Raw genomic sequence first — 69220 nt, 5'->3', positions numbered from 1 at the left:
CGAGCTGAAGAAAGTCAAATTGGCTGCAATTGAATTCTCGGATTATGCAATTGTCTGGTGGGATCAATTGATGATAAATAGGCGAAGAAATAGAGAGCCACCTATAGATACGTGGGAGGAAAGGAAAAGGGTGATGAGGAAGCGATTTGTTCCTAGTTATTACTACCGGGAGCTGTATAATAAGTTACAAAGTCTTAGGTAAGGTAACCGGAGTGTAGAGGAATATTTTAAGGAGATGGAAGTGGCCATGATTAGAGCAAATGTAGAGGAGGATCGGGAGGCTACTATGGCAAGATTTTTGGCTGGATTGAACCGATAAATTCAAAATGCCGTGGAATTACAACATTATGTGGAGTTGGAGGATATGGTGCACATGGCCATCAAGATTGAAAACCAGTTCAAGAGGAGAGACAATACACGTGCAAGCCAAAATCCAAGCACATCCACTTAGAAACTGAATCAGTGGAAGAAAGATGAGAAGCAATCCACGTCGAAGTTGAAAACCGAGCAAAAGCAAGAAGCAACCAACCATGTTCCTCAAGGTAAAACCGATATTTCTACCCCTAGGAATCGTGACATTAAGTGTTTTAAATGCTAAGGCAGGGGACACATAGCAAGTCAATGCCCGAACAAGCGGGTCATGGTGATGCGAGACAATTGTGACATTGTGACCAACACTGAAGATTCTGACACTGATGACATGCCCCTATTGGAGGACGTTCCCGAGGAGGAATATTTAGTTCCAGATACATTGACATTGGTGGCAAGGAGAGCATTGAGCTTGCAAACAAAAAGAGTTGAAGAAGTGCAGCGGGAGAACATCTTTCACACTAGGTACTACATCAAAGACAAGGTATGTAGTGTGATTATTGATGGTGGTAGTTGTACTAATGTCGCAAGCGCAACAATGGTGGAAAAATTGAGACTGCCCATGGTGAAGCACCCTAGGCCATACAAGCTGCAATGGTTGAATGATAGTGGTGAGATAAGGGTGAACAAGCAGGTGTTAGTTGCATTTCGAATCGGTAAATACGAAGATGAAGTGTTGTGTGATGTAGTACCGATGCAAGCAGGACACTTGTTGCTAGGGCGTCCATGGCAATTTGATAGACGAGTGAAGCATGGTGGCTTTACGAACAAATACTCCTTTGTACTTAATCAACGATCAATCACTCTTATACCATTGACTCCGCAGCAAGTATATGAGGATCAAGTGAGATTGCAAAAAGAGAGTGATCAAAAGAAAGAGAGTGAACATAAGAAAAAGAGTGAAAATCAGAGAGAGGCCGAGAAAAATGAGAGAGAAAAAGAAAATCAAAATTCGGTCATTGAGAGAAAATCAGAGAGAAAACAAAAGAATTTTTATGCAAAAATGGGAGAAATTAGGCAAGCAATGTTTTTAAATCAGCCGATGATTGTACTTTTGTACAAAGAGGCATTTTTCAATACTAACGAACTTGATATCGCTCTGCCTAGTTCTGTTGTTTCTCTTTTGCAGGAGTATGAGGATGTCTTTCCTGAGAAAACACCACATGGGTTATCTCCAATCCGAGGGATTGAACATCAAATTGATTTTGTTTCCGGTGCGACAATTCCAAACCGACCAACGTATAGGAGCAATCCTGAGGAGACAAAGGAGCTTCAACGGTAAGTAAGTGAGTTGTTGGAGAAAGGGTACGTGAAGGAGAGCATGAGCCCATGCGCCGTTCCGGTTATACTTGTACCTAAGAAGGATGGGACGTAGAGAATGTGCGTTGATTGCCGAGCAATCAACAACATAACGGTAAAGTATCGTCATCCTATTTCTCGTTTAGATGATATGTTAGATGAGCTACATGATTCTTGTGTATTTTCTAAAATTGATTTAAAGAGTGGTTATCATCAGATTAGAATGAAAGAAGGAGATGAATAGAAAACTGCCTTTAAAACAAAATACGGTTTGTGTGAATGGTTAGTTATGCCTTTTGATTTGACTAATGCTCCAAGCACTTTTATGAGACTTACAAATCATGTTTTACGTGCATTTATAGGTACATTTGTTGTTGTCTACTTTGATGATATACTCATTTACAGCAAAAACTTAAATGATCATAAGGTACATTTGAAATCCGTTTTAGATGTTCTTAGGAATGAAAAGTTATTTGCTAATATGAAGAAGTGTACGTTTTGCACCGATAAACTTGTATTTTTGGGACTTGTTGTTAGTGCACAAGGTATACAGGTTGATGACGAGAAGATACGTGCAATCCAAGAGTGGCTCAGTCCCACAAGTGCAAGTAATATTCGTAGTTTTCATGGACTTGCTAGTTTCTACCGGCGATTCGTGAAGGACTTTAGTAGCATAGCAGCACTACTTACTGAAGTGATCAAGAAAAAACGTTGGATTTATATGGGGAGAAGAACAAGAGAAGGCGTTTCAGCTAATCAAAGAGAAGCTGACCAACGCTCCTTTATTATCTTTACCTAACTTTTCTAAAACTTTTGAGATTGAATATGATGCTTCTGGTGTTGGTATAGGTGCAGTTCTCATGCAAGAAGGATGACCAATTGCTTACTTCGGCGAAAAACGAAGCGGGGCAGCCTTAAACTATCCAACTTATGATAAAGAGTTGTATGCATTGGTTCGAGCTTTAGAGACGTGGTAGCACTACCTATGGCCTAAGGAGTTCGTGATACACACCGATCATGAGTCCTTGAAACACTTGAAGGGCCAACACAAACTAAACAAAAGACATGCCCGATGGGTGGAGTTCATTGAGACGTTTCCATACGTCATTCGGTATAAGCAAGGTAAGGAGAATGTGGTTGCCGATGCACTTTCTCGCAGGTATGCATTACTCTCTACAGTTGATGCAAAATTGCTTGGTTTTGAACACATTAAAAATTTATATACTGATGACCATGAATTTTGTGAGGAATATCGGGTTTGTGAGAAAATCCCTTGTGGTAAGTTCTTTAGGCATGATGGGTTTCTGTTTCGAGAGAATAAGTTATGCGTGCCTAATTGTTCCCTGAGAGAGTTATTAGTGCATGAATCTCATGGTGAAGGATTAATGGGACATTTTGGTGTTGCAAATGCTAGTTCCACGGGGTGCAGCGGAAGCGAAAAAGGAACAGAAATTCAAAATTTCCTACCCGTGAAACTAATTCCAAGACCTACTAGAAGAATAAGAGTAAATAAAAACGTACCTGGAATATTTAAAGTTGTCGACCGAGCGTCCCACGCGTGACGCCTCTACTGGAATCCACACCGACTTTGTCGACGAGTCTTCGAGATCGGCGGTGCTAGCGACCAACACTCGAAAGAAAACACTAATGCGACACCCGAAATTTTTCAGACTAATGGACCTAATTTGGATTGAACAATTCAACCCAAATTATTATATACATACACATATGCACGCACTATATATATCTGAGCACTTATATGAGTGCGTTTTATATATATCTATATATATACTTATGCATACATATATATCACATATATATGCATACCCCTGTTACCCATACTTACTGCCATATATATACACATATATATAGGCTTGAGAATGGGGCAATTTGCTTGTCCCACCGATGTGGGATAAGAGAAATTAAGAATTTCAAGAGCCAAGTGCATGGCTAAGTGTCATTATACAATTGGCCCATGTGTTACCATATAATAGACTCCAAGTGGTTCAATAAAAAATAGCCACTTAGCACACCATTAAATCAAATAAATCGGGTCTAATTAATCGGTAAATTTAATCTCATTAAATATCCGATTAATTGGTCGCACCTAAATCATCTAATCTCTATTAGACGATTTTATTTGTTTCAAAATATCTCGTCAATTTAGTCGTAGTGTGTGACCCTGTAGGTTCCCAATTACGTTGATAGTAATATCGAAATCTCTATTTTTAATATTACAAACAGCGAGCGGCATCTAGCAATGCATCACTATTACTCAAGTAATCGGAAAGTTAATTTCTCAACGAACCTTGTGACCTATATTACCATGTAATATAATCCATTTGTCCTCTATATCTCTATTGAGCCCAAGGCATGGTCGATGACATCCTTGTATGGCTCAATATCTCTCTTTCTTGGTTTACCGGGTAAGTCTATCAGAACAAATGAATTCGATATCGCTATATCGACTCATTTGGGTATGCATACACTTTTAGACTTAACCACCAAGTGGCCGTGAGATATCACTCCCATTATGTAGGAGGGACAAATTCTATCTTGATCACTCACATTCCTCTCCATGCTCTGTGGTATACCCAATAACTGTCTTTATAACCATCCTGTTACGGTAGCGTTTGACAGTATCAAAGTATATGACATTACATGTAGGAATTCATGGTGACCTCAAGTCAAAGGATCATTACACTATAGTCACTTTGAGATACGCTAATGACAGTCACGTAACAACCCATGTAGCAATCTCATGGCGGGTCAGTCCAATATACATTACTCTTAATGTATACATGTGGTGTGATTTGATATCTCCATATCCATGACCTATGAGATTTAGTCATCAATCAACACCCACACTAGTCTAACCGTATTATCGTTGTCCTAATTAACGATAATACTTTGACTAGGGACATTTAAGAATAATGTTCAGTAATTATAGGATCTCACAATCAAGTCACACTTGATGCCTATTGAACCTACTATTCCAAGGACATTATTGTGTAAAATCATATTTAGCGCAATCTACACAATAACAGAAATGCCTCGTTTTATAATGAAATAAATATCATATTACAAAACTGATTATAGATTGCCTCTAGGGCATACATCAATTCCCAACAGCAAAGACTTTATCTATTTTGCAAGAACACTTCTATTGGCCACATATGAAAAGAGATGTTGAGAGAATTTGTGGTAGATGTGTTACATGTAGGAAAGCTAAATCCAGATTGCAGCCCAACGGTTTGTATACTCCTTTACCTATTCCTAATGAGCTTTGGATTGATATTTCAATGGACTTGTGTTAGGATTACCTAGGACTAAACGTGGGAGAGATTCAATTTTTGTGGTAGTGGATAGATTTTCTAAGATGACACACTTTATTCCATGTCACAAAACGGATGATACTTCGCATGTTGCTGATTTGTTCTTTAGGGAGATTTTGAGGTTACATGGCATGCCTAGAACAATTGTTTCGGATAGAAATGCTAAGTTCTTGAGTTATTTTTGGAAGACTTTGTGGTGTAAGTTAGGTACTAAGTTGTTTTTTCTACTACTTGTCACCTACAAACTGATGGTCAAATGGAAGTAGTAAATAGAACTTTGTCTACTTTATTGAAGGCAATCATAAAAAAAAAAATTAAAACATGGGAAGAGTGTTTACCACATGTTGAGTTTGCTTATAACAGATCTGTTCATTCCGCTATTAAATTTTCACCATTTGAAATTGTGTATAGATTTAATCCTTTAACTCCTTGGATTTATCTCCTTTGTCTTTGAATGAGCATGTTAATTTAGATGACAAAAAGAAAGCTGAATTTGTCAAGCATATTCATGAGAAAACAAGACTCAACATTGAGCGAAGAACGGAGCAGTATACAAAACACGCCAACAATGGCCGTCATAAGCTGATTTTTGAACTCGGAGATTGGGTTTGGTTGCATATGAGGAAAGAGAAATTTCCAGCGCAAAGACATTCCAAACTGTTTCCAAGAGGAGATGGTCCTTTTCAAGTCCTGGAGCGCATCAATGACAATGCTTATAAACTAGACTTACCTGGTGAGTACAATGTGAGTGTTACTTTTAATGTTGCTGATTTGCTTCCTTTTGATGTAGGTGATGATTTAAGGACAAATCCTTTTTCAAGAGGAGGGAAATGATGCAAATCGTAGCACGACTTCAAGGGATCCAATTCAAGTTCCAATTGGACCGATTATGCGAGCACGAGCAAAGAAGTTTAAAGATGAACTCAACGGCCCGATTCAAGAGGTTTGGGCTCAAGCAAATTCGTGGAGGCTCATAGGACATGAACTACATGATCTACAAAAATCCATCAACATGATTCAAGTTATAGAAGATTTCGGACAAGGCTAAATTCAGCAAGTGTTTGAGGAAGCTTCTAGAATATTTGATGATCAAGAGAAGATATCATCAGATTTGTTTAAAGTTTAAATCTCATAGAGATATTCTAGGGATATTTAGATTTCATATCTTTATAGATTATGTCATATCTCTATCGATATTCTAGGTTTTATTTTCCTTATCTTTAGGAGGAGATATGGCCAAATTAGGATTAGTTTATGTCTATATATATTCATCTTAGTCAATTTTTAATAAAAAAGGAACATTCAGAAAATTGTGAGAGTATTCTCTTTGGTTCTTGAAGAACTAATTCGAACTTATCGAAAGTTTCCGTGGTGTTCATCATCGACTTATCAAACGGCTTTCCACCACCGTCTGTGGCGTCTTCATCGACTTATCAAACGGCTTTCCACCATTATTTGTGATGTCTTCCTATATACCGAGGTTCTTGTTTCGCATTAAACAACGAGTTGAGGTCAGTTATACCAAGGTTCTCGTTTTTGTCCTAAACAACGGGTTGAAGGTTTGTCACTCAAATCTGATCGTGGAACGATCTTGGGTTCCTTTAGTTGTCGGGCCTCGTCATTCTTGGCGGGAATCGCATCAGAGACCGTGCAAAAGTCCTGAGCAAATGAACAAATGTACTATCTGATGAAGTTCTTCTTCAGGGAACTATGTCCGCATATCTGAAATCTGGAGACCATATGTCTAGTATGTGGTTTAGATTAGTTATTATTGGAGTGATTTCTTTGATTGTAATGATGCTACTTTCATTGGTTAACCGTTTAGGAGAGGATGGATCTATTTTTACCATGTGTTCAGATATGTCCGCCTTAACGGATTATGGGGAGAGTAGGTGTTTTCTTGGCTATGGTCTAAAAGATTGTGAATTGTATCGTATACAATTATAGCCACTATGTAGTTTGGTTAGACAACTTTTTTCAGGATCTGGTGAAGCAAGAAACGAGGAAGATTCCTGTTGGGCATGCGTTTGCTCTAGAAGCGGGGAAAGCTGCATTCTTGTATGGTGATATGAATGGAGTGACTGGTATGACACGGTCGGGAGGCATTATTTACTTGGAGAATTTGATTTATAAGCTGAACAATCGTACGAAGACTTGATATAGGTACCTCAAAGTCGGTTGATGCGATTTGACTTCTTTGATGTTGTCGAGAAAGTTGGAACGAAGAACACGGGTATCGAAAATTAGATTATCAGGATGAAGGTACAGAGAAGGAGGAAGAATAGGAAGTTCTTTTTCGAGAAGGTTCCGTGGTGCTTCAATTTTTGGAAAGTCGAAAGAGTGAGTATCATTTTTCCTTTTCAATCATCTTCAGGTAAATTTCTCGACATTGAAGCAATGAAGATGGACAAGTCTTAGGTATTCTATTCATTGACAGTAGGAAGCCTTATTTTCGTTGCAGAGTATCCGAGGATCGACATTGCAGGAGCAGTGGGAGCAATTACTTGGTGTGTGGCAAATCGTCAGCTAGATCATCGAACGATGAACGTAATCTTGGAGAAGATCTCTTCCAAATTTGAAGCCCTGTGACGTGTGGCTTGTTGGCAAGATTTTCTTTTGGCGCAATCATGAATATTTCTTCAAGTGGGAGATTGTTGAGGTTGAAGATATATTCCCGATTTGATACGATATTTTGAAGGAAGTTAATCGATGAAGAGACTCCAAGAATCAGTTTGGGTAATATATCTTGAGATGTAATCCAAATTCTTAATAGCGGGTTTGATTTATACCACTCTTTTTCAAAATCAAAATCACATAACTCATATAAAGTCAAAGAGTAAGACTAATATATAACCATTTATACCACTCTTTTTCAAAATCAAAATCTGATTTTAAAATATTACTTATAAACTATTAGATATTCAGTATATCTCGGATTGGGTAATATATCTTGAGATGTAATCCAAATTCTTAATAGCCAGTTTGATTTTACAATTCTTTTTTAACTCAACTCCACTCAACTCCACTTATCTTCAATTCCACAACACAATTATTACTTTTTCCTTTTTCTTCAATTTTTTTAACCATTTAATTCAATTTTTAATACTATATTCTTTCAACTATTCATTATTTTTTCAACAATTCAACAACACAATCATTACTTTCTCTCAGTTATTCATTACTTTTTCACACTTTTATTCATAATTCAACAACACAATTATTACAAACTAATTAAAACCAAAACTCAACTCTGCACAATTATTCTTGTGTATATGTATTAGGAATTGTGATCTTCTAATTTGACCGGGATTTAGTTTCCTAATGTAAAGAGATTTTTGGGAGCTCCTTTATAAGGATTGTATCGGGGTTTAGGGAGGGATGACACCTTGTAATCTCTTGTGTATCGCGCTGTCGGGAATAAGAAGAAAGTTATGCGGAGTTTTGCCAGTTGATATACGGACCTCGCCGTCCCTAACCACATATATTGGTTGTGTGATTTCTCTCTTCCTAATCTCCTCAATTGCACAAGTTTATTTTTCTACGAGCAATCCCGAAATTCCCTAATATAAAGGGGTTGGACACTCAGAAGTTCCAAGAGCAGAATCAACTATAGTCGGTGTCATGCTGATTTAGGACGCAGACACCAGAGTTCTCGCCATGCTTTGAAAACATTTTTTTTTCGGTGTAAATCTTGATATTTAGAAGCTCAATTGAGCCCCGATTAATCTAGTCGAGCCGAGTCGGAACATTAAAGGATAAAACTCTCACTGCATGAATTTTCTACATTCATAAGGACTCGAATTCGAGACCTTGCTTATTTGAAACAAACGTTGAACGACTTAAGGAGCATTTAGCATCCTCATGTTCCAACTATTTTCTTAACCGAGCATTCCAACTTCATCGAATATACATAAAGGTACATTCTCGAGCGAACATGATACCTGAAGAATATGCTGAAGCAGTAATAATCAACTGAAATCCTGATTTTATTCGACTCCAACAACCAACACGAGATAGATAGGTTGTGGTAATGAACTATTCGTTCCTATAGACTCAACTTACATACATATCTGAGGCAAAAAACATAGATGCTTCTTGAAAGTGCTTTCCCAGCATATATATGATGCAAAATATTCTCTGCTCGTATCACTCATTCTTCTTTAGATTATACTTTGATTCGACCTCTCCGCTGTATGGAGAAACATGGTAGGCATACTGTTGGAGAACAGAGAAAACGACCATCTCGAGGCATACCAATACGTTCTGTATGGCCTCCTCGATGTGTTCGACATCTAACCAGAAATGATGGGACTTGATGACTCCCATTGCAACTAGAATCTCAAGCACCACCCCCTGCAAATTGAAAAAAAAAGTCACATATAAGAAAATAGGGCGAGAAAGAGAGACCATGAATTCAAGGCTTTCATAAAGTAATAGTTAGCAATCTAATAGGCCTTACTTAATGCTTATTTTGGTAACAACGAACAAAATGTCAGAGAATGGAGTTGCCAAGTAAAGTTGGACTATTTTGGCAGAGTGATACGATACATTCCTTCATGTTGAACGGCGTTTTGGAGATATCAAAAAAATCCAGTAGAAAACTATCAGAAAACATTTGGAGGGACGAAAGATAAAGAGGAAGTATTCTTAATCAAACTAAAAGAATTTCAATTTCTCTTCCCTAAGAATTAGGAAGATGGATAATAAAACATCTACATTGCACTATACAAGGCGTCAAGAATGAGAAGCCGTTTGAAAGTTACATTTGATTTTTTTTTTTTCGTTTTCTTTATTTTACATGAGAAAACCATCAAACTGTAAATTCAGGATAGTTTCCAAACCCAAAGAGACTCTTCGAAGTTTTAACTATAAATATTCTATCTTAAGTTCAACTGAGAAAAAACTAGAAGAAAGTTGACTAGTGCAAACCTGCCAGAAGCAGAAAAACACTATGCCTTTGATGCACATGAACTTTGCAAGAGGCTTGTGTGGGGCCAACTCCTTAGCGAAAACATGATAGAACAGAACTAGAGAATACAGGGCCAGAGAAACAGAAACATTGAGAATTATTGTGAATGTCCAGCTTAACCAACTCGGGTAGATCCCAAGGATCTGAAGAGATATCATCAGAATGGAGCACACTGGGCGGATGATGACAAACTGCCACGTCCAATATTTGAGAAGCCTAAGAGTACGATAGTCTAATCGAACAGTGCGAGGCTGCAAGTTAATAAATCAGAGTGAATCACTTTGGCAGTCATATCTCAATCATCCAACATGAACAAAAATTTCAATATTTACTCCGCCGATCAAAGATGGAGATTTCATGAAGCATGGAGGGCTAAAGAGATAACCCACATGGTTCCCAACCATTCAGTGAATTAGGTGCAACTGCTCAAATTGAAAGAGTAATTCAAAAACCAGTAACAATGTACTGAATCTTATAAAGTCAATTCCGACTGCATCCAGATTAGAAAGAAGTCCAGGAAATGAAGCTCAATATTGAAACAAACAGATTTTGCATCCAAGTCCTGAACCCTTATCTGTTTATGAGTTCTATCCGCACCGAAATCATCACATAGACAATTACTTTTCAGACTGCAGGTATCTAAGGTTCCTACCCCTCTAATCTTTGAAATGAAAAAATGAAAGCCAGAGAACAACTAAACAAACCTGGAAAAGCGTCATTGGGAATGAATGGTGAATTTCCCTGCCCTTGATCTCATCAGGCACAATATTTCCGCTGATAGAGATGTTTAAGTAACTATACATAAGAGCCATAAACTTGGCAATCACCTGAAAGAAAGAAACTTATCAGATGTTACTCATACAAGGCAGACCATATCACCAAGCCAAACTATCCCCAATTAGGGGAACTTACCAGAGCTTCATAGCATTCCTTGACAGAGTCCAAGAACATAAAGAACGCCTTGCTTCCACGTATATCCAACAAGCCGATGAACGAGTCAACAGCATACAAGGGTGCCATGAGGATGATGATTATAATGGCCTTTTGCTCTTTGGGGTTCTTCCAGTAAAAGAGATGCTGTGACAGGAGCTGCACTGTGAAATGCATGCTCAGCATCACGCAGAGCGCCGAACTGAGAAGCGTGATCTGACCAGCATCCAAATTACTGAAGTCCATATTCCACCAGCTGAATTACGACAGTCCAGATCTGCAAAAGAACAGCAACAACCTTCAGATTCCAAAACCTTCGAATTCAAGGGGAATGCCCCGAGTGGGCGAGAGGGAGGGGGGTGGGAGGGATGCCCCGATTTCCGCGATAACCAAGTGCGGATCTTTCCGATGCGTTCCATTCAATCACAGTATGCAAATCACCATTTTCAGCAGATTACAATCCTCAATCCAAAAATTCATCAGCCGACAACTATAATTCCCATAAGAGACTGGAAATTCAACAGCCGATTTTATGCAAATCGCCATTTTGAGCAGATTACAATCCTCAATGCAAAAATTCATCAGCCGGCAACTATAATTCCAACAATAGACTGGAAATTCAACAGCCGATTTGCTCTACAATGAGGATTCGACTGAGACTAGACAGTGAAGTAGCAAACGCGGTGAACGTGACGGCGAGTAATTAATTAATCACTTGAAATGAAGCAAATCAGCGGAGAAGCAAGGCTTACTGGAGCGGAGAAGAAGAGAGGAGCTGGGAAGCGCTTCGAGTGGGCGGCGGAGCAGCTAATGCTCCGGCGAGATAATGCGGAGTCGACCAGCTGGAGGAGGAGGCCGTCCGATCCGCCGTGACGTGGCCGATCTCTCAGCAAATGGCGTGATGTGATTCGATAGTACAACTCTGGTCTAGTCCCGGTTTGATCAATCAATCAATCAATTTGAAAACTGCTTGCTGCTGTCAATGATATTCATGGAGTAGAGAGTAGAATTTCTTGCTTAGAAATGGAGTAACGATGGGAAGGTAACGGTCCGTTTGGATTCAAAGATAAAGTAATTTTGATTTTAATTTTGATTTTGATTATGGAAAGGGCAAATGAGATGTGATTATAAATTTGAATTGAGAAACGTGTGTTTTTGTTGTGTAGTGTGTTGAGTTAAAGTTAAAGTTAAAATTTTTGATTTGGAAAATGTGTATTTTTGTTGTGTAGTGTGTTGAGTTAAAGTTAAAGTTAAAGTTAAAAATTTTTGTTTAGAAATCCAAACAGGAAATATCTCCTTTTTTTCGTAATAATTATGAAAAAATAAATTTTAAAATCTATTTGATTTGTGAATATCAAGGTACACCTTAAAAAAAAATATTCAAGGCAGGATACCATCATCTAGAGGCTATTTCAATCGGGTGATTATTCGTTTGCCTCCTGCTTATGATCTCATCCATGCATCAACTCTCCCATCAAGTCAACGCCGTTTGGAAACTTATCTAGTGCTAGGAAGGCCTGCAACGCATTCAACAATTTCTATGGCTTGTGGCCTATGAACCTCATTGTCAATGTCAATCTGCTAGCTAATCCGTTCTCCATGTCTTGTGTGATTGCCCACTCACTAAGGAGGTCTGGTTGAGACTTGCATCCCAATCTATCATTCCGAACTTCTTTTCATTACCACCTTGGGAATGGCTTGCTGCAAGTCTTCGAATCATCTTGAAGTTTGGCAGGACAAGAATCTGTTTCAAGCAGACTTTACTAGACGTTTTGATGAATCTGCTCATATACTTGAATTGTGCACTCCCTTTAATTCTGCTCATGCATGTGAAAACCGCGTTCTACCTACTGCCGCTTGGTAATTGGGGATTAATAAGATGGGATAGACCACCTGCATGCTAGTTCAAGCTCAACTCTGATGGTGTGGCTAGAGGGAATTCGAGTCTTGCTGGAGAAGGTAGAATCATACAAGATGAAAATGGGAACTGGTTCAGCGGGTTTATGCAAAATATTGGTACTGCTTCATCGACAACTGCCGAACTTTGGGAGTCTTTTCTGATTTGAAGCTTGCTTGGTCCAGTGGATGTCACCGCCTTATTCTTGAGATTGAAAGGACTCATTACAGGTTCTTCTAATTGCTCGACCCCCTCTCCAATCTCTTGTGAATGACATCAAGGAGCTAAGGAAAAGTATCGTTTTAGTCCAGCACTTATCATCGCCCTTTATATATATATATATATATATATATATATATTTTGGTTTTATTTCTTTTATTTTTTTTATTTCCATCCTGTATCTTTGCCACTTTTCCAGTGTCATCTTTTGATTACTCACACTATCATTATTGTTGACATGTGATACGATTGGACGCCCATGTCAAACGTCTTGATAGGCAGATGCCTCATTTTTATTTTTAATCTAAGGAATTTTAGCACCATATATCCCATGACTTGATATTTTTCTCAAATATATCCAATAGATTAAAAATTACTTAAAAATACCCATAATTTACGTGTTGTTCCATATCTATCCAAGAATCAATTTTTTCGTCAATATTTGACAGAGTTGCTGACATGGTTCATTTTATATTTAACAACGCTTACGTGGAAAAATGAGCCACGTCAGCAACTCCACAAACAAAAAAGTAATGTTAAAATAGATATGGAACAACATGCAAATTATGGTCATTTTTAGATAATTTTTAAATCATTGGATATATTTAAGAAAAGTATAAGACCATGAGATATATGGTGTTAAAACTACTTAATCTAAATGAAAATTATAAAAAAAAATTTAAATAGAAAGAAAGAATATTGAATAAGTAAATAAATCTATACTATATATAAAAATACGACATTTCCCAAAGTGTTTCTTCAACTTTCTTTTCCTTTTTGCCCTTCTTATATTATTAATATTATCATTTTATCATTCACTTAAATAATATGAGTACTATTACAAATCAAACCTTTTCAATATCATGGCACCTATTCATCTGTTTTCAATGGAAAAACTCATCATGTAACTATTCTTTTCCATACTCTTTAAGTTTCACACCTTTTTTTGTACTTTTTCACTTTAAAAATAATTTACTATGTTCTTTCTCATAATTATTTACTCTGTCAAATACATAATTGTGTTTAGTAATGAAGTTAAATTTGATTTAGTTTGATTTGAGGAGATAGAGATAAAAGTAGTTGAAAATGAGAGAATTTGAGAAGAAAATCAAAAAAATTGTGTTGTTAAATTGAGGAACAAATGTTGAAATTGAGAAAAAAATATTGAATATTTGAAAAAATTTAGTATTAAATTTTTTTTAATAATAGATAAGAAAATATATGAAAGAGAATTTAAAGAAACAGATAAAAAAATTAATAATTACATTGTTGAATTTAAAAAAAATAAACTTAAATTTAGTTAAATTAAATTATATTTTATTACGTAACAAAGTTACTTTTCCATTCGACCTCAATGCTTCTAGCATATTCGTGTTTGCATCTCTTCAACTCTTTCTTTCCAATTACTACTCCCTTTAAACATTATTATTTTTGTCTTCTTATAATCTCTATTAAAACTTTTTTACATTCTCTTTATTCTGCTATGTTCTTTTTATATTTTCAATCAATGATTTTCTTCATGTAAGGAATTTTTTTATGCCCTACTCTAATCTTATGCTTTGTTGTTCGTCATGTAGGGATTTTTTTTCAATGCCCTAATATTACCTTATGCTTTATTGTTCGTTTTCCTACTAGGATTTGAATCCAATGCTTAAGCCGACTTAATCGTTCTCCACACCCTCATCCCATCCAAAATCAAGTACCTAATGCCCCTTTCCTCTTTCTCGTGGCCAGTATTATGAGTTTCCTTTGATTTATATATTGTACAAGTACTGCAAATAACACTGCCATAAATATAAAAATTATCGAATAGAAAATTTGTGACGAAGTAATAACGGCCATTTGTCGGTTCATTTAGAAACTATTGACAGAATTTTCAATAAAATTCCATTGGTATTTAAGTATGTATTAAGAAAAAAATATCATTGGATTTTCTAAAGTTATATTAAAATTTTAAAAATTAATTTATAGATGTCAAAATTTTTTGATGAATTACTGACGGATATTACATGAGTAATTTCTGTTGAAATTACCCACGAACTTGTTCTAGGTTAATACCATTGTATCCGCGGCCATCACAACTTATCCCAAGTTCCCAACAAGAACAAATTAAAATTAGATTTAGTTGTGTTTGGACAGAGTCTAAAATGTATTGTTTGTCTCTTTCATGTAATTTATTAAGTGTAAATTGTAATAATATATATGAATATAATTCACTGAAACAAATTGTTAGGGACATCAAAATAATAAAGAGAAATCAATGAATTTATAAGATGATTGGATTTTACAATCTATCAACTTGAGTGTTAGGATGTATACAGGTCCAACCCCTTATAAGCGCATTAGATATTAATATGGTATTAGTGCTAGGCTTGACCCCATGCCAGCGTCCTGATTATGCTATACTTCGCATCGAAGTGCTCACACTATGCATTTCTATGCGCCACTACGCCTGCTAGCTTGCTGACTCCACGTCTCGTCCAGCAATGTCCCAGCTTTGAATTCACACTGCGTGTGATGGCGAGCGTCAAGGATCGTGGGATTCCATATCGAAATAATAAAGAGAAACCAACGAATTTATAACATGATTTGGTTCTACATCATATCATATTGAGCTTTTAGGAGGCATACGAGTCCAACTTCTTGGAGGCCTATTAGATATTTAATAATATATGAATACATATGTATTCAAGTTAGTCAACTTCCTTCAAGTTTTCTTATACTAAAACCCACACCAACCGAAGTCTCGAATATGAAAGAGAAACCCGACCAAATTTCTTAAAACTTTTGATTGTAGTATTTTTAAATTTACATGGGCTGGATTTTTCGAATTTTCACATTATGACTACTACTGCAAGAGTATTCGTGAAAATATATTTATGTTAAATATTTTTTAAACTTCTATTGAAAATTTGAATTATTTTTCTGAAATTTCTTTGGAATATTTTATTTAAAAACTGAAAATTATTTATTGAAGTAAATAATTTTTAATTGCATGTTTTGGTTATTAAATATTTTTTGGTAATTACTTTTAATGTATTATTAATTTTATTTTTAAAAAGATATTTATATTAGATTAATAGTACTTATCAATTTCGTATTACTCATACATATATCATTAGTTTACAAATTCTGTAGATACTTTTTATTTTGTTACGTATATGAAGATATTATTATCAATACATATGTTTTTAATTAGAATTAATTTATTTATTTATCTTATTACATTATATTATTAGTTATTTTCATTAATTTTTTCGTTTTTATTTTTAAATTTAATATAATTTGAATACTCATGGGGTCCACTTGGTAGAAAATACTTAAAATTGACTGAAAAATGATAACACGCTAGACAATTACAAACATCATAATTTGTGATTTTTCCTACAATTTAGAAAATCCATGATTGAAATGATAAAATGGACACATTTCATTCTTTTTGGGGTCATTGACCCTTATAAATATTTTAATTATTTGTTTTATTTTTTAAATTAAAGGAAGGACGATTTCTAATTAGAAACGGTCAATAATCCATCTAAAACGAAATAATACTAATTTATTTATAATTTAAAGATTTAATTTTTAAAATAAATTTTTTTATTGATTTTAAATTCATTAACATCTTGTAGGTGCAATATTTTTTTATATCTTTGTACGGACATATATTATGTCATTTCAGTGTTACGTATTTAAACTTATGAAAAGAACTTTTCGCGTGCGTGTCCACTAGTGAATAAATAAATAAGCTAACTGAAAACATTACCCCCATCTACCCATCTTCATCAACAGCCCGACGAAGATAAGATCTTCGATTTATTTATTTATTTATTTGGCTGAAAGGATAAGAGCTTTGATAACGACCTGGAGCACAAGTCAACTACAGAATTGCACTAACAACTAGGGGTTTAAGAGAGACCAGAAGGCTTGCAAAATGTTCGAGTTGGGCTCAATCTTATCTAACTCGAACCGAGCTCACGCCGAGCCACATAGTCTCTCGAGCCAAACTCGAAATTGGGTTTGCTCAACTCGAGTGACTTGCGAGTTTTATCGAGCCTAAGTCAATTTCTCATATAATATTACCCAAGACTCAGCCCACATGACAAAACCAACCCAAACTCATGTGATAAACCCAAGAACACAATATTATTATTATTATTATTATTATTATTATTATTATTATTATTAGTACTCCAGGTAAATACTTCTTATTGTGTATAATAACACTACACACTTTCAGTTTTCTATTATGTTCAGCTATTCTTCATCATTTGATTTATTTTTGCTTCCTGTCCAATTTGGATGTGTTCATTGTAATTGGTCAAATTAGAATTCTATCAAACCCGACCGAGTTGAGCCCGAGTCGAGCTCGAGCCTATCAAGATTATCGAGCCCGAGCTGCTCAAGCTAGAAAAAATTGACGAGTCTTGACGAGCCGAGTTTGAGCTGCTCAAAATGCTCATGAGCATAGCTCGAGCTCGCCTCACTAGGCTCGATCTAACTCGAGCCAAGCTCGAGCCTGGTTTTTACTCTCAAGACTAGCTTCGAGTCCCTTGAGTTCGGGCTCGGATCGATTACACCCCAATTAACTACCCAAATGAGGCGTCGAGTTGTCGTCTCAGCCACAGGCACGACACGGCTTTGGCCTTGGCCGAAAACTCTTGAAATTTATTTGATCAATTGGGTTTTCTTCACGTGCCTGATCAAATTACGGTTTGGGGTTGTTTGATTTACTGAAAATCCTCCGATTATAGTGAACTTCAATTTCACGAGTTTGATGAAATTGGAGTTGGTGTTGTTTACCCGTTTGATTTTGTGATTAAGATTTTAAAATTTTAACTCTACTCACTACACAACAAACATCAATAACACAATTATTATTTTTTCCTTTTTCTTCAATATTTTTAACCATTCAATTTAATTTTTAATACTAAATTTTCTCAATTATTCATTAATTTTTCAATAATTTAATAACACAATAATTACTTTCTTTCAACTATTCATTACTTTTTCACACTTTTTTCTCATAATTCAACAATACAATCATTACAGTCCAATTAAAATCAAAACTCAACTCTACTTAACTCTAAAATCAAATACATTAATTTCCTAAAAATTCGTTGATTGTGAACTTCAATTTTGAATTACTCGATGAGAGACAAAAAGAAAAGCCAATCCGAGACCAAACGAAGAAGTGTGAAGCCCAATTGTTCCAGCAACAAGGGTGTCCGCTGCACCCAGCCTCATGCATGTGGTGTCGAACTCGAAAAGGATGGTCATGCGCCTTTGCCAGAGTTATTTTCAACTTTTTTTTTTCTTTTGACCTTTTATTTTTTATATTTTCTTTCATCAACAAGAAAGATGCATTATTTTAAAAAATCTAATATATTTAAGAGTTAGAAGATGACTCGCGCGTCGTATAATTTGAAAATAAATTTTTAGCAAACCCTTTCGCTTGCTAGATTTCAGTGTTAATTTCGCCTATACAAATTATTATGCATGTTTATTTCGTATTCTCCTAATCTGAATTATATTCATAAGATCTTTCATCTAAAATAATAATAATAAAATGATTAAAATCTTTTATAAATTAAAAAAAAAAGCCGGGACTGATGATTCGGGGAAGAGAAAGAGAGAGAAGAGGGAGAGAGAAAAGAAAAAGAGGGAGAGAGAAAAAAAAAGTGGGAAACTCGGTGATTATTGTGGTGAATTACAATTATGTCCTCCATCAAATGGTAGTTAAAAATTATAACATAAATTTCAAAAGTAAAAATGAAAACTGAAAGTTAAACAAATGATTTATTCTGACACATTATCTGAATGTATTTGCCTAATTTGCTTAATTAATTATGTGATCCAACCTTACTAACATCTGTTTTCTTATTTAATTCTGAAATCATCCGATGTATTTCTCGTATTTTCAGAATGCTGAAGAGCCTAATTTCACAGCTGATGTTGGTGCAAAAAATAGTGAGAAGCTCGTGGCAATAGGGGATATTGCACTCCTTTTCAAGCCTTACATTGTTCCTGCAACTTCAACTTCAGAGGTATCTATATATATATATATATATATCTATATAATTCAGAAACGATTCAAAAATTCTCGCGGAGAGTATGTTCGTTTTTCATACTCTCGAATTTCTCTTTTATATATTAAAAATTACGAATAAATTAATGTAAAGATATATATTACTTAACCATAAAGTAGGTAATAATAATATAACTTAATACAATAATACATACGTTTACTTAACTATGAAGCAAACAATAATAATAACGATAATAATAAATAAAGAAATAATAATAATAATAATAATATAATAATAAATATTATAAATATATTTAATATATTTAATATAATAATAAATAAGTTTATTTGGCTGTGAAGTAAATAATGTCAATAGCGATAATAAGAAAGAAATAAATATAACAACAACAACAACAACAACAACAACAACAATAATAACAATAATAATAACAATAACAATAACAATAACAATAATAATAATAATAATAATAATAATAATAATAAAGTAATAGTAATAGTAATTTGACAAATACAAAAAACTTTAATTAATCTTCTACATTAACTTAATTACGAAATTCATTTTACTTAATTAAGAACAAAATACAAGTCTTATTTTAATTGTTAATTCAATCTTATAGGTCGATTTTTATATAGTATTTAAACATGAATTGTTATTTATGGAACTTGAATAAGTTAACAATATTATGGATAAAATGCATCAATATAATGATATAATAAGAGTTAGTCGAAGAATACATCATGCATTTTTAACGAGGATATTGAATTGTCTGAATTTTCAGATACTTTATGATAATTGTATTAAATTGAGGGTTAATTTCTCCAGTGGTATAAAATATTTGCTCAATGTAATACTTTGGTACAAAAAGAATTTTAAGTATTAATTTGATACAATATATTCCTATTTGTTTCAATTAAGTAAATTCTATCAAGTGCCTTTCTAACGCCATCAGGTTCTGGTGGCGTGGCATATGATATTTAAATTGTATGTGAAGTGGCATAAATTTTAAAATAAAAATTCATTCTTTTAAATTTTAATTAAGCTAAGATTAAAAAAAAAAAAAAACTCATTTGCCTAGTCTCCCCTCTCTTGCTGCGCACTCTCTCCATGAGTCCAGTGATCGTCGAAACTCCGAGTCCGGCGATCGCTCCGACAATCCATTGATTTTCAGAAGCTGGCCGGAACCCTCTTTCTTATCCTTTTCCCACCTCATTCGTCTCTCTCTCTCTCTCTCTTTTTCACAATCCAAGGTGAAGGCGCCCCCGCCGACGACCTTCCCTGAACATGCTCCTCGTCGAGCTCCTTGCTCCGAGTCAGAGCTGCTAGGAGAGTTGGAGACAGAGGGCAAGGCAAAGACACAATAGCGGCAACTATTCTAGAGAGAGAGAAAAAGCAAGCAAGAAAGAAACACGCCCAGAGAGAGAAAAAAAGCAGAGCTACGCAGTTTCTTATCTAGCCTGTAAAACCCATTATGTAAGAATATATTATGTATTTACATAATTAAGGAAATAATCTCTCAATTATGTGGCTCTTATGTCTTAATATATTTCGTGATTTGAGAGATATATTGCATATCTTGTGGATTACAATTTAATATTATTTTGATTGGAGGATGTATAAAGAAGTAATATTCTTAAGGGTCTTTAGCTCCGCCTATTTAGAAGGGCTTGTGTCTCCATCTAAACTTTCCACACAGAGAGATCAAGAGCTAGAAAATACTTTCGATCTAATTTGTTTTATAGGTCTAGCATGAGACGTGTGGAAATCATCGACGTTATCAAGGCAATGACTTGAGGTTAATTTATTCCGCTGCGAATATATTATTATTAATATATTTAAAATTAATCTTACAGTTGGTATCATAGTTAACCTTCATGCCATGTTTTGATGCTATAGTCGTACTCGATGATTTTATTGTATCATGCAATTATGGTTTATGATTTACCTGCCGATTAAGGTTGATTGGATTTTATTCTTGCAATTAGGGGTTTGATTATTGCAATATTATTTGATTTTATGTGGTCAATCTGCATTCAACCTTAATCAAGCAAGATTAGGGTTACTTAAAGAAAATTAGGGTCAAATTAGGGTTTTCCAAGGTGTAGGTAGGCCGCAGCTAGCCCCAGGAAGGAGGCGTCCAACCTCTACCTCAGTCGATAGTCCGATTCGATTGGAGGCGAATTGAACCCTGACCAGAACTCATCGTGGTCTGCAACCTCGCTTCGCGGCTCATGAGGCGTAATCGCGGCCAAGCAAGGATCGGCAATCGCGAATAAGGGGCCTCGGGTCGTCGATTGCGCCTGCCACCGTATCGGGATCAAGCCAGGATGGAGTCGGGGTCACGGCTGGGTCTCTCTGATCCCAGTTGGCGGTCGCCGTGCTCTCTGACCCAGTTCGTGGCCGTGAACCTTGATCCTCTACATCCGATCTTCCCCGACCTATGTCTCTCTCTCTCTCTCTCGCCCACTCGAGCCTCGATGATCACGGCCACACGTTGACGCTACACGTCGCCGGTACATCCGATCAACAGTGGGAGGGGCGGCGCTAGGGTTTGTGGGATTTGGGGAGGAGTCGGGTGAGGAAGATGAAACTCGGACCCAACCCAGATCGTTTTTGTTTCGCCTGACCTAATTCAACCTGATCCAATGAGGCCCGATCCGCTTCAGGAAGAACTGGGCTAAACGGGGCCTGAAGCCCATTAAGGCAAACCCAGCCCAGTTGACTCATTTGACCGGTTTAGAGACCAGTTTGACTGGTTTATCCTGGTTGATCGGTTCAGGTAACTTTGACTGGTTCTGACTGGTTCTATTATTTTCTGGTCTAGTATGATGATATGTAGTGTGGTCTTAAGGATATAGGAGTAGCCAAAGCACCTTATATAAGGCAAATCACATATAGTTAAAGTACAATATAGTTATTAGCATCAAACTGTAATCGAGTTGTGGGATTAATAGTTTTGCCCCAAAGGTTAGTTATTAGTCTTGGAATTAAGACTAGTCTGAGAAGGTAAATTTTGATAGTATGGTGGGATTATTCTATGCCCAAAAGATTAAGTAATAGTTTCATCATAATTATCCAATTTGCTTGTCTCACTAGTAAATTCATTCATTTTTGCGGCCTATCCCCGAAAGGAGGAGAAATTTACTATATATGGTTATTTCTTATTTTTTATAGCACTTAATTGATGTCCTTGATCTTTGCAGCTCAATCTATTCTTGAAAATATTGCTTATGTTCCCATGCTTGATGGACAAAATTTTTCTGACCGGGAAGAATCGGTTCTTTTCACTCTGGGGTACATAGACCTGGACTATGCGCTTCGTGAGAAGGAGTCACCCTCCCACGGATACAATGCGCCTGGGGTCAAGGAGAAGTATGAGTGTGGGAGAAATCTAACCGTTTAAGCCTCATGCTCATGAAGTCTCGTGTGAGTAAAAGTATACGGGGAGTTGTTGGTGAGGTGACTAAGGCTAAGAATTTTCTGAAGGCAATTAAGGAACAATTTGCCAAATCAGATAAGGCCTTGGTAAGTACCCTGATGAAGAGGCTGATTAGCAAGACCTTTGACAGTTCAAAGGGTGTCCCTACGCACATTACGAAAATGAGAGACTTGGCACCTCAACTCAAGACTTTAAAGATGATATCTCCAAGTCGTTTTTGGTTCACTTCATTCTCAACTCCTTGCTAGATGAGTATGAATCATTTAAAATCTCCTACAACACACATAAGGAGGAGTAGTCTATTACAGAACTCTTGACCATGTGTGCTTAAGAGGAGGAGATGATAAAGTAGGACAAGCCTGAAGTTGCCCATCTGGCTACCCGCCCAAAGGGTAAAGGCAAGAAGGATCATGGGAAGAGCCAGTTTAAGGAGCCACCCAAGATGGCAGTAAGGTGAAGTGCTTCTTATGTAGGAAGGATGGACATGTAAAAAAAGATAAACCCAAATATAAGAAGTGGCTTGAAAAGAGAGGTATGTCAATTTGTTTAGTATGTCATGAATCATTTTTCGTTGAAGCTCCTAAAAATACATGGTGGATTAACTTCGATTCTTCAATCCATATTGTGAATACCAATGTAGGGCTTTTTCAACCTAAGGAATCCGATGGAAAGTGAGATGTTCGTCTACCTAGGGAATAAGAGGCGCTCTCAAATCATTGGAGTTGGGACATTTAGGATAATTCTGTTTTCGAGATGTGCTTTAGATTTTGATAATGTTTTTTACATTCCAGACTTTTCTAGAAATTTGATTTCTATTTTCAAACTGGTTGTGTTTGACTACAAGTTTCTATTTGAGAATAAATTGACTATTTTTAGAAATAATTCTGTCATTGATAGTGGTACCATGATTGATAATATCTTTAAAATTGATTTACATCCCGACTTTGAGCAAAATTATTTATGTTTACATGCGACTGCTAGTATTAAGAGAAATCCTGTGGTTGAAAATTCCTCTATGTTTTGGCATAAGAGGTTGGGACATATCTCTTTAGAGAGGATTAAGAGATTGATAAAGGAAGGAGTCCTAAAGACTCTGGACGATACCGACTTTTAAGACTTGTGTGGATTGTATAAAGGGAAAGCATACCACAAAACATCCGAGGGTTCTTGAATGAGTTCTGAGCTTCTCGAAATTATATATACAGATATTTGTGGTCCATTTTCTACTCCCTGTTTTAATGGTCAGAGACATTTTATCTCCTTTATTGATGACCATTCCAGATATATGTATCTTTATCTTCTAAATGAAAAGGCAGAAACTCTTGATACTTTCAAATCATTTAAGGTAGAAGTAGAGAAATAGAAGGACAAGAAAATCGAGATTGTTAGATCTGATAGGGGTGGGGAGTATTATGGGCGATACATAAAGAATGGACAAATGAGTGGTCCATTTGCGAAATTCCTTGAAAGTAAAGGTATAGTTTCACAATACACAATGCCTGAGACACTACAGCAAAATGGTGTTACTAAAAGCAGGAATAGAATGCTTATGGATATGGTAAGAAGCATGACTGCCCATTCTGAATTGTCACTGTTATTTTGGAGTGAAACCTTGAAAATTGATGTTTATATATTGAATAGGGTTCCTACTAAGGCAGTGCTTAAAACACATTTTGAGATCTAGTGTAGTTGGAAAATAGGGTTGTCCTGCCGATGTAAGGGTTTATAATCCTTACATCAAGAAATTGGACACAATGACCATTAGCGGTTTTCTCATTGGTTACTATGTAAATTTGAAGGGTTTTAGATTCTATTGCCCTTCACATAGTCCCCTAATTGTTGAATCAAATAATGCAAGGTTTCTTGAGAATATTAAACCTAGTAGGAGTAATGATACTTGAACTGTTGAGTTTGTGAAACCTCGAGAAGGTGTTTTGGTACCTATAATACCTTTGGTAGCATTAAGGCGTAATCGATTGATCGATCATAGAAATTAACCAAATCAGGAACAAACTGCTCCTACTGAAGTTATGGTTCAACCAAAAGAGCCAACTAGTTCTATTCAGGATACTGAACAAGTTGATTTAAAGAGACCTTCAAGAACTAGGAGACCTGCTATTTCTGATGACTATTTTGTATATCTTGTGGATTCTGACTTTGATGTTGGACCTAAGGAAGACCCTACAACGTTTTCATAGGCTATGAGTGAGGGTAACACCTCACTTTTGTTAGACGCCATGAAGGATGAGTTAGATTCTACGGTTAAAAATGGAGTTTGGGATCTCATTGAATTAAAAAAAGGTGCCGTAGCGATTGGATACAAATGGGTGTATAAAACCGCAAGAGATGCTTCTAGTAATGTCAAATGATATAAGGCTAGACTTGTCGCCAAGGGTTTTACTCAAAAAGAAAGTATAGACTACCACGAGAAATTATTTTCGGTTTCTAAGAATGACTCGCTCAGGATAATTATGGCGTTGGTAGCTCATATGGACTTAAAGTTACACCAGATGGATATGAAAATGACTTTTTTTAATGGGGATCTTGATGAGGAGGTGTACATGAAGCAACCTGAAGGGTTGATGATAGTCATAAAGTGTGCAGGTTAAAGAAATCTATATATGGACTAAAACAAGCATCCTGCCAATGATATCTAAAGTTTCACAAGGTCATCACTTCATTCGGATTTTCTGAGAACCTTGTTGATCAATGTATATATATCTTAAGGTCAGTTGGAGTAAGTTTATTTTCTTAGTCCTATATGTAGATGGCATACTCCTTGCAAGTAGTGACTTGGGTTTTCTAGAAGAGACTAAACAGTTTTTCTCTGCTAATTTTGAAATGAATAATATGGGTGAAGTCTTTTATGTCATTGGCATAAAAATTCATAGAGATGGGAAACAAAGAACTTTAGGACTATCTCAGAAAGTCTACAGTGAAAAGATATTGCAGAGATTCGGTATGAAAGATTGTCGACCCTCTCCAGCCCCTGTAATCAAAGAGGATAAATTCAATAATGACCAGTCACCTAAGGATGAGTTAGAACTTGAGCAAATGAATAACATCTCATATGCATCCGCAGGTGAGAGTTTAATGTATGCTCAGGTCTGCATAAGACCTAACATATGTTTGGCAATTGGATTGCTGTGACGTTACTAGAGTAATCTTGGGATCCAACATTGGTTTGCTATGAAGAAAGTGATGAGGTATCTTCAAGGAACCAAGGATTACCGGATGACCTACAGGCATACCGACCATTTGAGGGTGGTTGGTTATTCAGATACTGACTTTGCCGAATGTGCAGATTCTAGAAAATCTACTTCAGGGTATGTGTTTCTTCTTTCTGGAGGAGCCATTTCGTAGAGGAGTATCGAGCAGTCTATGGTAGCTACGGCCCTGTTTGGATTGAAAGACACTTAATTTTAACTTTAACTTTAACTTTAACTCAACACACTACACAACAAAAACACACATTTCCCAAGTCAAAAATTTTAACTTTAACTTTAATTCAATACACTACACAACAAAAATACACGTTTCCCAAATCAAATTTATAATCACATCTCATTTGTCCTTTTCCACAATCAAAATCAAAATCAAAATTAAAGTTACTTTAACTCTAAATCCAAATGCACCCTACATCTACTATGGAGGCTGAGTTTATTGCGTGCTATAAAGCCACGACACAGGCAATATGATTAAAGAATTTCATAAGTGGTCTTCAAGTTGTCAATACCATACAGAGACCAATGCAGATTTATTGTGATAACACAGCTGCAGTGTTCTTCTCTAAGAATAACAAAAGTGGTAGTAGAAGTAACCATATCAATATCAAGTACATCAGTGTGAGTGAATATATTAAGAAAAATGTGGTGATTATTGAACACATCAGTACAGATGCTATGATTGTGGATCCAATGACCAAAAGTTTACCAGTAAAACAATTAATTGGTCATGTTGGAAGTATGGGCTTATACGCAGTGTAGTTTTTCTTGATATATTTTGGACAATTATGTATTACTTTTGTTATTTTAGAGAATAAATTTGAATTCTATTTCCTATTAGTTGCACAAATAAAGTATGAATTCATTGGGATATAAAGTAAAACCTATGTAACTTATGTTGGGTTACAAAATTTCCCTAAAGTGATTATTTGGGAATGTTATGCATCGTGACATATGGTTGGGAAGTACGCTCTTTCTAGGTATCACTGCCATGGTTTCTATGTAGCATTCTCAAGGTAAGTGGGAGGTTTCCACATTTTAGGGAATATCAAGTTTGGCCAAGTAAAGTTTATCACTCATAAATATTTGTGTCTTAGGGCCAAGTGGGAGAATGTAATAATATATTGTGTATTTACAAAATTAAGGAAATAATCTCTCAAGTAGGTGGCCCTCATGTCACAATATATTCTGTGATTTGTGTAAGATATTCCATATTTTATAGATTACAATTTAATATCCTTTTGATATAATGATATATAAGGAAATAATATTCTAAGGGGTCCCTAACTCCGCCTATTTAAAAGGGCCTATGTCTCCATCTAGACGTCCCATACAGAGAGGTTAACAGCTAGAAGACACTCTCAATCTAATTTGTTTTACAGATCTATTGTGAGACGTGTGGAAATCATCGATGTCATCAAGGCAATGGCGTAATATAATATTATTAATATATTTAAAATTATTCTTACACATTCATCTTCAGCTGTCAATCTAATCTCTTCTCCACCCCCCGTTCCATCATCATCTTTTTCGTCCATGTCTGTTTCTCATCAATCTCTTCCCCCTTGATACCCGAAGCTCATGTTAAATTTCTTGGTTATGTAATAACGAACAGATCTTGCTGTTGTTTCAATAGATTTTGGCCCTTATAGTTCGTATTGGGATTTGCAGTCCGAGTTTTCTTGCCCTAAGTTTGGTCAATTTCGCCTCCTTTACATTAATGTTTGAACGGTCTTATAGCTCCTTTCGGTTCAAGCTGTCAGTTCTTTGGTTTCATATGGATTGCATGTGGGAGGAGGAGAGACAAAGGGTTCAATGACCATGACTTTCGATGACCATTACGAGTTTTGTCGATCCACAATCAACGATGGGGGAGAGAAGGCACGAGGGAAGATAAGGTTTTGGGCATAAGAGAGAGATGGGGAAAGGAAGAGGGGGAGAAGAAGGAGAAAGGAGAGAAGTTTTTAATTTAATTTAAGTTTTACTTTAATTTAAATTTAAAAAATTGAATTTTTTTATTTTAAAAATCCCACGTCACGTCATATACAATTTGAACATCATCTATCATGACACCGGAAGGTAACGGCATTAGAGGTGGAGTTGACGGAATGTACTTAACTAAACCAAATTAGAACATTTTGTATCAAATTGTTACCAAAAATTCTTTTTGTACCAAAGTGTTACATCGAATAAATATTTTGTACTACTAAACTAACTAACCCTTAAATTAAAGTAAAATCTAACTATAAAGCAAGTAATATATATTTTCCATTATATATATACTGTGCATGATTTTATTTAATAGTTTTCTCGTACATGGCATGGCCAACCCTACTAGTATATATATATATATATATATATATATATATATAAGCAAATACTTATAGTTCTAATTGGTGAGATAAGGCATAAAGAAATAACTTATGAGATTGTTAAGTATTGGATCCCAAATCTTTTAGTTCTGGGTCAAAGCAAGTGTCACTTCACTATGACTTTGTTTTCAAAATTTTATAGTTTACATGTATCTTGCACATGCAACGCACGTGATTCTCCACTAGTAAATATAAAAGTATGGAGAGTTCACTCTTTTGTTTCTCCACAAATCTATTTCCAAATTACCCTTAATAATGTTTTTGTATTTCATCTTTGCCCTCCCTTCCTTATAAACGCATTCCTTCTCCCGAACAGGCAGCCACTTCCTTCTTATTCTTTTTTTGGATAAATAAAATTGTGGGAGAAATTGCTCTTGTAATTTCGGGGGATCGAGTATTAAAGGTTATTCCCCTCCCAATAAATACACTTCCTTGGGTTTGAATTTGTAGTCTCCTCCTTACGGGGATTGAAGCTGCACTCTTTTGAGAACTGCTAAACCAATCTGACCAGCAAATCTGCTTCCTTTCTCTTTATTCTCGCAATTTCGGGATATCGAATATTAAAGGTTATTTCCCTCCCAACAAATGCACTTTCTTGGATTTGAACTTGTGGTCTCATCCTTATGGGAGTTGGAGCTACTTACTGCTCTTTCGGTAACTGCTAAACCAATATGACTAGCAAATATGCTTCCTTTCACTTTATTCACAAGAAGATAAACCATTATAAGCCTAAAATCTATTTCCTTTCTCTCTCTCTCTTTTTTTTTTTTAATTTCTTATAAGGGAGATTCATCAGCTCAAGAAGAGAATAAAGCATATAAGCAAGAAAATAGGGTGCGAAATCTCATGAACTGAACCCTAACATTCTAACCATTGTTATCATAATCGGACCGGACCTGTCGGATCGAAAATCGGCACCATGTCCGGCCAAGTCTACCTCAAAACCCAAGTGGTAAATTTGAATTGTCAGACCCATTGAACTGGCTAGTTTTTGTGCAAAATTCCATTGAATCGGCTGGTTCTATGGGTTTTATGGGTTTCCTATTTGGTGTAAAAATTGCTAGGTTGTGTAAGAATTTGAACACATTACCTCTTGCTTCCCGTACTAATATGCTACCAACCAAGGCACCACTACTTTCTTGTTTTTTAACTCAACTTTTAAGTACTTATTAAAATTCAATATTTATTTTGGAGTAAGAAATATTAAATATAGATATTTTCTTATATTATCCTTATATTTCTTTGAAATCGTCATAGTTCTATTTTAATTACCATAATTTTTTTAATAATATGAATATTTCTTTTATTTTAATTAAACATGCGGTGTGACCCATCGCATTCCGGTTGAACCCATACCCCTTCTAGTTTACCATTCGGTCCGGTTCTGATAATATTGATTCTAACTCAAGGATGAGAGCCACTTCACCACTCTCTCATTCTAGCTAATTGTGCCATTTTGTTTTGGATTAGTATATTGTATTATATATTATATGTCTATCATATCTCTGTGGGTATATGCCAATCACGCGTTTTGAATTGCTTTATTTCTAATCAAAATTTTTATGAGTGATGAGGGATATGATTATTTTGTGTGTGTGTGTATATATATATATATATATATATATATTATTCACATGTGTCTGTGTCAATGACTTGTAGGTGTGAAAATTATATTTACAATAGAAGCTTCGGCATTTGAGTTTGATTCATTGGTGTGAAAATTTTATTTTATTTCATCGGTCAACGCTTTCAAGCACTTCACCTATTCGATAGTTTTGGTTCTTCCGGAGCAAAAAATCAACGGAAGAACTTGCTTTGGTGCTTGTGAAGTTCCTGAAACATAAGCCTATCTATCTCTTCTATACAGATATATAGTTCTTAGATCTTCTACCATGATCTTCGTGTATTATTCCCTTCTCTTATTCCTTTTGTCTCGGTCAGTTCCGTCGGTTGCGCTTTATAGTGTTTCCTCATCGGAGCCACTCTTCCCAAATCAAACTCTCGTCTCCTCAAGCCTGAACTTTGAGCTTGGCTTCTTCTCACCAAATGGTTCGAATAATCGCTACGTTGGGATGTGGTATAAGAACTTTATACCCTCCAAGGTTGTCTGGGTAGCCAATCGAGACCGTCCACTCCCTTTCAAGGACCAGCTTGTGAGTTTAACAATAGGAAGTGATGGCAATCTGAGACTTCTCGATGGGGCGCGAAATGTTGTGTGGTCAACAAACGTTTCCATGAAGTCAAAGGGCTCGACTGCGGCACTTCTGGACACGGGCAACCTCGTGTTGAGAGATGGGGATTCAGGAAATATCATATGGGAGAGCTTTGATTATCCTACCGACACACTTCTGCCTGGCATGAAGACAGGAATAAATGTCAAAACTGGAGAGAAACAGTACTTGGTTTCGTGGAAAACCGACATCGATCCGTCGCCAGGAAATTTTTCCTTGGGAATGACTCCGGAGGTTCCACCGCAGCCATTCATTTGGAATGGACCAGATCCTCATTGGAGAGGTGGTCAATGGGATAAATCGAAGTTTATCGGGATAGCTGACATGGATATGACATATTTGAACGGGTATAATGTCCAACAGGACATTCAACAGGGGACTACATATTTTAGTTTTTCAGTCAGTAACAATATTTCTTTCGACTACCTGTTCATTTCATCAGAAGGGTATTGTGAGTTGGTCGACTGGGATGATGAAGTAGGAGAGTGGCACCATGGCTGGAAAGCACCCCGAGATCGTTGCGAGATCTATGGAACCTGCGGACCTTTCGGAATATGCAATGCCTCTGCCTTGCCCATCTGCAGATGTTTAGATGGATTCACACCTAAATCACAAGAAGAGTGGGAATTAGGAAACTGGATGGGTGGTTGCCATAGGATAAAGGAATTGCAATGCGGAAGAGATCCAAATTCAGCAGCATCAATAGCATTGGGGGGCATTCAGAACGATTACTTTTTGAAATTAAGCCAGATGAAACTGCCGGATGTTTCAACCTATGTACCTTTCTTAGACGCTGGGGATTGCCAGGATTGGTGCTTGAATAACTGTTCCTGCCTAGCTTATTCATATATAGACACCATAGGATGTATGGTTTGGTTCGACGAACTTATGGACATTCAAAGCTTCAACATTTCCGGCGAAGATCTGTTCCTTCGGCTTGCATTTGACGAAAGAGGTGACAAAAATATATTTTGTAGTTTTCTTTTCTTGTTTACCTTCCTGAAATTCACACCTTTTTTTCCCCCTAAATCCTTCCTATACTTTCCTCTTATATATAGAGAATGGGACCGGAAATGACCAGAACAACATAGGCTCAAGTACGAAGATCATCATCAGCCTCACAACCATTTCCGCCATCATTGCCCTAGGAGCTGGTATATATTTTAGATACAGGTGGAGAGCTAATAAAAAAGGTATGGATCCTTATCTTGATTTAGCACTGTAATACACAAGGTGAATCTGGTGTCTCTTTTTGGGTATTTAATTAATATCACTAGATGAAGTCTCTCTGCTCGTCGAAACAGAAAAGACTTAAACCGAGGCCTTTACATGTTGAGCCACTGAGGTAGAGGAGCAGAGACCTTAGTTAAAGCTTTTATTCCTCGATGATTGATGAACATAAGGATTCTAAATCGAGGCCTCGCTACCGCCAGTCCTAGTGGTTCAGTCCGCTCCCCTCCATTTTGCTGTGAGGAGAAAAGAATTTCACTGAAAATCCTTTACCAACTCATTACCCCTCCTCTCCATTTCCATTGAGGTGTATTGCAGTGACATGTATCCTCGTCGGATAACCATGAGGTTTTAAGTTTAATACTCATTGTAGGACTATCCGTGCCCTTTTATCTAGTTTTCCTTTTCATTTTTTTGTACTAAACCCGTAAACCTCCTTTCTAAACCGAATAGTCATTATGCATCATATAAATCCTAAGTTTCAAAGTAATCCATCATAACCTATGGATAATCACAAAAATTATATCGTAGAACATTTATTTATGTTTATATTATTTCTATTTATCATGTCAAGTCCTCATTCTTAATTTAAGGTTTTAGTTTCATCTTCTGCCTTTTCAACTTTTCCAATTAATTTCTTTTAGTAAGTTCACAGATTGTCATATTTGGATATTTTATTATACTATGATATTGTGTATCTTGGCCTAGATGAAGATGAGGGAAGAAAAACAAACAGGAATTGACTTTTGCATTATAATATTATGCTTCGCTTTCTTCCTTCCCGTTCTTATCAATGGAAACCACTGACCAACTACTTAGTCTACTAAACGTCTGTTTGGTCCACAAAACCAGCAACAAATAGAACAGACTTATCTTAGAGAAACACAATAGCTAGTTATCCCAAAAAAATAGGACTTGACCAAACTGACTCAAAGGCATCAAAAGACACAAAGAACACCAGCTCTGAGACAACAACAAACATACTCCTCATTGGATCAGATGCTGCTGCAAACTTCAATATTTCCTCAAACAACTTGAACCTTCCAGCTTGAAAAGGCTTGGTGAAAATGCCTATCAGCTGATCTTCTGTTCTGCAATACACCAGCTTCACTTCTCTACTCTGCTGCACTTCTCGAAGAAAATAATATTTGACCTTGAAGTGTTTGGTCCATGTTAGAATAAACCCCTATAGCATGGAGTGTTGATTCACTCAAGCTTTTTCCATAGCCTATAGCAAGTGTTCATCCATTTTGCTGTAATAAGCTGTGGGAGTCTCCTTCAGTCCATAGACTTTCTCCTCCTGTCTTGGTACACGTGAAACTTCTGGCTACTCAACATAAATCTCATCTTCAATGACACCATTTAAGAAAACAGAAGTCACTACCAGTCTGGCTTTGTTTTTGTTCACTGAGCCATCGGGATTTAGTTTTGTCATGAAGTCCCATTTGACTCCAATCGCCTTCCTGTCTTGAGGCTTTTCCACCAACTCCCAAGTTTGGTTCTTCTCAATCATGGATAGCTCCTCCTTCATTGTATCTATCCATCTTTGATCTCCTTGAGCTTCTTTATATCCCGTAGAATCCAGACTAGCCACATTGCATCTCTGGTATATGTCTGCAAGTGGCCATGTCCCTCTAACTGGTTGATCATCAACTAGCCCATCAGGCTTCGTCTCTAGTGGATTCAAAGAGAAGCTTTTACCATGCATCTTAATTTTGAATAACTCCTGACCACTTGAATCAATGATCAGACGCTTTTTTCTCATCAAAGATCACCTTGAAACCTTTCTCAACAAGTTGGCCTACACTTAGTAAATTCTGATCAATCTTAGGAACATACAAAACTTCAAATATCAGTTTTGTACTTGTGTAGTTCTCAATGGTTGTTGTCCCTTTTCCTTCCACAGAGATATACCCTCCACTTTCAATTCTGACTCTTGCTGTTACTGACCTATCAAGGTCTTTAAACAGCTTCTCATAACTTGTCATGTGGCTTGTACAACACTATCAACTAGCCAACTATCACTTGAAGCACAAGAAGTGAAACAGGAAGCAACAAACAACTGATCTACCTCTTGTTGGACTGCAGTTTGTGCCTTACCTTTATGCTGAGTGTCCTTTTCCTTGTAAATGACTTAAGCATGTCCCAACTTCTGACACCTTCTACACTTCATATCAGGCTTCCTCCAACACTGGTAGTGTGTGGATGGTTACTTCTTTCACAGTGCTGACAAGGAGGAAATCTCCCCCCTTTGATACTGCTTGAAGCATTTGTACTTCATTCACTCGTAGCAATCTCAGATGCACTATTGTTCCCTTTCTTCGCTTTCCACTTCTTGCCTTTTCCACTAGAACTCTGCTGGACTTTGGCTTGCAAAGTTTCTTCTACACTTCCTTCTTGCCTCATTATTCTCCTTTCCTCTTGTGCTTGCAAAGCACTAAGCAGCTTTGCTAGCCTAATGGTTGACATATCTTTGGTGCTCTCCAAAGAGGCAATGGGTCGCCTCGCATCTTTTAGGCAAAGAGACGAGGATCTTCTGCACCAACTTGCTGTCTGAGAGGTCAGTGCCTAGAATCCTCACCTTGTCTGCAATGTCAATCCATCTATCAGAATAATCTTTGATGGTCTCTGACTCCTTCATCTGTTGTTTTTTGAACCCTTATCAAATTCAACACTTTCATGCTTCTGATCCTCTCATCGCCTTTATACTTGGCTTTAAGGAAGTCCCATATTGCTTTGGCTGACTCACATGCCAGGATTCTACTGGAAGTTGGTTGGTGAAACAGCAGCATACAAATAGGATTTGGCCTTTGCTTTCCTTGTTGTCATTGCCTTATGATACTTGATTTGGTTCATGGTTGGATTGTGAGGAAGAGGAGCAACATTGTAATCTTGTTCTACAGCTTCCCACAAGTCGCAACCCTGAATAAGATTTCATCCTCACAGCCCAGGCTTGATGGAGAAGCCAATCGATCCTGCCTCCATCTTTCCTCAACTTTTATGGATGCAGACAAACCACTCAAATCAATCTCATAAGTCACTTGATCAAACTCACAAACCTCCCACAGGTGTCCCTCAAGATCAAGGGAGCTCTGATACCGCTGTTGTTGTTTTTGCTCTGATACCGCTGTTGTAGATCAGTGGATAGAAAAGGAAAAACTGCAGAGAAAACTAGAATTTTTGGGGAAGGGAACTTTTTTTATTTAAACGTCAGAACTGCATCTATATGCAGACTCGATACCTTCTAACTGCTGAACAACCTCAACACATGTTTTGTCCACTAATCAACCACTTAGTTCACTAAACGACTTCTTGGTCCACTGAGTAACTAGTTAGTCCACGAAATGACTGTTTGGTCAGTAAAACAATCAACAAACAGGACAGACTTATTTTAGAGAAACACAACAGCTAGTTATCCTTAAAAAATAGGCTTGACCAAACTGATTCCAAGACATCAAACGACACATAGAACATTAGCTTTGAGACAACATCCAACAATATCATAAGACTAGTAAATAAAAACTTCAAGTGCCATATAATTATAATGGAAATTTTACTTCATTTTTATACCATTCAATTATGATTTTTAAAATTTGTTCATACAACTGAAATTTATTCTACTCATTGTAATCTATATATTACGGTATTACAGTTCTATTTTCAACAATAACGGGAAATAATCTGTGCATTGCTTATAAATTAATTAGATTTTAAATTTCTAATCAGATTATGATGAATTTCATAATCATTAGTTTTTCACACTTTATATCATTTTATTTTTTGTAGTAAAATCCATAATATACTTATCATTTATTTTCATTATGCATGTGACTATATCATATTGTTATGACAATAAAATGAAATACAGTAGATATTTTATTCAAATTTTATAAAATCGTAAATTGTGTTAAAAAAGAGCATTATAAAATAAAATTAAGAAAACTATATGGAATTAAACTTATGCAAATGTGGCTATCACATAAATATATTATCGTGAATTACCTATAAAATATTTTGCTGAGTTTTTTGACAAGTTGAACTTTCAGGAATTAATTGAATTAAGATCTCTTAAAGTTTTAGTTTAAATTAAGATTTTTGAAACTTCATTTAAATTTAGATTTGCCCGAATTTTTGAATTAAAATTTTATTAAATGCATTTAAATTTGAAAAAAAAAGCTAAAATATTGTGAAAGGAAAGCTAGAAAAAAATTAACAAAGGATAGGAGTATCCCTTTAATGGCAAACTTGTCAGAGTAAGAGGAGAGTTCCCAGGAGCTCTCCTTTAGTCTATAGTATAGAGGTATAGATAGATAGATCGATCGATCTACAGTACAGATTATTAGATAGATATAGATAGTATAAATATATATTTATAGACATAAATAAAATAATGAAATATAAATATTGTATTTCATAATTATGATAATTCTTAACATTTTAGATTATGGTGATTTTGAAATATATTAGAATATAAAAAGTACTTATTTCAGCATGAAATAAAATTATATGAAGTTATATGCTAATTAAAATGCTCTAAAAACTTAGCAAATTATAAACAACTGTAAATGACTATAATCTAAATTATTTACAAAATAAATAGGACTTTTCTGAAAAATATTTCTGGAGGACATAAATAAATGCGAAGAAAAAAGTAAATGGAGAATGTAATTGAGGATAAGAGTAAAGAAAAACATAAGGGCAAAATGTTAAAAAGTTGAAAGGGAATACTTTATTTCAAACCACCCAAAAAAAAAAAGAAAAAAAGAAATACTTAGAACAGTCTGTTGAAATTACAAAATGGAAAAAGAGAAATTTAGACATATTAAAGTATTTGGTGCCACCGGCCAGTTTTAATATCTAGGATAGGATAGGATTAGTAGATACCTTGTGCATGCACAACGTAAATTATCATATATATCATGAACGAAACTAAACACATGTTATGTGCGCATTGCACAATCATTGCGTTTCCCCTAATTGCAGGTCGTTTGGGATCATATTTCCATCATAATTTTGGAATTTCAAATTAGACTCATATAGTTAAGTAAAAACTTGCTTCATAGCTAAATAAATGTGACAAAGATTAAAAACAAAAAAGGTAAAGTTTCTTGCAAGAATATGAAAAACAGTGTACTTCCCACCGAATCTCTCAAAATGCTTTCGGTGCTTTTCAGATGAAAATAATGAAAGTAAAACTTACGTCATCACTAAGTAAATGTGAACAAGTTTAATATAAAAAGGTCAAATTACTTGCTAGAGTATTAAAAAAGAAAAAGAGTGAGTGAGAGAGAGAGTGTGTGTATGTACTCTCCGTTCTCCACCAGATCTTCCAAAATGCTTCAACTTTTCACAAATATATATATATATACACATATATAACAGATAGATAGGATAGGATAGGATGGATAGACGATATTGAAGGAACTCCTCTCTATTTCTCTGCTATGCCTTTGCCCCTATTTCATTCTCTTCCCCAGATTTAGCTCACTAATTCTTTCTCTTTTCTTTTTACGCCCAGAAAGCTTTGAACTTTTTATTAATCCATTTACAAAATCCACTGGGACGTTGGCTTCCATTACTTATCGCATCAGCACACACAACTTATATAAAATTTAGATGCACGCACTGGTAATTATGTTTGCAAGCATCTTTATTATGAATTTACGTCTGATGATCAAAATTCTAAAGGCTTTCATGTATCACAACTAACTTTTCAAGAGATGAGCTTCTAGTGAAAATCAGGAAGGAAGAGAAAGAAGATTTGTTATCTGATTTACCAATGATCGATTTCAAAAGCATATTAGTTGCAACAAGCAACTTCAGCATCAGGAACAAACTCGGGCAAGGAGGATTTGGCCCCGTCTATAAGGTGACGACTTTCTTTTGCAGCACCTTATATAAGTTATTCTTCAATTTTCTCATTTCCAAGAACTATATATGATTCGTCTTTCGCCATAAAATATCATCTTATTCATAAGAGAGTACATTAGAATTACCTCCTTGATCTACTCCCTTTCCCTTTTATATAACTTCGAAATAGACGAATGAAGCAAGACAACAAAGGCCAATCATGCTCTTTCAATAATAGAATTGAAGTAGAATAGATCATATTATGCACCAAAAATTATCAACGATTTTGTATGTTATTGTTTAGGGAATGTTACAAGATGGTAAGGAAGTTGCAGTGAAGAGGCTTTCGAGTAGCTCAGGTCAAGGAATGGAAGAATTCAAGAATGAGACCATACTGATATCGAAGCTTCAGCACCGGAATCTTGTCAAGCTCATAGGTTGCTGCATTGAAGGAGAAGAAAAGATCTTAGTCTATGAGTACTTGCCAAATAAGAGCTTGGATACAATCCTTTTTGGTGCGTCTTCACTAGCTCATAATCGTCAATTTTCATTAATGCATAATATTCTTGAGCTAAAATTTGAATTCTTGCTCTTCATGAATAGGAATTTGGCACTATTTGGACCCGCCTAATTTAGTATAGTAAACACATGTGTGATTGCTGCATTATCCGATTTCATCGCATGACACTGAACTTGATGAAAACACATGAGATTACAAGTCTAAGATGTAAAATGTGGTGCCGTAACATTTTCTAAAGAAAATGCTTCTGTTACAATATATGAATATAGAAGCTTGGTAATTTTTTTTCTCCTTTTCCAAAGATCCGAGGAGGAAGGGAAAACTTACTTGGGAGAAGCGCTTCGACATTATCCAAGGAGTAGCTAAAGGGTTATTGTATCTCCATCGCGATTCTTGGTTAAGAGTCATCCATCGAGACCTCAAAGCTAGCAATATTCTCCTTGATGAAAAGATGAATCCGAAAATTTCAGATTTTGGATTGGCACGAAACTTCCAAACTACTCAAGATTTGGTGAATACCCGTAGGGTTGTGGGAACACTGTAAGCTCTTTGAATTTCTGCTATGATTTTCTTTTATATGCTCATCTATCATTAGAAATGTTTTTCCCTTATAAGAATCGCTTTCAATAGGTCAGTTATGATATATAATGAGAGAAAGTTACGTTCGAACTTTGTAGGATCTATTCAAGTTCTGATTTGGTTTAATTAAATCTTTTAGCTTGTATTCATCGGGGGAAAAAAAAAACTTTTAGCTTGTCATGTGAACCCAACCCTAACCTCCTTTTTATTGAGTGCAGCGGGTACATGTCTCCAGAATATGCTATGGGTGGAATGTTTTCCGAGAAATCCGATGTCTATAGCTTTGGGGTCCTGATGTTAGAAATTATCAGCGGCAAGAGGAATACGAGCTTCTGCTACCTCGGAAGAACTCTCAATCTTCTTTCATATGTAAGTACCATTCTTAATTACTTGACATATCCCATTTTACTCAGTTTTACATATCAAAATCTTTAGCTTGGAGGACCTGAAGAGAATCTGTTGAAGAGTTCCCATAGAAACAAAATACTAGAAAGGCACTTGCTCTAGATTCATTTTTCAGGTTAAAATTAAATAAAGTAGCTTTGCTTTGTTCCAGGCATGGCAGCTCTGGGAGGAAGGGAGAGGGGTGGAGATCCTTGATGAGGCAATATCGGTTAATTCCATTGCTTCCCGGCCAGAAGTAGTGAAATGCATATGGATCGGCCTTCTCTGTATTCAGGACCAAGCCACAGACCGACCCAACATGCCGTCCATAGTTTTGATGCTTTCTGGCGAATCCGATCTCCCAGACCCGAAACCTCCCACTCTCACCAGTTTTCAGAGCCCGATGGATCATGAAATCCGTGATCAGCAAGAGGGCACTCTATCCATCAACACAATGACTCGAACTGTAATAGACGGTCGATAGCCAAATGAAGATTTCACACTATTAACATAGTCCTATTTGCTGGGATGCGAGAAGTATATATACTAACTGGATGGTGTAATAGACGGGTACATGGTATGATGATCCATTTGATTTTTCCTATATCACAGCCTCCCCTATGATGATCCATTTGATTTGATCCATTCGAGCCCATTGACACCTAGAAGGGGGTCAACATTGGGGTGTGGTACTTTCTCTTTTCACTCACCTACACACTATCAAGTGCACTTGAACATCCGCCTCAACAACTGACCTCGAACCAGCCTCCTCTTCCGTGCTTGGACGAGGGGGTACTAACACAACGCACACTTTGGCTACACTTAACGTTACGTCGGCGTGGGGTGATCCTACGTTGGGACGCGTGGAAGCCCCATCTGTTCTGATACCATAGTATAATATATAACATCTACACCATATTTAGTAAATTTGTCATTTCTCACCAATTTGCACTAATGTCACATGGTTAAACTATTCTGCTAAAAAGAACAACTTGATTCAAATCTAATCTTGTTGTTGCAGCTTCAAGGGAAAATACATCTTGTACAGTTATTGAAAATCGAAAGCACTCAATGACAGAATCTCGGCCTTCTGCTCCATCGCCATTATTAACTCCAACTCGTTGAACCATTTTTTGTGTTTCTTCACAAATGCCTCCTTCAACAGTCGCTTCGCAGTCCTAATATAACTCTAGACATCTTTGTCATACACTCCTTCAGTATATTATGTTTCTCTAGGTCACTTGGCCTTACCCCTAGCACTTAATATCCGAAGTGCACCATCACACGTTATATTCTTTGACTTGCAAGTGTAACCGTAAGGATATATAATCCATACGGATCGCTGGCGGTGAGGGCAAGAAAGGCAATCTCAACTCCATGATGATCTTCCTTTAAAATATTCTTGTGGCCACGTAGGTTTGGCCTTTGCTGGTGATGATGATGCACGGAAGTCGGTTATAAATTTTGTCCTATGATAAACGAATAAAAGTAGGATCTTTCTCCACCAATGATACGAATAATACATCACACTTTACAAACACAACCTGATCCATGTTGGGAGGATTGGGCTTTCTTCCTAAACTCTTCTTTGTGCAGTCAATAACATCCACATTGTTACTAAAGGTGAGCTTCCCCGGCCCGGAATGAGTGGGGAGGTTGAACCCTTCATACTCTCCAAGGGGATCAAGCCCCTAATGAGGGGGGAGGTTTCGAGCCCATCGACACCCAAAAGGGGGTCGACGTTGTGGGCGTAGCGTGTGGCTTTTTCTCTTTTAACTTGCGTATACGTCATCACGTGCCCCTGAGCACCCATTCTCAATAACTAAACTAGAGTCGTGGTCATCTTTCGTGCTCGGGCAAGGAAGGACTAATACAAGGCGCACTTTGGTTGCACTCAACATCGGGTCGGCGTGGTGTGAGCCTACGTGGGCACGTATGTAAGCATAACCTACTCTAATACCATGGTGTAATATATAACATATAAAGCATATCTAGTAAATTGGTCATTTCTCACCAATTTACCCCAATGCCACATGGTCGAGCTATTCAGCTAAACATAAAAACTTAATTTAAATCCAATCCTGCTGTTGCAACTTCAAGGGCAAATACATCTTGCACAGCAACTGAAAATCAAAAGCGCTCAATGACTGAATCTTGGCGTTCTGCTCAATCACCATCATCAACTCCAGCTCTCTGAACCATTTCTCGTTTTTCTCCATAAAATCCTCCTTCAGCAGACGCTTTCTGGTCCTAGTATCACCCTTAGACATCTTCATCATACAAACTTTCGGTATATTGTATTTCTCCAAATCACCGGGCCTTATCCCTACCCTTTTAATATCCAGAGTAGTCATATTTGCAATATTTTACGACAAAATCCTTGACCCGCAAGTGTAAACTGTTAGGATATCAAACCCATATGGATCGCCGACGGCAAAGGCAAGAATAGGCAATTTCAACTCCATCTTGATCTTCCTTAAAAATATTCGCGTGGCCACGTAGGGCTGGCCTTTGCCCGTGACGATGATGCACATGAACCTATTATTTATCCTCTAATAAACGAATAAAAGTAGCATCTTTCTCCACCAATAATACGAACAATGCATAACACCTCACAAAGACAATCTTATCCATGTTGGGAAAAATGAGATTTCCTGCCAAACCCATCTTTGTGTAGTCAATAGTATCTTTATTGTCATCGGAGTTCCCCCCACCCAACCCCGAATGAGTGGTGAGGTAGAGCCCATCGGCCCCCTCAAGAGTGTTCGAGGGGATCGACCCCTCGAGTGAGGGGGCGGGGTCGAGCCCATCGACAATCGCAAGGGGGTTAACGTTGTGGGTGTGGCGTGTGATATTTTCTTTTTTCACTTGCCTACGCGTGGTCATATGCCCTTAAACACCCACCCTCAATAACTGACCTGGACTCGGGCTCCTCCGTGCTCGAGTGAGAGGGGACTAACACGAGGTACATTTTCGCTGCACTCAGCATTAGGTCGGTGTGGTGGGAGCTTACGTGAGTGCGTGCAGTAATATATAACATTAAAGCATATATAGTAAATTGGTAATTTCTCACAAATTCACACCATTGTCACATGGTCGAGCTTTCCAGCTAAAAAGAAAAACATGATTCAAATCGAATTTTTCTGTTGTAGTTTCAAGGGCAAATATACCTAGTACAATTATTGAAAATCGAAAGCACTCAATGACTAAATCTTGACCTTTTGCTCCATCGCTGTCATCAACTCCTGCTCATTGAACCATTCGTCGTGTTTCTTCTTAAATTCCTCTTTCAAAGTTGCTTCCTAATCCTAATATCACTTTTATACACCTTCATCCTATACTCTTTCTATATATTGTACTTCTCCACAAAGCACTAGGCCTTACCCCTAGTCACTTAATATCGGGAGTGCACTATCGTAGGACATACTCTAACTCGTAAGTGTAAACCGAAAGGATATGTAACCCATATGGATCGCTAGCGGTGAGGGCAAGATAGGCAATTTTAACTCCGTCTTGATCTTCCTTAAAAATATTCTCGTACCCATGTCAGGCCTTTACCCATGAGAATGATGGATGAAAACCGGTTATATAATTTGTCCTCTAATAAATGAATAAAAGTAGCATCTTTCTCCTCCAATAATACGAACAATGCATCACACTTCACAAAGACAACCTTATCTATGTTGGAAAGAATGGGCTTTCCTCCCAAACCCATATTTGTGCAGTCAATAACATCCACATTGTCACTAAATGTGAATTTTACCCTTTGAATGAGGGGGGAGGTGTTCGAACCCCCATCCACCCAACCCCGAATTAGTGTAGAGGTTGAACCCTTCGGCCCCCTCAATGGAATTCAAGCGGATCAACCCCCGTATGAGGGAGGAGGAGTTGAGCCCATCGACACACAAAAGGGAGTCAACATTGGGGGCGTAACGTGTGGTTTTTCTCTTTTCACTCGCATACACATTGTAAAGTGCCCTTGAAAACTCGCCTCAACAACTGGTCTCGAGCTGACCTCCTCTTTTGTGCTCGGGCGAGGGAAGACTAATACGAGGCACACTTTGACTGTACTCAACGTTGGATCGGCATGGTGTTATCCTACGTGGGCATGCGAAAGCCTAATATGTTCTGATACCATGGTATAATTAATAACATCTTAAGCATATCTAGTAAATTGATCATTTCTCACTAATTTACACCAATGTCACATGGTCGAGCTATTCAACTAAAAAGAAAAACTTGATTCAAATTCAACCATGTTGTTGCAACTTTAAGAGCATATATACCCTGCACAATTACTGAATATCGAAGCACTCAATGACTAACGCCTGTTCTTCTGCTTCATTGCCATCGTCAACTCCAGTTCGCTGAACCCGTTCCATCTTCATCTTACACTCCTTTGGTATATTGTACTTCTCCAAATCACTGGGCCTTACTTCTATTCACTTAATATCCAAAATAGTCAAATTTGCACCATCAGAGCACATTCTTTAACCCGCAAATCTAAACCATTAGGATATGTAGCCCATATAGGTCGTTGTTGGTGAGGGCAAGAATAGTCAATTTCAACTCTGTCTTGATCTTCCTTAAAAGCATTCTCGTGGTTACGTAATGCAGGCCTTTGTCGATGACGATGATGCATGGAAGTCGGTTATAGAATTTGTCCTCCAATAAATGAATAAAAGTAGCACCTTTCTCCACTAATAATACAAACAATTTATCGCACTTCACAAAGACAACCTAATCTATGTTAGGAGGAAGGGGCTTTCCTCCCGAACCCATCTTTGTGCAGTTAATTACATCATCATTGTCACTAAAGGTGAGTTGCCCCCTCCTCCTGAAAAAAAGGGGTAATCCCTGTACGCACCCGAATTTCGTCTCGTCGGGGCACGTATGCGCGCGCCTAAATGCAACGCGAGTTGGGAGTGTCCACCTTCCCGGGGACGCGCGACGGACGCACGTGAGAAGGAGTCGCCACTACCTGTTTACGACCCGAAGGTCGAGGGCCGGTGAGTTGCCCGGGTCTAGGAGTACGGGGTACACCTAATTGCTAAGGCATATGGTCTGCGAAACCCGAGGTTCCGAATTCGGGGGTTCTGTTACATGCGAACCTATACCTCGCATGCCCTATCGGTACTCTAGCTTGTCTAGGCTTGCACTTTTTTATTTAATTACCGCTTAATTAAGTTCCGCTCATCTTACGCGTTTTGACACCGTAAATTCGAATAAACACTTGAACCGTCCACTCTCCGACCGGGATTATTACATGAATAAATATGCATCATAAAACCCTTACATTGTTCTCTCAAATAAAAGATAAATTACAATGACCGAATCCCGATCGGTTCGCGTTCGGCCGTTATTTCACTCATGCTCACCGTATGATTTTGGAAAAGACCGGAAATTAAATTAAATACACACTTGGTGTATGGGGGCATTGGACCCCGTAATCGAAGGTTATAGGCATTGGACCCAGTGAATCGTATCCTAAAGGATCGGGCTCGACCACCATAACAAATAAGTGTAAAAATGTAACAAGTAAGCGCAAATAAACAAACCATGAGATTTTGTTATCACCGAATTTACGTGAGTTAATCAATTATTATCCGAGGTATCTTGGCATACAAATCCTACCCTAAAACAAACAAATAGGATGATGGATAGGGTATGTAGCATTCGGCATCATTTAACGGACCCGACAGACATGATGTCCATAGTCAAGTCTCGAATGAGTGGGTTATTTTTAGATTATTATGTATCGCAACAATATGGCTTTTACAGATTAAAAGTATTTTCACCTAAAAACCCAAAACCTAATCCTCTATTCGACTATTGCCCATGTTTGATTTAAGCCGAGTTTGTGATTAATCTGTTTTTCCATGTTTTAACCCGTTCTAAACACAAACCTACACTAGAGTGACGGCAGGACAAAAACCGGTAATCATGCCCTTGAATCGGTAAATATGTGTGTGTATGAAAATCAAGATTACGTTGCACGTATCTCGGTGCTTTTGAAATTGTGAATTTGAAAAGGGCATGGCTAACAGTTCTTGAATTGTCGACGTGATCACAGATTATTAATCAATTCGTACAATTTATTTAAAAGAGTCAAGTGATTTAATTTAGCCAAATTCAACGTCCCGATTACTCCGTATGTAGAATTTTAGGTTAATTAGAAATTTGCCGAATGCTTTGATTTACGGGTTTCGAGTCGTCGAGATAGCCATTTGGTTGACCGCCCGATAAACTCTAATTTCCGACATGGTCACGTTGCATACATATAATTACAAAAATAAAATACTTAAATGCGGCACATACATTGTCGGTGGGTGATCCAAGTAGAAAAGGGTAAGATATTTTTAGAAAATGTCCAGGGGACTAAATTGAAAGATTTTAAAAGATCAGGGACTGATTTGAAAATTCTGAAAAAAATAAAATTGGGGACTGATTTGAAAATTCTAAAAAATTGGGGACTGATTTGAAAATTCTAAAAATGGGGACTGTGCAAAAAATTACTGAAAATGTTCTAGGAGTTATTTGAAACGGATATGAAAATTGGGACTGATCTGAAAATAAAAAAATGGCCCCAGGACTAAACTGAAACAACTTGGAAAGTTCTTTGGGATGCTTGAAAAGTTCTGGGAATTCCAGGACTGATTGGGAAATAGTAAAATGACTGGGACTTGATTGAAAAGAAATTTTGAGATTCGGGGCAGATCTGAAAAGGGTGAAAAATGGCCCAGGGACTAAACTGAAACAACTTGGAAAGTTCTTTGGGACGCTTGAGAAATTCTGAAAAATCCAAGGACTGATTGGAAAATAGTAAAATGACCGGGACTTGGTTGAAAATAAATTTTAGGGTTCGGGGCAGATCTGAAAAAAATAAAATGAGTCCTCTGGAAAGAAATGTAACAAAATGGAAAGTTCGTAAAATCGAGTTCGGGACAAATCCGATCACCCACACGACCCAAGAACACTCAATTCACATTATATCCATCAAGCAAGCAATAATATTCAGGAAATGAGTCCTAATCATGCCACTAAGTCGAGGATTTACCTAATCCGGAAAGTTGAGGGGCTTCTCTGTAAATAAAAAAAATCGCCGGACAATCGGGTCGGATCGGATCGGAGTGCCCGCCCGAAGGAGAAACCGCCCGGAAGAGATGCTGCGCTGGACTAGGCGTTGGGCCTGAATGGGCCAAGCTTCCGGGCTGGGCCTGCAAAAGAACGAACTGGGCCGAGGCCCGTTAGCCAAGGGCTGTCGGGATCGAGCGGTCAGCGGCGGCCACGGAGCTGCGGGCGGCGGTTCTCGCCCCTGGACGCCGCGATGAGGGGCGGAATGGACGCGGGAGATGGCTCTGGGCACCGCTTGGGCTTCGCTGTGGTCGATTGGGGCCTCACCGGCGTTTAAACAGTCGGAATCGGGGAAAATTTTGGGATTTTCCAGCGAGGGTTTTCCGAGTTCTCCGATCTCCAAATTCCTTAAAACGGGAGCAAATTTTCCGATTTCTCTCAATCGGTCTTGTTCCTCCCCCTCCGAATTGTATTTCTGTCCATTTAATTGCAATTCCATCCCCTTTTCCGTTAAGATTTCGGCCGATTTGGCCGAAAATCGCAGAAATCGCGATATTGGGGTTCTGGGCCAGCCGGGGATCGCGGGCAGCTGGCGAGCGCTGCCTCGGCCTGCCCGAATCCTTTTTTTTTTTTTTAAATACCGGCGGTCCCGGGCAGCCGGTCAACGCTGCCCGGCCTACCCAGCCCTGCCCGAGTTTTTCCTTTTTTTTTTTTTAATTTTTTTTTTTTTTTTAATACATATATAATTTAATTTAATTAAAATTAATTTAATTTTAATTTTTTTAAGAAAATGTGATAAATTGGGAAATGACAATTTTGCCCCCCCTTGGAGCCGATGGACCGAAATTAGGTGCTGACAGCTTGCCCCTCTTTGGTTGCGTGCTCGAATAGAGGATGCAGCCAAAGACTATAAGAAGCACCTCGTTTGGTCCTGACGACCGTTTGGCAATTCTCCTCGTTTTTGATAATATGTGGGCCTGTTACAAAAATAGTAAAAACTATAAATTAGTAAATGTGGACGCATACTTGAAAGACATTAAGTGAGGACATGAAGTCCAAAATGCAGTGAATGCGGACACGAAGTCTGGAAAGCAGTAAATGGGGACACGAAGTCCGGAATGCAATAAATGAGGACACGAAATCCGGAATGCAATAGACTCGGACACAAAGTCCGGAATGCAATGGATGCGGACGCGAAGTCCAAAATGCAATAGATGCGGATGCGAAGTCTAAAATGCAGTGAATGCGGACACGAAGTCCGGAAAATAGTAAATGAGGACCCGAAATCCGGAATGCAGTAGACACGGACACGAAGTCCGGAATGCAGTGAATGCGGACAAGAAGTCCGGAAAGCAGTAAATGATGACACGAAGTCCGGAATGCAATGAATGTGGACACGAGATCCAAAATGCAATAAAGATGCGGACGCGAAGTCCTGGACGTGAAGTCCGAAAAGCGGTAAAGATGGACACGAAGTCCGAAAAGCGGTAAAGATGGACGCGAAGTCCGAAAAGCAGTAAAAGATGGACACGAAGTCCTGGACGCGAAGTCCGAAAAGCGGTAAAGATGGACACGAAGTCCTGGACGCGAAGTCCGAAAAGCGATAAAGATGGACACGAAGTCCTGGACGCGAAGTCCGAAAAGCGGTAAAGATGGACGCGAAGTCCGAAAAGCAGTAAAGATGGACACGAAGTCCTGGACGCGAAGTTCGAAAAGCGGTAAAGATGGACGCGAAGTCCGAAAAGCAGTAAAGATGGACACGAAGTCCTGGACGCGAAGTTCGAAAAGCGGTAAAGATGGACACGAAGTCCGAAAAGCAGTAAAAGATGGACACGAAGTCCTGGACGCGAAGTCCGAAAAGCGGTAAAGATGGACACGAAGTCCTGGACGCGAAGTCCGAAAAGCGATAAAGATGGACGTGAAGTACGAAAAGCGGTAAAGATGGACGCGAAGTCCGGAAAGCAGTAAAGATGGACACGAAATCCGGAAAGCAGTAAAGATGGACACGAAGTCCTGGACGCGAAGTCCGAAAAGCAGTAAAGATGGACACGAAGTCTTGGACGCGAAGTCCGAAAAGCAGTAAAGAGGGACGCGAAGTCCTGGACACGAAGTCCGAAAAGCGGTAAAGACGGACACGAAGTCCTGGACGCGAAGTCCGAAAAGCGGTAAATATGGACGCGAAGTCCGAAAAGCAGTAAAGATGGACACGAAGTCCTAGACGCGAAGTCCGAAAAGCGATAAAAATGGACACGAAGTCCTGGACGCGAAGTCCGTAAAGCAGTAAAGATGGACACGAAGTCCGGAAAGCAGTAAAGATAGACGCAAAGTCCGTGGACGCGAAGTCCGAAAAGTAGTAAAGATGGACGCGAAGTCCGGAAAGCAGTAAAGATGCACGCGAAGTCCGTGGACGCGAAGTCCGAAAAGCAGTAAAGATGCACGCGAAGTCCGTGGACGCGAAGTCCGAAAAGCAGTAAAGATGGACACGAAGTCTAGAAAGCAGTAAAGGTGGGCATGATGCGAAAATGCAGGGAATGTAGAAGCAACGACTAGTGTTAGGGAATGGCGCGGGGCGCCGAAAAGGGGTGCTTGGCATTGGGTCGTGGCTTTGTTGGGATGGTGTAGTGGTAGGTGTGGCTTGCATTGCCGCCAGGGTGGTTGTGCTTTGTTGGAGGCCCGCTTTGCCCCTCGGGCGGTTATGCGTCTGATCTGTCAGAAGCCGACCTTGCTGTTGGATCGATTGTTTGTTACTCTTGCTGGCAGCTGGTCTCGTCGCTGAAGCGATTGCTTGCTGGCAATGCCCCGGTCTTGCCACTGAGACTTTTGCTTGCGAGGCGGTTGCTCGTTACTCTGCCGGATCGGCGTCTTGCGATGCGGGACTCGAGCTCTGGGAGCGCCTACGTACCCTCTTGGACAGGGGATCAGAGTCTGCCGTAGTTCTTGCCTTTGCTGTACCTGATCCTGGCATTGTCAGTAAGTCATGGGGTTACTAACAATGTATAAGTACAAGTAAAAGGATGTGTTCACGACGCATGTTCATCTGGAGAGTTTTTGTTTTGCCGATGCGAATGAGATCCCATTTTCGAAGGCCTCAATGCGAGGGCTCCAAGGCTCCTGTTGGCCATGCACGAGCATATCGAGACATTTTCGATGATGCTCTAGCGGCTCTGTCGATTATTCGAAGCGCCCGTCGGCTTAGGACCCTTCTCGTCAAGGTACCGTAGGGCGGCTGCGCTTGTGACCCGCGTGAGGATTTTTTTTTTTTGCCCAGATTTTATCAGACTCGGTCTGACCATTTCCATAATACTATGACTAGACCTCAGAAAGAAATGTCTGGGATTTTGGCTTTGTGGTAGCCTGTTGAAGGGTGGCTGTAACCATTCTGGAGTTATGCAAAGACAAACAGAAAAGAGAAAGTTTGGGGAAACGCGTTGCCCCAGGCTAAAAAGATACACGAGTTCACGCCTGTAGCGAGATGTACCACTTTTCCTCTGTTCTTCTGTTGTGTAGGCTGTATCAAACTGCTTGGATACCATGTCCGGTTTGCCCACCGTGCTTGAGGAAGAATCAACGCTGGACGGTTGAGCTGTGTTGGAGGGCTGATCAAGGATCATGTTGGAGTAGATAATCTGGCCATTTTCCTTGGGGATCCCTAGTCCGCGCAGTGTGCAAGAGCTTAGGGTGACTGTTTTGTTTATCTCTCATTTTACTCTCATTTTGCTACGGTTACCCACCTCGGGGCCGTACCTCTCAACCTAAAGAGGATTAGCTCTCCTTCTGCCACGACTGCCCGCCTCAGGATTTTCAATCGTACCTCTCTCTTGCCCTAACTTTTGCCTAGGTCTCCCCGAGGGGTTTTCGACCTAGCGGGCTCGATTCTTTTGTCTCTCGAGTTTGCAAGGGCGAAGGGTTCGAAGGATTCGACCTCCGAGTGCATTGCGTTCTGTCTCCATCGAGGAGTTGCATCTGCTGCTCCCCTTTTTTCGGGGTTTGTTGGTTTTTCAAGATTGGCGAAGCCGGCGTTTTAAATCTCAGCGGTGCCTTGTTTTGTTCGTTTGCGAGTTTTCCCGCATCTTTTCTCTCTCTCTTCATTGGCGGGTTTTTCCCGCTTCTTTTTACTCTGTTTTTTTTCTTCTTGCAGTTGGGGTTTGTTTTGTGCCCCATGCTTTGTTTGAAACTCCAAGATTTTGCATTGCCGATGCCGCTTTGGTGTGTTTCGTCTCGTGGAGACTTGTTGTGTGTTATTAGTCCTATTTTGTGAGGACCAGCTTTCTTGGAAGTTTGAATCTTGCGCACTCAGAAGTCGAACTCCGTGTCATTTGCCCTTGCAAGCATTACATGTGAATTTCCCCTGTTGTCTAGGAAAAGAAAATATCAAATTGCCCCATGTGGAATAGGGAACCGAGGTTGCCTGGCGCGAATGTTGAACGGGAATGCCCCTGTCCTCATTTGTGAAGTGGCCCGTGGTAGGCGCCTGGTGTGATGTCTCTGATCACCTCTTGTTGTTCTTTACAGCGCGTGCCTCTTGGAGGGTGCACGCTGTTGAAACCATTGGATATTCGAGGAAGATGGTTGCATCAATGCTGAGCGATTCGCTCGATTGTCCTTGTTTTCGACTTCATAGGGGGGTACTTCATCGTCGGACACCTCCCTCGTCAAAGTATAAGGAAAGGGTCCGAGACAAGTTCTCAAGGAAGCGTGAACTCGTGCATCGCTCTTCGCCTGTGGTCAATGTGCCCCTATGAAGTATGACAAAAAAGGCAATGTATTAGGCGATTATGTGGGGAATATGTGGTAAGAAATATGAGGTGGTCCCATAGGAAAATCCCTTTTTTGTCCCGCGCGTGACCCATGGGGCGCCACGTGTAGGTGGCATTTGTTTCTGGGAATCTAGTCGTCATTACTCTGGAGTGGTTAGACCGTGACTAAAGGTCACATAAGCATATTTTCCCTAGTTGCACGTAAGCATGCGCAGCCGTCCTAGGGAAGGCTCGAGGAGTCAGGTCCCATGAGGACAGGCGAGTCGAATAGGTCCAACAGAACTAATAAGGCATCACATAAACTGTCGTAATGCTCCATTGAAGGATTTATTCATATCGAGAGCCCATTTGGGGGAATGCATTAAAGCAAATGAGAGTTTAAAGAAGACTGCGCATATTGCCCCCCGTATTCAATCGGCGACCACAACAGATGTGGATGAGATCCATTCTTTGATCAGAGGCATGATCGTGCTGGTATCTCCTGCGATCAAGAGTTGGGTCATGCTCTGCTTGTGGAGCTGTCACTTCCAGTCTTTGCAGCGAAAGGATTAGACTTGCTACTCGGAGTATCGCTTGGATGAATTTGAATCTAAATCGATTTTGGATTTTAGATGAGCCTGAAAGCAGTAAATGTGAGGTGTCAAAACCTGAATGTAATAAATGCTGGGCTGGTGCCCAAAAGCAGTAAATGCTGGACCAGGGCCCGAAAGCAGTAAATGCAGGACCGATGCCCGATACGGTGCCGAAGCTCAAAAGTGGGGCCGAAGCCCGATGAGGGGCCGAAGCCCAAAAGTGGGGCCGAAGCCCGATGCGGGGCCAAAACCCAAAAGCGGGCCCGAAGCCTGATGCAGTAAATGCGGGGGCCGGAGCCAGATGTGGGGTCGAAGCTCAAAAGTGGGGCCAAAACCCGATGAGAGGCCGAACCCCGATGCATGGCCAAAACCCAAAAGCGGGCCCGAAACCCGATGTAAAATGCGGGGCCAGAGCCCGATGCGGGGCCGAAGCCCGATGCAATATATGCGGGGATGGAGCCCGATGCAGGGCCAGAGCCCGATGTGGGGCCGGAGCCCAATGCAGTAAATGCGTGCTCGATAAGAAAGTGCAAGAGATGCAAAAGCAAAGGTCAATGCTGAGGAACAGTGCATGGCACTGCCAAGCGGTGACTCTGATTTTTCTTGTGGTCTTGCTTTGTGGAGCAAGGATGGGGATTTAGTGTTGAAATCCCAAGGAGCTGAATGAGAGACGTTTGTTGTCTCAATTGTGGTCGCTCAGTATTCAGGCTGTCTTCTTGTTGAGAATTTCCTGCAATGGGAAAAGAAAACAATGAAAGAGCATAAACTGTTCAGGATTTTAATGCAAGAGTGTAGGGAAGCGAACTAGCCTGGTAGGCGTCATGCGAGCGTGCCGGGGTTGTGTGGGTAAGGTGGAGACAAGCTCGCATGACGCGGAAAGATGCACTCGGTTGTGCTGATGGATGTGCTCAGTTGTGCGAAGAGATGTGTGCGATCACGCGATGACGCTTGGTTGCGTGGAGTTAGAGAGAAGCTAGCTTTGCCAAGGAAGGTGTATCGGTCCTCGAGCCACGGCTCGCCTTGCCGTGGAGGGAGAGTGAAGGTTGTCGTTAGTCTACCTGCGAAGGAGGTCTTCACTCACTTGTATGGTGAGATGTTAGTTGTTATGCAAAACAGTAAATGAGTAGGATGCATGCGATGCGTGAGTTTTCCAAAAGCTAATGTTGTCATTCACATTGACTCGATAAGTTCAAAGTACAATGCAAGTTTTGAAATTGAAGTCCTAAGTCGATTTTCCAACGTGCCTGAGGTGTCTGATCCTCCCGCCAAGTATGTCCAAATCTAGATCGCGCCGTATCCTCGGGGACCGTCTATAAACCACCAAGCTGCCTCACTACTCGTGTCGGAAAATAAGTGATGGACCCCGCATGACTCATGAGTGGGACTCCATAAAAATCAGGACACCTAAGGGTCATGGGTCCAGGTGGCATCCACGTGGCACGCCACTTAAAGCCCCTAGGTGCTATTTCACGAAAAATTTTGATCCACTCAGAGACCTTGCGTTCTTCCACACGCAGGAGGGGTAGCAATCGAGAAATAATTGACTCCGGACCATTAAAATACATAATCGAGCGCAACAGACGCAGAGGGTTTGCGTGACTTTGAAACCAAATTTGTAAAAGCATAGGGGATCCTCTTATCCTTCGGTCGCATGTTCTCAAGACGCGGTCGAGGGACCGGATGGTCTCAACCACGAGGGCTACCTCATAACCACGCCCTCCGACCACTTGGAGCACAACGCTGGCCAAGGCAGCATCGATGAGACTATGCGAGCGAGGGAATAAGAGGGTCCCAAAGATTAGCAATAGAATAGCATGACATAAATCCTTTCGAAGAAAATCCCCCTGGACCCAATGCGCTCGTGACTCAATAAAAAAATAGGAGTTTCTCGATTGCAATCTCCGTGCTGCCGGAGTATGCAAGTTCAGCATTCACACGAGTCGTGGGAACCTCGAGTAGGCGTGAGACTAGGATTGGTCGGGCGGTGTGGAAGTTGGGTTCTACAATGCCGTGGACAACTGCGGTTCGACCGATGAATGTTCGATATTCCTCGATGGTTGGCGTGAGCTTAGTACCCTGTATGTCGAAGACAGCATGACTTGGGTTCCAGAATGCGATGGCGGCTGCAAGGAAATTCCAATCAACGTGCCGGGTAGCCAGCAAAGGAATATCCCTTACGAACGCAGAGATGTAACGGCAGTCGACTGGCGTAATGCTCTCCATATACGGGTAATCTCCTCGAGCGGCGGTGTGATTCTGTCGAGGTGCGGGCAAGAGACCGGGCGTGACATCGCTTACCAAGATGAAAGGAAAATCGACTTAAGACTAGTCAATACAAATGACACCCTAATTTTGAAATTGGATGATGCATGCATGTAAAAAAAATAAAAATACCCACGGCTTAATGAATAGTATACATCGCACATATCTCTCAAGAACAGAAAAATTCAGATTGGCGCGCAGGCCGACTCAAGGACTGTTGTTGGAGTCGGATTGGAGGATGGCGTGGAGCTCCTGCAGAATGCATGGTTTTAGTACTACAGGGACCGTGCTACGTAAGGATGGGGGGCTCCCGACTCAAGGGTGTCAATTCCTTGAAATCGAGCAGGGATCTTTGGGGGCCTAATCGACGGTCCAACCGTGCGACGTACCCTTACTCGGAACCCCTATCTAACCTGTGTTTCCTAAAATCGGTCGTGGGACGCGACCCGTAGGTATCTGAATCTAGTATGATATGCAATGTGCATGCGAGAAATAAAGGTGCGTAAAGTAGATAAGCGGGAAATTGCGAAAAGTGATAAATAAATAAGCAAACAAAGCAAGCGGGAACGAGCCCGAACCCTCTAAGTATCCCAGTGGAGTCGCCAAGCTGTGCGCATCCGAATTTTGTCTCGTCAGGGCACGCATGCGCGCGCCTAAATGCAACGCGGCTTGGGAGTGTCCACCTTCTCGAGGACGCGCGACGGACGCACGTGAGAAGGAGTCACCACTACCTGTTTACGACCCGAAGGTCGAGGGCCGGTGAGTTGTCCGGGTCTAGGAGTACGGGGTACACCTAATTGCTAAGGCATATAGTCTGCGAAACCCGAGGTTCCGAATTCGGGGGTTCTGTTACATGCGAGCCTATATCTCGCATGCCCTATCGGTACTCTAGCTTGTCTAGGCTTGCCATTTTTTATTTAATTACCGCATAATTAAGTTCCGCTCATCTTACGCGTTTTGACACCGTAAATTCGAATAAACACTTGAACCGTCCACTCTCCGACCGGGATTATTACATGAATAAATATGCATCATAAAACCCTTACATTGTTCTCTCAAATAAAAGATAAATTACAATGACCGAATCCCGATCGGTTCGCGTTCGGCCGTTATTTCACTCATGCTCACCGTATGATTTTGGAAAAGACCGGAAATTAAATTAAATACACACTCGGTGTATGGGGGCATTGGACCCCGTAATCGAAGGTTATGGGCATTGGACCCAGTGAATCGTATCCTAAAGGATCGGGCTCGACCACCATAACAAATAAGTGTAAAAATGTAACAAGTAAGCGCAAATAAACAAACCATGAGATTTTGTTATCACCGAATTTACGTGAGTTAATCAATTATTATCCGAGGTATCTTGGCATACAAATCCTACCCTAAAACAAACAAATAGGATGATGGATAGGGTATGTAGCATTTGGCATCATTTAACGGACCCGACAGACATGATGTCCATAGTCAAGTCTCGAATGAGTGGGTTATTTTTAGATTATTATGTATCGCAACAATATGGCTTTTACAGATTAAAAGTATTTTCACCTAAAAACCCAAAACCTAATCCTCTATTCGACTATTGCCCATGTTTGATTTAAGCCGAGTTTGTGATTAATCCGTTTTTTCATGTTTTAACCCGTTCTAAACACAAACCTACACTAGAGTGACGGCAGGACAAAAACCGGTAATCATGCCCTTGAATCGGTAAATATGTGTGTGTATGAAAATCAAGATTACGTTGCACGTATCTCGGTGCTTTTGAAATTGTGAATTTGAAAAGGGCATGGCTAACGAGATACGTGCAACGTAATCTTGATTTTCATACACACACATATTTACCGATTCAAGGCCATGATTACCGGTTTTTATCCTGCCGTCATTCTAGTGTAGGTTGTGTTTAGAACGGGTTAAAACATGGAAAAACGGATTAATCACAAACTCGGCTTAAATCAAACATGGGCAATAGTCGAATAGAGGATTAGGTTTTGGGTTTTTAGGTGAAAATACTTTTAATCTGTAAAAGCCATATTGTTGCGATACAGAATAATCTAAAAATAACCCACTCATTCGAGACTTGACTATGGACATCATGTCTGTCGGGTCCGTTAAATGATGCCGAATGCTACATACCCTATCCATCATCCTATTTGTTTGTTTTAGGGTAGGATTTGTATGCCAAGATACCTCGGATAATAATTGATTAACTCACGTAAATTCGGTGATAACAAAATCTCATGGTTTGTTTATTTGCGCTTACTTGTTACATTTTTACACTTATTTGTTATGCTGGTCGAGCCCGATCCTTTAGGATACGATTCACTGGGTCCAATGCCCATAACCTTCGATTACGGGGTCCAATGCCCCCATACACCGAGTGTGTATTTAATTTAATTTCCGGTCTTTTCCAAAATCATACGGTGAGCATGAGTGAAATAACGGCCGAACGCGAACCGATCGAGATTCGGTCATTGTAATTTATCTTTTATTTGAGAGAACAATGTAAGGGTTTTATGATGCATATTTATTCATGTAATAATCCCGGTCGGAGAGTGGACGGTTCAAGTGTTTATTCAAATTTACGGTGTCAAAACACGTAAGATGAGCGGAACTTAATTAAGCGGTAATTAAATAAAAAATGGCAAGCCTAGACAAGCTAGAGTACCGATAGAGCATGCGAGATATAGGCTCGCATGTAACAGAACCCTCGAATTCGGAACCTCGGGTTTCGCAGACCATATGCCTTAGCAATTAGGTGTAACCCGTACTCCTAGACCCGGGCAACTCACCGGCCCTCGACCTTCAGGTCGTAAACAGGTAGTGGCGACTCCTTCTCACGTGCGTCCGTCGCGCGTCCCCGGGTAGGTGAACACTCCCAAGCCGCGTTGCATTTAGGCACGCGCATGCGTGCCCCGACGAGACGAAATTCGGGTACGCACAGAATGTATCCGAGCTTCTCGTCCCGTGGATTGTGGGTGTTGGAGGTGATCCAACATGCATGTATTTGATGGAGGCAATCGTTCTTAGGGTCCTCAATTGCCAAGCTGTGGGCCAGCTCGGTTCAGGTCGGGCTGTAATAATTATCACATCACTAATCCTATGCATGAGTATTAGCAATCCTCCATGTTTGCCCTTGGATATGATTATGAGGCAAATGACTATGAGGTAATAAATGATGTTTTAGTCTACCCTATAATTCATTTTTCTTAAATGGGGCCGTTCACTGGTTGATTGGTATGTCCAAGACCAATGTCGGAGTTAGCTAAACGTTAAAATTATTTCATTTGCTTTTAGCCAAGGAAAAGTTTCAAGAGGTTTCAATGCCAGAAGTAGACATGGAATTCCCCGGATTAGGGATGTTGATGGGTGTTTGTGTGTACATATATTTGGATTTGCCTAGGAATGGTCATTTCAAGGCATAGGCGATGAAAGAATATTTGGCAAAGAAATCATGGGCTAAAATGATCAGCATTTCGATGATGGAACGCACATTTGTGAAAAGTGTACAATTCTTGTCCTAAGGAATGGCAAGGTTCTCCTAGTAGGATATACCATAGACAAAATATTACAAGCTTTGTACGACAAAGATAACAGTACCCCTCTCTTGCTCAACAACGACTATCACTTGTCTTGTGATGATTGGTCTTATTTCTTGTCTATCGTTTGTGAGAAATGTCTCGTCTCACCTTACTGGGAGTAATGACGTGAGCTGAAGGAAGTGAAAGAAGATGACTATGATGTGTCTATATTATGTCTTTAATTTTCAAGTAAAAAGAAGATTTCGATGTTGAAGTTAAAATTTAGGTTTATTTTCGTTATGTATATCAGAATGACTTAATATATGCTTGCTCTTCATTAACTATGCAGACTAATATATGTTACTATTCATTTAATCTTATGCTTTGTTATATACATGATTTGATTATGAGAAAACACCTCGTCATTTTGGAGTGGTTAATCAACAAACAAGGGAAATGGAGAAATCAATCTAACAAGAAGCTTTCCTTGAGCCCAGTTAACTGATCAAAAAAGAAACACAAACAAGGAAAAGTTCATATAGCAATCAAATGATCATTGGAAAAGAGAAAAGGCGAATGTGGCAAGACACTGAAATTCATAGCGAAGCGAACGAGAAATGCATTTAATAAACTTAAAGCCAAGGCCAGATGGAGATCTACTTATAGTTGGAAAAGTTCATCCACTAATTAGAAATGTGAGATCACCACAACATAGCTCCATCAACTCCACATAGAAGTAGCAAAAAATACAATTATCACCTAGTGGCTAAAAACAAACTAACAAAAGGATAGATATGGAGTTGTGACAGTGATGAATCAAACACATATCTAATTTAATCACATAGTTGTAGGGTGGCGGAAAGCATAATTCCATAAGTAATTTGGTTTAATAACATTGTTGTCACCATCCTTGAGGGTCACTTGACACCATTGTCCGTGGAGTAGAAAAGCGAGACTAGCATAACCCCAATCACAGGCAGGAATGTCGAACATATATACTACTACGACACACTCATCCTCATCGGCCTCATTGGTGCTCTTGCACATAATGGCAACTTCAGTTCAATGACATTAGGAGTGCGTTTGGTTTCAGAGTTAAAGTAACTTTGATTTTGATTTTAATTTTAATTGTGAAAAAGGACAAATGAGATGGTATTATAAATTTGATTTGGGAAACATGTGTTTTTGTTGTGTAGTGGGTAGAATTAAAATCAAAATCATGATTCTAAAATCTAACTAAGAAATCAAACCCGCCCTAATGCTCTTGAGCAGGCTCTTGAATAGAGAGAAAGGGAGGCAAAGTGACAAGAGAATATTGTCGGGGCCATAGTATACCGCCTTGAATCTCGGGGTCGGCTATGGTATGGTTAGGCAAAATAAAGCAGGGATGAGATTGTGATTCACAAATATAGTGGATAATACATTCGTTAAGCTTGTATAGCTCAAGAGATCGTTTTCATTCACAAACTCAATGATAACTCTTGATTTTCCGACGTAGTACAACATCGGAATGACGTGTTCGGAGGCTTCGGTGTTATTTTCTTCCATATGTAAATTGGCAAATAAATCCCCAATATGATCCTATAAAATGTAGAGAAAAGAAAAAAGTAAAAGTAAATGAAGTTAGCTAAAGATGATAGACACTACAAAAGAAAGAGTTTTAGCCGACATTTTTTTTTTTGCTTTTGCCAACGTAAAAAGCATTGGCCAAAACCCTCGCAACGTTTTCAAATATGTCACAGTTGAATCCACTGGGATATATTCTCGACGCTTTTAAAAAAAACATTGGGAAAGATCATCCTAGGCCGACTATTTTGATACGTCGGCAAAAATTCATGTTTTAGCCAACGTTTCAAAAGAGTTAACAAAAACCTTACATAAACCGACGTTTGGTAAACATCAACTAAAACTACTTAGGCCGATGCTTTTTTCATTGGCCAAAACCATCTCTTGGCCAATCAAAAAGTTTCTTCCAAAATCAAGCCTCGACCGACACTGAGAATGTCGGCATAGAGCATTTTAAATTTTTTTTTAAAAAAAGGATAACAGGTTGTCCACAAATTCGACAACTTGTTGTTGAATGTGTTGACGACCTGTTGTCGACAATTGATATCAAGCATAACTCTTTAACACCATCAATAAATTAAAGAGATAATAAACTATTGTCACTCCATATCAAGCAAATATTACTCTCTAAAGCCATCAATAACTCAGCCCACATATCCAAACCTAACCACAAGTCATAAAAAATAATATTGTCGCTGAAAAGAAAATCTTTCTACGTACATCAAATGTTTACCAAATTCCATAACCGTACTGAAAAGAAAACCTTTCTACATCAAATTTTCATCCCCTTTCTAACAATCCAAACCTTTCTCGTTTGCTTTCTCGTTGAAGAGATATATGTTGAACTCATCCTAAATGCCCATGCCTCTTTCATTGTAGAGAATGCAAATATGAAATAAGATGACACCATCCTCTGGCAAGATTTACTGTAGTGAAAAGCGGCCACAGTTGAAGGCAGACAATCAGCACAAGGGCCAAGAATGCAGGATTGAAGGACCATCAAAATCATCACAGAAGAGTCAAAGAACAAAGAAAGGCTAAGAATACAAGAATGTTTAAAACAAAGAACACCCCGTGCAAGAATGAATCCTAAACATGGTCAATCATTCTCAAAATTAGTTCATTGAGGATCTCCAAAAAGATTGGAGAAAACATTTCAAGAAAGAAAAATGCATGGAATTAACTTGAAAGACTACCAACTACGATTCGCAAAATATCCTCTTGTCTCTCTCTTGGCTAGTTAGGATTTGGGTTTTGCCTGCTCTCAAGCGTCCGAATCTGATCTCGATCTGCACGAAAAGGACAAAGAGAGATCGCAGGCTCTTCCATTTACATATGAAAAAGAAGAAGATGAAGAAGGAGAAAAGAGAGAGACAATAAGATATGATGATTCAAGAGTAAAAGACAAGATGATATCCATATTTTATAAAATATTTTGGGTTTTGAAAATTTTAAAGAGTGCTCAGCCTTTGATTTTTTTCCCCTGAAAAAAGGCAAGGTCAACATTTTTAAAACGTCGGCTTAAATAGTTTTTTTGGATGTTTCAAAAAGCGTCAGGTGACAACGTGTTATCCAATAAAGAGACAACATGTTACCCTTTCTATTATAATGTACAAATATCGATGGCCTTAGATTATAGAAGGTGACAACGTGCTGTCTAAAACCAGTACAACACACTACACATCATAAATTTAACATCAATTTATTTTTCTTGAGGTACCCGTTGATGATTAATTTTATTAGCATAACATTAACTAGTTGAATTTGTTCTAATAGGATGTAAATTGATCTCTATAACAAGTAGTACGACCAGTTAAGGTAGTATAGTTGGTTAGTCTAATTTTTGAGTCTTCTAGCCGGTCACATACTAGTTGGAAGTAATTAGTTCAATAGGTTTAAATCCCTTTCATAAAACCTAGTTATGTGTTTCAAGCAGGTAAGAATATTCACACTTTCAATCGGTTAATCAAAATCTCGTAATATGTACCCATGCTTGTTGAGGATATTTTTTTTTGGCAAATTACACAAAAAAACCTAACTTTTATAAAACGTCTCAGTTTTGTCCTAAATTTTGTTTTGTAACAAAAAAAATCACATGTTTTGAGAATCGTCTCAGATTTAACCTCCCGTTACCATTCTGTTAAGTTTGTCGTCTATTTACCTACGTGTACTTCACGAGACCCACAAAGTTTACACATCATCTGATAAACCATATGATTTTTTTCATTACATACTAAATTTATGATGAAATTGAGATTTTTTTTAAAATTTGAATTTTTTTATTTAACCTATCTTATTTGTTTATTAATTTATGTCTGAAATTAATAGTCCACGTATACAAAATCGACTGAATTTATAACGGATGTCATTTTTTAGACAATTTAGAAAACTTATGGTTTGTTTTGTTACAAAACAAAATTTAGGACAAAACTGAAACGTTTTACAAAATTTATGTTTTTTTGTGTGTAATTTGCCCTTTTTTGGGGTTTCAAGGAAATATAAGCCATGAGGAATTCAAAAGTTCTTTTGCATAATCGAAATGCTGGTGATTAGCCTGGTTTGTTTTAACCATAGGAATATTGTGTTGTGGATTGTTCGTGCAGGTTTTAGCATATGCAGATAAGTTAGTCCTTCATATATCATCATACTTTAAGAACAATGCCTTCCTTTGATCGGGCCTTTCGAAGCTCATACTCCAACAACAAAAAATGTGATCCCATAATGGGCTCAAAACCATATAGTTTCCTCAATAGAGCATATCCATAGCATATTTGTAAGATTTTTTGTAAGTATATCGGTCTTTTGATAATCCAAAAATCATTGTAAATTTGGGTCAGTCGATAACACATAACGATAAGCTGTTTGCTTCTCAATTTGAGACAACTATTGAAGACTGCTGTAAATTTAATCTTGAAAGATTTACTTCATCAACATCATCTTCGACAATATCTTGCCTTCCATGGCAATAAATATTAAACAGACAATATGTTATCCTTTCTATTAGAGTCATGAATGCCATTGACAATAGATTGTCATAAGGTGACAACATGTAGCCCCTCACACTTTTGCACTTTGGCAGTATGTTTGACAACATCCACTGGCGAAATGATAATCTGTTGACAATCTTTAACAACACCCAGTAGCAAAATGACAAACTGTTGATAAAATTTTTGAAATTTTCGATTGTGGGGGGGAAATTCCGCTAAGCCTTTACATTTCTATTGTTTTAAAAAGACAAGGTCGACACTGTTAAAGCATCGACATAAACAACTTTAGCCCGATGTTTATGAAAATGTCAACAAAAATCGAAAAAGAGTCAAGATTGACCTATGTTCAGTGACACTTTCTAAAAGGTTGGGAAAAACTCAAAAAACATTGGGATAAGGTAAACAAAAGGCAACTCTTTTCAAAACATTGCCTGAAACCGATCTATGTTGACATTTTTTAAAGAGTTGGGAAAAACCCTTCCAAGCCAACTTATCCCAATGCTTTGCAAAGCATCAAGACAGAGACGTCAGCTAAAGCCAACTTTTTTTGTAGTGAACCATATGTTCCTCAAAAAATGAAATTGAGGAACTAAAACAAAGAATATATAAGAAGTAAATGATCATTTATTTAGTTTTTGTCACCAATAAGGCGCCGTAATTAGCAACTTGTTAATACTATAGGCATAGTCCAACCTATTGTTCAATTTTTGCAGTTGTTTTCGAGGTGGAAGTAGGTACAACTTTCAATATCATTGGGGTCTCCAAGCTCTGTCTTTGTGTTTGTTAGTTTTTTTTATTTATTTTTGGACCTCCGCCCCCATCTTCAATTCACCGAAAAAGTACTATTTTCTGACTTTTATTTGTTTAAGTTTAACAATTATAAAGTTGTTGAATCACATGTAATGTGTAAATTAATTATCAATTATGAATGACATCAAACTTCAAAAGAAAAAAAAAAGAATCAGAAAAATGGACTGATGAGATTAAAGGCAGAATAATCCAATGGTGTTTGAAGGAGTGAACTGTTCAGTAGGGCTATCCTTTCTTGCTGACAATATATAGATAAGGTATAATTTTTAACTACCATATCTCGTAATTAATATATTTTAAGGAATTATAAGTCATGCACCCATTAGATAATAGGAGAATAGAAATAAAGAGGTGCCAAAGTCTCATCCATAAGAATCCAACACATATTGATTTCCTTGCGCAAGATAACTTCCATTGGATTAGCATTTATATATTATAATCTTCAAACTATTCTCGAAATTCATTTTCCATTTTTTCTTCATAATAATGGAGATTCATCGACTTAGAAAAGAACAAAGCACGTAATCAAATAAAAATATCTAATGTAGGAGCGCACGTCTTCACATTGTAATCAAGAGGTTTCATGTTTAATACTCCTTGTGGGACGAATGCTTTATTAACTATTATGATTTCTACTTCATTGTACTAGACTTATAAACCTTCTTTATAATCGAGAAAAAAAAAGCATATGTAAGCAAAAAGGCGCTCAGGAAATCTCAGCCCTGATATTCTAACTCAAGCACTATTGCACCCCACTCTCATTCTCTTAATTCTCCCATTTTATATATTTTGTATTTTATTACAATGTGCTATTATCATATCTCTGTGGGTATATGTCAATCAAGTGTTGGAATTGTTCATTAAAAATCAAGTGTTTGAATTATTTTACTTCAATTTAGTGCTTAATGACTTGTGACTTGTATATACTGAGTTTAATTCTAATATAAGTCAATAACTTGTGTGTTTATGTCTGTATATTTTATTTTGAAGGTAGAGCTTCCACATTTGACTTTTGCTCGGTCAACGATTTGAAGGACTTTTTTTTAGTAATTTAGGATTTTTATTTTATTTTATTAATCTCATAGACATTCTTTGTAACAAAAAAAAAGGTAAATTGCACTGGTGGTCCAAAATGTTTTACAAATGTTTCATGATGGTCCAAAAAGTTTTTTCCGCTACATGATGGTACAAAATATTTCAAAGTTGTTTTATGATGGTACAAACCGTCAACTCGAGCTTGACGCCGTCAAGCCGACGCTGACGTGGCTACTGCGTGTCACCTCCTTGCTGACGTGGCCGACAGGAGCAGACTGACGTGGCTCGGGCGGGAAAACATGGATGACAAAGAGTACTAAAATTAAAAATAAATAAATAAATAAATAAAGGGGAAAACTTCAAATATCGGAGACGAAGAGAGAGAAAGGAAAGAACTGACGAAGTCCTCTGCCCAGAAACCAGAAACCGTTCGTCTTCCTCACCATCTCTCACCAAGCTCTCTCTTTTACTGTTAAAAATCTTATTTTGAGTGTGAATGAAGCTCTTTTGTGATCAAATACCAGTGTGAGGGTTGTTTAAGTGAAATCGGTGAGTGTTGAGGGAGAAAGAACAGAGAGCTGAGAACCGAGAGAGAGTATTGAAGGAGAAAGAAGAAAACCCATCATTTCTCTAGCCAAGCTCTCTTTTTTGAGTGCAATCAGAGTTTGAGGGTGATCACAGACCATTGTGAGGGTTTTCAAGTGCAATGGCGTTCGTTCCTGAAGATGAAAGTCGATTTAGAAATGAACAGAACACTGCTCCCTTGTATGGTAAGTAATCTACTTTCGAACTATTTTGATGATTTGTTCTGTTTAAACTTTGGCTTCATAGAGGACATGCAAAACCCTTGTAACATTTTTGAAGTGAAACTAAGAGTAATGATCTTACTTGAAATAGTTTCGGGATTTTTTATGTGGAAAAAGTATTGATCTGTTTTTTTCTTGGTAGTGTATGTGAAATTTGAAGGACATTGTGCAGTATAAACTAATTTGGTGCTTACTTGTTTTTGACAGATGAAGGTTCTCAATATTTTACAATCGAATATCATCATGGGGGCAAGCTTAAACGTGGCAGGACACATACTGTTTATGATGGGTGTGAACTAGACTTTGTGGATTTTGTATCTGCTGACTACATATCCTTGCTAGAGATTGATGCTGATGTTAAAAAGTTAGGAATAAGTGGATTTGCAGATTACTTTTGGACAACTGATGTAGAAAAGTTGGGTGATAGTCTAGAGAAGCTTCAAACTAATGAGGATACATTGAAGATGGCAAATCAAGCTCTAAGGGAAGGGAATTATGTGCATATATACATTGTCACTAAATCAGCACAAGAGGTGTTAGAGGAGTATATCAAAGAGGAACAAGCAAGAAAAGTTCCCAGTAATGTTAGAATCGAGGAGTTGGAAGTTGAAAACCCCCCCATGCCAGTGCAAAGGCCTGAGGATATTGGAAGCAGAAGAAGACCCCTTCTTATGGGTTGGCATGCAGATACTGGGGGTTTGGCTGATGAAAATAGGGGTGAAGAGCATAAAATGGAAGCAAACAGAGATGCCAATGAGGCTGGTGATGGGTCAGTCAGAGGTGGGAAAGACAGAGTGGAAGCATTAGGTGTCAATGCCCCAATGACTGATATTAACTTGGAAGATATTGATTGGGATGATCTTAACTTGGAAGAGATCGATAAGCTTACATCTTCTGCAACAGTGAATGCTACTACAACCTCTACAACAGTGAATGCTACTGCAACCTTTGCAACAGTGAATGCTATGGAGGGGCAGGAAAGAACTGAGAGAGAATCAGTGGAAGATATTGTCAGTGACTTCAATGACAGTGATTTTGATATTACTGATGATGTGGAAGAGGTTGAAGCAAATGTTGCAATGGCAGAAGGAATTCGACATGAGGGGGAAAGAGAGGAAGCAGATCATGAAGCACAAAGTGGAGAGGTAGAACATGAAGAAGTAGAAGGTGGTGAGACACAACATGAAGAAGCAGCATGTAGAGAGGCAGAACACGAAGAAGCTGAAGGTGGAGAGCCAGAACATGAAGAAACTGAATGACATCCTAATCTGGAATGTGCATGGGAGTCAGGTGACCATGGTGATGAATCTGATGGCTTCCAAAGCGTGCATTCCGATGATGAGGATGGGAGCAGACAAAGACTACCGGAATTTAGGCCAGACAGGGACATGAAAGATCCCAAATTTCAGAGAGGTATGTTATTTGCAACTACGAAAGTCTTTAAGCAAGCAGTGAGACATTATGCTATATTAAACAAGGTAAATGTGGTCTTTGAGAAAAACCACAAGGATAGAGTAAATGCGAAGTATAAAAATTGTGAGTGGATTTTGAGGGCATCACTCAACAAAAAGCACCAAGCCATTCAAATAAAGAAGTTTCGGGGTGAGCATACATGTGGGAAGGAGGTGCCAACTCGGTTTCTGTCATATAGGTGGATAAGTAAGCAATATCAGAACCACATTAGGGCTGACCCAACACGGTCACACAAGTCCTTTGCCCATCAGTTAGACCATGATTATAAGTTGAGATGCAATAGAGTGAAGTTGTGGAGGGCAAGAAGACATGCCCTAAACATGTTAAGGACCTCAGATGATGAACAATATGCTAAGTTGAGGGACTATGCTGGAGAACTTACGAAGACCAATCCTGGAACCACTGTTAATATTGGGTGTGACTTGATGATTTTTCAGAACATGTATATATGTCTTGATGCTTGCAAGAGGGGTTTCTTAAGTGGCTGCAGGCCATTAATTGGGTTGGATGGTTGTTGGTTGAAAGGCAGATATAGGGGGCAGCTTCTTACAGCAGTTGGGATTGATGCAAATGATTGCATCTATCCTATAGCATATGGAGTGGTGGATATTGAATGTAGAGAAACATGGTCTTGGTTTTTAAGAAATCTAGCTCAAGACCTGGAAATTCAGAATTCTAGACCTTGGACCTTCATTGGAGACAAGGAAAAGGTAAACTCTAAGTCATTTATATGTAAATTTGGTACATAGTTATTATCTCATATTGTTATTTGCTTTAACTATTTTTCTTCCTCTGTTATGTAGGGACTGGTACAATCCCTTGAGGAGCTGTTTGCTGATGCTGAGAAACGGTTTTGCACACGCCATCTATGGAAGAATCTATGCACCATACCAACTATCAAGAAGGGAAAAGAGCTTAAAGATCTTCTTTGGACAGCTGCTAAAGCTACTTACCCAGCTGAGTTCTTTAGAGCCATGGAGGTGTTCAAGAGAGAGGATGAAAAGGCTTAGCAGTGGCTCCAAGATAAGGACCCATCACAATGGTCTAAATCTCATTTTAGACCATACCTCAAGTGTGATGTCATCTTGAACAACCATTGTGAATGCTTCAACAGGTAAGCCTATTTAAGTGAAAATATAACTTAAAAGTATGTGTTCATACTTATTTCATTTCCTTTCTTTTGTATGTGGATTATAGAGGCAAGGGATAAGCCTATTCTTACCTTATTGGAGACTATCATAACACAATTAATGAAGAGGATGGTCCTTAAAAGGAAAGAAGCTGAGAAGTATACAGGTAAGTACTGTCCAAAGATCCTTAAAAAGCTTGAGCAAAACAAGTCACTTGCTTCTGGTTGTTGGGCAACAGAGTCTGCGCTGAAAAATTTAGTGTGTCTGTTGGTGAGAAGCTATATGTGGTAGATTTGGGAGAAAATTTTTGTAGCTGTAGGAGGTGGCAGTTATCTGGAATCCCCTGTCAACATGGTATTTCATGTATTTTGGAAGAAAGAAAAATGCCTGAGGATTTTATTCACAACAGCTATAGTGTTGATAAATTCAGAGCATCATATGGGCCAATCATATATCCCTTAAGGGATATACATGACTATGACCCTACTGGTTTACCCCTTGTGAAACCTCCTCCCATTAAGGCAAAAAGGGGTAGACCCAAGATTGTCAGGAAGAAGGGATCTAATGAGCAGGACATAAGAGTCGAGAAAGATGGTGCTGAGATTGTCGGAAATAAAGGATGCATCATCAGCAAGTGCAGTAACTGTGGTGGCCAGGGTCACAACAAGCGGACTTGTAGGAAAAGAGGCAGTGCTACAAGTGCTGAAGTTAGTTCTTCTAGCAAAGTGAGTTATCCAATAGTTTGTGCTTTACATTGGTGCTCCACATTTCTGTTAAACATTGAATTCTAAGTTGCAATTGCAGGCAAAGAGAATGAAAGCAATTGATAATATTCCCCCACCCCCTGATAATACTGAACCTTCAACAGGTAGTGCTCCAACTCATACACAGGTATATATCTCAATATCAATTACACACATTGAATTGAAGGATATTGTGTAGATCAATTGATGAGTTTTCTAGATACTTAGGTTGCACCTGAAAGTTCTGCCCCAAGTACAATGTCAGAATCAGAGTTCATCACAAGTTCCCAGCCACCTGCTGCATCTGCTTCAACGTCCATTGGTGGAGGGAGAGGGAGAGGCACAACTGCTGCAGCTACTCTAAGAACTATGAGCTAGCAGCCAAGGACGAGAAGGAGATGGCGTTATTGAACATGGGTTTGGGTCTGGATATGGTCCTTCATTGGGTTGGACAGTTGGTTGGAACCAAATGTTTTCCTTTTGTTAGGTGTCATACCCTAAACAGTATTGGCTGTTTATGTATTCATTTTGGGTTGTGTATATAGTCAAACAATGGATGTCAGTAGCCTAATTGGCATGTTACCCTTTTTGCTCATAATGGATGTGTTCTTTTGGAGGCAAATTTAGTTCCCTTTAATGGTTCACTGAAGCAGTCAGCTGGCACTTTAAGGGTTTACTGTGAACCTTTAAGTCACTTAAAAGAAACATTTTGTACCATCATGTAACATAAGCACAAATATTTTGTACTACAAAGTTACATAAAATAAACATTTTGTACTATCATGTAACGTCCAGTAAAAACCGGCAATGCCATCTCCACGATTGCATACAAGACGAAACTTGGGACTATCGTGAAACTTCTGTGATGTAAACTCTGAGCTTCGATCTTCATTTCACGGGGTTTGGAGTCCTTGAACGATTTCACGGGATTTGGATCCCTTTAGTTACAACTTTTGAAAACATTTGATACCATCATGTAGGGTTACCTAAAAGATTTTGTACTGTTAAGTGACAACGGTAAAACATTTGGTAATATCATGTAACGTTCCAGCAAAATCAGTAACAGTCATCTTCTTCCCTTCTCTGTGTATAAAGCGGTTCGTAACCATTAGTTTTCAGAAACTAAAACTGATAAACTCGGAGCCAATCTTTCACAAAAAAAACGACATTGCCATTCCTTTACAAGATCTGTAAACACCTTCTCCGTTACAACCATCTGAATTCATTTCCATTACGACCCATTCTCCATGATTTTGCCTCTGTCTTGGATCAATAGCCGAGGAATCATTGGCCTGACTTTGCCTCGTCCGTGATGTCAATAGTCTCCGACAATGCCATCTCCATGATTGATTGCATATAAGCCGAAACTTCTGTGATGTAAACTCTGAGCTTCGATCTTGATTTCACCGGCTTTGGAGTTCTTGAACGATTTCACGGGATTTGGAGCCCTTGAACGATTTCACAGGTTTACTGTTTTCCCGCCCAAGCCACGTCAACAAGGAGGTGACACATAGTAGCCACGTCAGCGTCGGCTTGACGGCGTCAAGCTCGAGTTGACGGTTTGTACTATCATGAAACAACTTTGAAACATTTTGT

At 38.6% G+C, this 69220-nt stretch overlaps 2 protein-coding genes and 1 long non-coding RNA gene across 3 annotated transcripts; 2 read left to right on the top strand and 1 right to left on the bottom strand.

The window, feature by feature from the left end:
- Positions 1–8881: 8881 nt before the first annotated feature.
- On the bottom strand, positions 8882–11891 carry LOC116205923 (transmembrane protein 184C-like). The gene is made up of 5 exons (XM_031538624.1): positions 11655–11891; positions 10885–11179; positions 10677–10799; positions 9933–10223; positions 8882–9356 (listed from the first exon to the last, which is right to left on the bottom strand). The coding sequence occupies exons 2-5, from the start codon at positions 11146–11148 to the stop codon at positions 9150–9152; spliced, it is 885 nt and encodes a 294-aa protein (XP_031394484.1). The 5' UTR covers positions 11149–11179; positions 11655–11891; the 3' UTR covers positions 8882–9149.
- A 9075-nt stretch (positions 11892–20966) lies between these two features.
- LOC116203121 lies at positions 20967–23397 on the top strand. The gene is made up of 3 exons (XR_004156211.1): positions 20967–21841; positions 22266–23033; positions 23142–23397. It is a non-coding gene; the product is annotated as an uncharacterized LOC116203121 (long non-coding RNA).
- A 6454-nt stretch (positions 23398–29851) lies between these two features.
- LOC116204668 (G-type lectin S-receptor-like serine/threonine-protein kinase At1g61370) lies at positions 29852–39497 on the top strand. Its single transcript, XM_031536863.1, has 7 exons — positions 29852–31283; positions 31387–31521; positions 37291–37427; positions 37713–37923; positions 38231–38468; positions 38726–38876; positions 39064–39497. Exons 1-7 carry the CDS (start codon positions 29990–29992, stop codon positions 39373–39375), a joined length of 2478 nt encoding a protein of 825 aa, XP_031392723.1. The 5' UTR covers positions 29852–29989; the 3' UTR covers positions 39376–39497.
- The last annotated feature ends 29723 nt before the right edge of the window (positions 39498–69220 follow it).

The sequence above is a fragment of the Punica granatum genome, chromosome 4 (genome assembly GCF_007655135.1).
Source record: "Punica granatum isolate Tunisia-2019 chromosome 4, ASM765513v2, whole genome shotgun sequence".
Taxonomy (NCBI): domain Eukaryota; kingdom Viridiplantae; phylum Streptophyta; class Magnoliopsida; order Myrtales; family Lythraceae; genus Punica; species Punica granatum.
This window is presented reverse-complemented; position numbering and strand designations above follow the sequence as displayed.

Coding starts and splice junctions, on each gene's coding strand:
- LOC116205923 (XM_031538624.1), bottom strand. CDS start 11,148: ATGGACTTCAGTAATTTGGATGCTGGTCAGATCACGCTTCTCAGTTCG. Junction 10,224..10,676: donor TCCCAATGACGCTTTTCCAG/GTTTGTTTAGTT, acceptor ATTAACTTGCAG/CCTCGCACTGTTCGATTAGA. Junction 9,357..9,932: donor TGTTTTTCTGCTTCTGGCAG/GTTTGCACTAGT, acceptor TTCAATTTGCAG/GGGGTGGTGCTTGAGATTCT.
- LOC116204668 (XM_031536863.1), top strand. CDS start 29,990: ATGATCTTCGTGTATTATTCCCTTCTCTTATTCCTTTTGTCTCGGTCA. Junction 31,522..37,290: donor GTGGAGAGCTAATAAAAAAG/GTATGGATCCTT, acceptor ATGAGCTTCTAG/TGAAAATCAGGAAGGAAGAG. Junction 38,469..38,725: donor CGTAGGGTTGTGGGAACACT/GTAAGCTCTTTG, acceptor TATTGAGTGCAG/CGGGTACATGTCTCCAGAAT.